Source organism: Semicossyphus pulcher, unplaced genomic scaffold (assembly GCF_022749685.1).
Source record: "Semicossyphus pulcher isolate SPU_LCO1_2020_fin unplaced genomic scaffold, fSemPul1.0.p SCAF_17, whole genome shotgun sequence".
Classification (NCBI taxonomy): Eukaryota; Metazoa; Chordata; class Actinopteri; order Labriformes; family Labridae; genus Semicossyphus; species Semicossyphus pulcher.
This window is the reverse complement of record NW_027211681.1, coordinates 3,453,392-3,517,009: the sequence shown is the minus strand read 5'-3', so window position 1 is coordinate 3,517,009 and position 63,618 is coordinate 3,453,392. Positions and strand designations below refer to the sequence as shown.

Sequence of the window (63,618 nt, the reverse complement as noted above, 5' to 3'; positions counted from 1 at the left end):
GGCTCTGGGCAGGTTAGAGGAGCGAGGAAGATGAGAGCCACAATGGCCACGTCTTTTCCTGGTGCCTCCACGGGAGCCAGGGAAAATGGCCAAGCGAGTCCCAGTCCAGGGAGACTGCTCGAGTTCACAATCTCCTCTCACCTCTCTACAAATGTTCTGAAAATATTAATTCTTAGAAAACAAATCAAAAATGTCCAAGTCCGCTGGGTCCATCTTTGGCCAGTAAATTCTGTCACGGTTTGAATGCTCACAAAAAGGTGGAGGACCCAGGTGCAGGCTTAATATGAGGATTTAATTAACAAAGTAAAAATGCAAAAAAACAAAATCTAAACTCCAACAAAAGACAAAAAAGGAAAATCAAAAGGCAGAGCAAAAAAACGTATAAACAAATACAGGGAACAGATAATCCAAGGGAACACGAGGTGTCAGGGGAGGCACGAAGATAATCCAGGTTAGAAACATGAGTAACAAATGCACAGGAGGAAGGAAGACAGGTCACGGACATAGACTCATGACAAGCTTGGTAATTTGCTCCAAACAATGCCCCTTTAATGTGAACACGCTCATAGAAACCCTGGGTTGACTTATCGAGTTGATAACCAGCGTTGTGTGACTTCTTAGCACGATCTTATTCGTCAGGTTAAGTGAGGCCAGATCAGAAAAAGACACCCTGGGTATGTTGAACTAGCTTCGTAGTATAGGCCCCAGAGTTGCTAGGTGTAGTCTATTATTGAAGCCAATAAGTTATACATGCACTGGTTGTCTGCAGGTCTTCACTTGTGTGTTGCTGCATTATGACATGGTTATTGTTCCATGTTGTGCTTGTCTGATCTCCTATGCGTCCTGCCTCAATCTGCTTTCACCAAAGTGTCCTTGACTCCATTCATGGCCTCAATCTCCACATCAGAGGAATGACAGCACGGTGCAATCAACAATGTTTGTGTCAAAATGTCCTTGTGCTGTCACTTTTGGCCTTTCACTGAAAGTGCTGCTGTTCCTAAGCACAGAGCAGCGACAAGGCTTTTGAATCCTTTTCATGTTTAGCGTCATTGAGACTGACCTTGAGCTGAATTCGTGCTAAACTTAACTCTGCTGTTCATGTTACCTAAAGTGAGCATTTTCACTGCAAGTCAGAAGGTACAAATCACTATCAACATACAAATCAATGTTAACACACACAGGCTGCATCACTCAAGTTATATAATCGATATATGAAAGAGACAGGATGGAGAAAAATGTGATACTACAGTATTAACAAGAAGAACAACTGTAAACAACCTGATGTGGAAGAAAATCTTTTCTCATCCCACAACCTGAAAATGTCTCATGAAGCAGAAATATGTTCAAGAAGTAAAAGAGAGTCCATTATATTAATAAATAAGAGGTCATGGGTCAAAGCCATCACTGTCTTCTAACAACGGCTCCACAGGCTCCCTCCACAGGGCTGCTGAATGAGAGCTGCTTGTTTCCAAAGAATCCTCTTTGTCTGTGTATTCATTAAAAGAAAAGGTTTGTCAGAGCTCGACAGCAGTGATTGTGTCAGGAGGAAGAAGTTAATGGAAAAAAGACATTAGTTTACTTCGCCTGCTTTCATGTTTGAAAACAAACCTCTGCAAATCAATATCTGTCCATTGTTCCCGTCGCTGCGCGGTATGGGCACCGGCCCATCCTGCACGGCACAAATCTAATCTCTGCTCGTAATACCATTACAAAAGAGTGGTGTGACTTCTGGGGAAACCAGGGAGCCGCCAGGCAGGACGACTTAGGATATTGTTTCTTAGAGAGCGAGTGAAAAACACAGGAGAGGACCAAAGGACACTGAGGGAGAGAAAGGTTTCAGAAATTGGGTGCGAACACAAGCACCTGCAGTTTTTGTGAGAGGGACAAGTGCAAACCGGGACAGGCTTGAGCAAAGACCAATCACATCAGCCTCTTTTATCCTCTTTTAAAGCAGAAAACAATTTTCAAATGGCCCGGGAGGAGAGTCCAGGTCACTTTCTCTGTGGCGAAAGCTGTCAGGTGCAGAGTGTCGAGGTGAATACAAAATATATTTACACCACCTGAATACAGACAGACACAGAGGGCACGAGGGTAACAGTTTAGATTTTGGATGAGTATTTTGTGATCACATGACGCTTCAAGTCAGGTTTGCTTTCATTCTGAATCAACCTGCTCATTTTTCCTCGATTCATTGTTTGATAAACAATCCACTGTGAGCGACTGGGACAAACGCTCCGATAGAGCCATCTATTGGCTGAGCGGGCTGTTTGCCTTATGACATCACATTAACTTGCTTAACCTGGGATTTTCAGTCAGGTCTATGATAGCAGTGATGACGGTCCACCCTGTGGTTGGCGTCACTTAACCGCGGTGCTGTGGTCATGCTGTTACTGTCACAGTCCTAATTACTTTGATCTCTTTGACAAAACACACATCAGTAACAGAGCCTCTGGTTGGTAGAAAGTTAGAAACACAGCCTCTGATAGGTCAACAGACAGTTTTGAGCAGGTAAACATGGATAACTGATCACAAGAAGACATCGAGCGTTGGATTTATTATTATGGAATCCCTGTAGAGAGTCTCCATAAAGATAATGAAACGCTTATGAGGGAAAGCGGTCACACTGCAGCCACTGGTGCACGTACGTGTTTGGTGACATACATGAAAGCACGCAAAAGAGAGGACCATAACATAATAAGATAACCGTTACACAGCTATAATTAGGTTGTGATCACACGTAAGCTTATCACAACAGTGGCTGCTGCATGAGACTGGTTTCAGATTTAGCTCCAGGTCACTGAGAGTTGACCTCTACATGCACATAATTAATAGCATTAGTAACATTGATTTATGCCAAATATGGCCCCTGTGTGCTACTGTAAACTAACTGCTGATGACTGCAGGGCCACGCTCAGCCCCTGAAGGCATTTACAGAGGCTGTGGTTGCAGCTGCTGTGGGCTGTGACGATTCTCCTCTGCAGATGTTACATGTAAGCAGAAGCAGCAGAGATTGCCCCTGATGTCTGCTGATTCTAAAAGATTACCCAACACAGTGTTTACGCACAGGTCACAAGAAAACGAGACATTAAGGTTTCAGAAAAGACAATCTTTTTCAAAACATTTGCAGTTTCTGATGAAAACAAAACCTGTAATGTGATAATCACACAGAAAAATCAGCAGTCACATTAGAATCAAACTAAACAAAAACTTAAACCAATCACAGATTTTCTGCAGCTCTTCAGAATCAGCACAAACGGTAACAAGCGCTTCACCCCACCAAAATTATTCGTCTGCATTTGATTTATTGATTGATTGTTATATTTCTTATCAATGTATGTCTCGAATAACTACAACTGTTCTTGACATCAGCACGTAAAAAGATCAACAATTCAAAATGACATCACTTTAATTCCTATGTGCTACATAAACGTTTCGAATGTAGCAATGCTAAAGGAACACTTTTCCACAGCTCATGGGAATGTTATGTGGTCCAAAGCTTTTGGGACGATGTTCTTGATATGATTAGTCATATAACAAATCTGAGGATGCACTGAGAATCATTGGTTTGCCGAAGTTGTGTATTTATCCAAGTTTGTCTCTCTAGGAAGAGTGAGGGTATACTAATAAACGTGTGTCTCCTACAAGCTAAGAGGTCGATCACCACTGGATGGAAAAATGTGAACAAAACCAACCACTGGGCTGGAGGCAGGGAGGGGATACCCTGGATAAGATTATAAACAGTAAAAGACCACGTGATTGTTAAAATTGCTGTGCCATGTCATTATTATACGATCTGTATCACCTCTGTTTGAATTATGCTTTTATTCACTAGCCACTAGTCATTTAAAAAAGCCTTCTGTATTTACCAACCATTTTATTAACATGAAATGGTTGTTATAATTGGAAAAAAGAACAACAGTGAACCTGGTCAGTGTTTCATGCAGATATAAAAATGTTGCTGAATGTTTGAGTTTTTAAAGTAACAGCGATCTGTTTTGTTGATATCATTTGAGATTCAACTTTATTAATGGAAACATCAACCCAGCTCCCCTGAAACACCTCAAAAGACGAAGCTGCACTTCTCAGATCACAGACAAAGAAAACAAAACTACTTCTCGCGTTAGTTCTAAAAGAAAGTTCGATCCGATCAACACGCAGCTCCTCTAAAGCTTAACGAGCAGAGAAGGGGACAGCAGTTAGGCTCCATGAACAGAGTAAAGGTCAACAAAACCTGGTCTTACCTCAGCGTGCAGACCTCCTCGCGCGCCCCTGGCAGCCCCACACCGCCCGCTGCTCATCTCCCGGCCAGGCCCATCACAGGTAGTCCACAGAGCTCAGCCGGCGCGCGCGACCGGGTCCAAAGAAACAGGCACAACAGCAATATAGGAAGGAAAGTGCTTTAAAATAAGAAAAAGACGTGAAGGAAGTAAGACTGGACTTGTGTCTTCTTAAATGTGCCCTTTTCCAGCTGGCTTCTGTCCAGTCTCACTTTTGTTTAGTTTTCTTCTCTGTAGATGTCTATGAATCACTTTCTAAATCCACTCTGTCAATCCCACTGCTGTTGTAGTGAACTGAAGACTGAAGGAGGCTGAATGCTCCGCTGTAGCCGCTCTGCGCTCGATTCTGTTACTTCTGTTAAGCTAGTCGGGACATATAGGGCGACTTCCGGTGAAATGTTTCAAAATACAACCACCACGAAGGAGGTGGTGTATCTACGTAAATCGCTTTGTACCGCATATCTCTGTTTAGACCTAATCAGCGTGACTTCCATGTTAAAAAAAACCTGAAACTTCCATTATTACTATGGGGAAATGTCACTTTCACTGACATAATCAGGTTTTTGTGTGTGTTCGATTTTGAGCCTCTCTGAATTATATAAATATTAATAATTGTATAAAGTGCAGCAGAAGAATGTTGTTTATGTAGGTGATACAATGTTACTGTTAATCAGAGAATACAGTCCGTATGTAAAGATTGTTAGTAGCCTATAGTTGAATTGAAAGATGAAAAAGGAGGAAAAAATAAGCACAATATTTTTTCCCTTTGGACAGTACCATAATCTTTGTTATTGTAATAAAGGAAACAGTAACAAGATTTGGCTAAGTGAAGTTAAAAAAAAAAGAGGATGCAATCTCACTTTAAAAGATGAGCAGGGGTTAAATTTGTGCCGAAGCTACAACAATTCAGTCTAGGGTGAAAAGGTTACCAAGTTATCTGTTATAAGTTTATTCTGAAGGAGAAGGATATGATGGGTGAATAATTCTGTCCTGTATTTGACCTTTTATTGAGGAGGCTCTAGTCTCAATCAAAGGTATCATTTAAAGCCAAATTGTCTGTCATGATCACGGGAATTTTTTTCTTTTTTTTTTTAAAGCGGCGCAATTATCTGTACCTTTATCTTGAAATGTTATTCTTTCAACTTCCGCTAGGATCGATCATTAATATGGCCACCTTAACGCTGGCCGGTGCGCCTAACTGGATGTGAATCAGTCGCTTTCCAACACATGGAAGGCAACGTTGGACTCCTCAAGGTGCAAATGAATTTTAAAGGAAGTAATCATAGTGTAGACCTATATCTAGGATATATCACGTTTAAAAAACAACAACATAAATATGGTGCTTTATTATGGAAAGAAAGTGCAGAGGTGGGAGCAGGTTCAGGGTAGTTGAAGGGTGACTCTCAGGCAGGTATGGGCTGCAGTCAGCAACAGGTTGGCAGGATGAGGAAAAAAGTAACAAGAGTAACACAAGCAACATGAAAGTCCACAATGCTAAGTGTGCAGACTGAGGGTATGATTGAGCTTTCTGAAGTATGGAGGCCTTGGTCTGTCAAAAAAAACAAAACAGGGTTATCAAGATTTATTTTTTTTATTATTATTATTGTTCTATAATAAAATTAAAGAAATTGATTAAAAATTGAATAAAAACTCTATTAATAAAATCATCAGTTTAATTATATAAAGCTGCCATACTGCAGAATAAAATATCAGTTTGCATTTCCATTTAAATATGCACCACTCAGAGGACATGATTCCCTGTCTGTGATTTTTTCTCTTTTTTCTTTTTCGATCTTTAACGTAAAGGATACAGACCAATGGTTGTTCTGATTGCAAATTACAAGATAAGAGTGCGCTTTAAGCACAGGTTTAATCAGCGACACCGATTATGGCTGCATAATCTTTAGTGTCAGGCCCATGCAAACGTGCATGCTGCATTAATGGAGCAAGATTCTATACTATGACACTACGAAATGTCACATGTAAGCAGCTCTACCTTGTAAGTTAGAGTATGAAATGTTGCCTTGAAGGGAATTATAGAAGGTCGGTGTTGTTGGGCATCAGTTAATCTGCATTTTCCAGATGTATGTTCCTGCTAACTTTGAAAAAAAAAACTGACAAAGAAACCAGAGAAATATTTTTCTACTGATGTAATACTCAGCTCCTCTTTCAGCACCACTGAAGCACCACCTACCATTTGTTTTCTTCTTTTTTATAACAACTGAGTCAATTAATAACCTTCTCTCCTCCTGTTTAATGATTGATCCAATATTTTTGGTAGGTTCGCCTTATATATGAGATTTCTGCTTTATTCACATACATTTACAAAGAAATAAAAAGATAACTAATATAGTACTTCTGGTTTCATTTCAAGTCAAATATTAGCCCGTAGGCTGATGAGAGCGCTGAAGCATGAAGAGAGGAGTTGTGTCAGAGAGCCACATGCTGATAAAGCAAAAAGGCTCATGGGTAAAATGATACTGGAGACCCTGTTTGTTATCTATTCTCCACAATCCCATGACTTTCAGCTCTGTCAACTGGCTGCATGCCTTAATATCAGAGGATTCTCAGCCAACAGGAAAAAGGAAAATAAGGTCTCATATGGAAGTTCAGGGATGCCAATACTAAAATAAAATCACTCAGTCCAATAAAAATGTGCATTATTGAATAATTATCAAAATTAAAATTGTAAATCTTTGATATGGACAGTAATGAACTGCACAGATACAGATATGACCGTATTGTCTTCTGATACATGGACGGCTTATTGCTTTTAATTGGCACCAACTTTTATTTAGTTGCGTGCAACATATTTTCTCATAAATGGTATAACGCTCTGCATGTGTAATTTCTATTGTTTCAATATTTAAATAGCAGTCCTGTCCCATATTAATTTCCTTTTGTTGTATATCATCTGCATTAATAAGACACAGTGTAGCATCATTAGTCACAGATTCACCCCGTCCTTAGCAGCAGAATCAGATCATCAGTGATTAGAGTCTAACTGAGGTCTTAATGGTGTTGGAGGAAAAAGTGGGGGCTGCACTGTAAAGCACACACGTTTCCAAAGCAACACATGATTATTATGCGCATATTAAGTTCACTTTTGATTTCACTTTTAATAATTGGTGTACATTGTGTTAAATAAGGGTATTTTTATGGGGAACATTGTTTTTAAATCCGAAGTGACAATATTTAAATGACAGGGTGGATCTGGTTGACAGATCGCCATGGAAATGACTTGTCAATCACTGATACTTACACTCTAATGTATGACTGGCTTTATTGTCAATTTTACTCTAAATTTGGACCCTTACTTAAAAAAAAATATTTTGAATATGGAAGAATTGAAAGAACCGATTGAGACCGTGACCTGATCTTCATTAAGTTAATACTTCAACTGAAACGTAGGGTCAATTTTCCATCTGCTTCTATACAATTTGCCTTCTCTCTGCAACCAGTGCAGTCTCCCCCTGCTGGCCAACTAATGCAGATTTAAGGCACCTCTGCATTGGCTTTTCCTTAAACCAGATGTTACGTCGGCTTTTTATACACAGTCGATGCTATATGTCTCTTGTTTCTGCATAATGTAAATGGACTTTTTTATGCTTGTAGAAACCCTGATTAATTCTGGTTAGACTTGTAGAGGTTAAGACCTTGATTAAAATTACATCTTAAAAAAATATATAAAACAGCACCATGATCAGCATTCTGAACAGGGTGTGACCATAAGGCTTTTTAGCATTGGACCATGACTGCCACAGTCTTTGAATGACAATCACAAACTGCATCAGGATTCAGTCTGAATCTTATTTTTGCAGAGAGCTCAGGATGTAAATGAGAACCATTAATCTGAGGTCTGGCTCAGCATTCTCTGACGAAACTGGATCTCAGGTTGGACGCTGAGTGGTCTCTATGCTTGTCTATCCTTGTATGTCTTACTCTCTGCCTCTCCTTGCCTTTTTACAAAGGCCGACTTTGTAAAAAACGCATTTCAATATCCCGCCGGCCTCTGAACTTAAGCTGCCACAGCCTCAGCAGACCTAACACAGAGCAGAGCCTTTAAAGGATGAAACAAAAGCGCATCGAAACACTCCAACAAATACATGTATGCATGTTTTTGAAGTCTTTATGACTTAACAACGCTAATAACAACGACTATAATAATATACATTTTAAGAGATTTTAAAATTCAGAAAGCTGCTTTGAACATCAATCTCATTGGCAGTCCCTTTTCCTTTGCTCTGAATATAGTTTGAAACCTTTGTAACTCTGGACTGTCATTCATAAACTCTCTAATTCAGAAGTAAGTTGGAAATACACAAACACAAGAGGAGGTATGCTGGTATACGCTTAGTAAGGTGCAAACACTTCAAATAAGAAGATCAGTGTGGTCTCCTGCAAAAACTCTTAAAATACTAAATCAATCCTTAACACACAAGTAGAGACAGCATCCATTTTCACACTGAAGAACTTCTCGGCCTTTAAACCAGAAAAATAAAAAACATTACATCTGCTCCAATAGTCATAATCAGCCTCACCATGATGTGGTTTTTCTGCTCTTTGCTTTTCGCTGCTACATAAACTGAGACCATCACGCGCACACAAACGCTTTTCTATGTTCTCCATTGATTTGTTTTGTCGGTGACATTAGCATCACTTCAGTTATTCTGCAGCAATCGACCATAAAACATCTTCTAACCAGATTCTTTCATTCACCTGGAAGATTTGATGTTTTTTATGACTGATTATTTTAATGAGTTCTTTTGTCGCCTGATTGTGAGCTGTCTGGCTTCAGATGTGTTCTTCTCACATGCTGATTATGTGGTTGTTTGAAAGCGAAACACTTTTGTTCTCAGGTTTTCTTTCTCCTCTTGCACAGCTGCACATCGGCCCTGAAGTAGAGGACTGCATCAGCTCAGGTTCATAAGTGCATATGTGCAAAAATTGATAAAAGAAGACTGAAAAAGATTTTACAGTGTGCAGTCTTTAAAATGCATTTCAAACACTTCATTACTGAATACCCCAATAATCAATACAGATGCACTACGGATGTACTTGTTGATTCAGTTGCACATTTGTGACAGTAGAGGTGAAAGGGTGCCCCTTAAGTCTGCACAGAGTCCAGATTATGTGCTGAACCACCGGATGTGGTCACTGGAGCGGGCGTGCAACAAAAATATGACTCAAAAGCAGCTCTGATCTGCAAACCCCATCCTCCATATAAAGATAAATATCTCTGAGCAAAGCTTTAAAAATCCTACTTCTGGCCATGAAATGGTGCGTTTAAAGCATTGTTACAGGAAATAACAGCTTCAGTGCTTCTGTCTGCTTTGACTGTAAAGCAGCTGAATGTGAAACAAACAAAGACATGGATGAGGATCATCACATGCATACATGCAAATGATCTGCGCTTGTCTTTTCCAGCTGGCATTAATTCCCCTCATCTCCTCCCATGTGCTGAGAAATACGCTTTTACTGGCTCTCTGCTTGATCGCTTTGATGCTCCGTGAGACAGTCTAACAGCATCTCCATGTCCACATTTCGCCAAACACGTCTGACTTGTAAAAGAGAGCCATGAACAGGTATGTAGAGATAAAGGAAAGGTCATGAAGTTTCTCACACACTAATCACTTCAATTACACTTAAGTCACAAACCTTGTATCCACTCTCACAACAGGAGACATGTATGCACATATACATATATAACACACCCACAAAGATGCATCTCCCTTTCTTTTCTTTCTCCTGATCCCTCTAATCCGTCAGGATGCTCTCAATCACCCACACCTACAACACACTAATTCACCACCAGCCCCCTCACACACACACACACATACACACTCACACACACTGAGCTAAATGTGTCACACACAAGAGAAGACAGGTAATTACACCATGCAGTGATGCTTTGTCTTTAAGCCTCCGACAGGTTTTGATTTGGTGACAGGAGAGCAATCAGTGTGTGAGGCACGGGGTCAAGAGGGATTATCTCCCAGGTCGTAAAGCACAGAGACTAATGTTTATCTTAACCACACTCACATCATTACATCAGAACACACGCACACACAACACAAAAAACATCTGAATTCTGCCACAGCCCTGTTTGTGCCTCAGTCAGACAGAGGGTGATTTATGATCATTCACATACTCCCCTGAGCTGAAATGTAATCTGTGTGTGTGTGTGTGTGTGTGTGTGCGTGTGTGTGTGTGTGTGTGTGTGCACTCACGTACCTATATAAATGTGGACTTCGGTGATGTTACACACTCACCAACAGGGGACTTTACGTCCAACAGGGGACATTTTTGAGGTCCTCTCTTGGCCATCCTTTAAATCAGGCCAAAATCATGTAAAAACCACTCAAAACTGCCAAGAGGGGACCTGAAGGTGTGTGAATGTTTAAGACCATACTCTACATGGTTGTGATTTTTTTTTATGTGTCACAGAAATGTTTAAATATTGATAACATTTAAGGCAAATGAAAGATTACAGGGCCCGACGACTGCGGCGAGAGCTGCATGGATCATTCGGTCGTGTGTGCTGGTGGTCAGACTGCAGTGTGGACCTTGGTATTCCTTCAGTGGAAGGAGGGTGAACGTTTTCTCGCATATTGAGGGACAGAGGGATGAGCTTTGTACCTGCACCCCTTCACCGTGTTCATGTGAGATCAGAGCTGGTAACTGGTTTCTTCCCAGTAGCTGTGCTCTCCTGTTTTCCTATTGAAGGGGTAGACTTTATCATGGGAAATGATATTGCTGGGGGTAAAGTTCACCCTACCCCTCAAGTACCCATTTCTAATTCTGACTGTGATGAGTTAGCCCAGAGTCATCCAGATGTGTTTGGAGTGTTCTAACCAGAGCTCAAGCTCGTAAGCAAGCAGAAAAAGTTGATTTGTTTGACTCACTATTTGCCTCTGTTTTGTCTGAGGATAGGTTGTCACCACCTGCTGGTGATGCTGTGAACTGCATGCCACAAGAGCCAAAAGAGGTAAAACCTGTTAATGCATCAGGGTTACAGCCACTGACCAGAGAGGCCCTTATCAATGCCCAGAAAGGTGACACTTCCCTGGCAAAGTGTTTTGCTGCAGTTCAGGATGGCTGTGAAGGTAACAAACGGCATTCTTTTCTTGTGGATGATGGCTTGTTGATGCGTAAGTGAGTGTCACAGTCAAATCATTCTGGTACTGACTCAGGTGAGGACTGGAACACTGTTTACCAGATAGTTGTTCCAGTGGACTACAGGCAGCATGTGTTAGCATTAGCACATGAGCATTTGTGGTCTGGACATCTTGGTGTGACAAAAATGCATGACCGTGTACTAAAACATTTCTTTTGGCCAGGGTTGAAGTCCGAGGTGGTGCAGTTTTGTAACTCCTGTCACACTTGCCAGCTTGTGGGTAAACCAAACCAGGTTGTGTTTAAAGTGTTGAAAGAGCAACTTATGTCTGTTTCTTCTCCTTTGACTAGTGTCTCTGGTTCTGTGTCCAAGTGCAAAGAGTGTTTGCACCACGCAACATCTCTAGCCAAAGGAGCCCTCTCTGTATCCCAGCACATTATGAAGAAGAGGTTTGACAAAAAAGCTGTGGAGCGACAGTTCCAGCCTGGGGATAAAGTGCTCGTTTTTTTTGCCCATGCCTGGTTCTGCTCTCACCGCTCACTTTTCAGGACCTTATGTTGTAGACAGCAGAATATCTGACACCAATTATGTCATCCGCACATTTGAACGCAGGAGGAAAATCCGGTTGTGTCATATTAACAAGCTGAAATCCTATCATTCCAGAGAAGTTACCCAGGGTGAGCAGGAAAAGTACTCCGGAGACTGCTGGCCCTACATTTGTCATATCTGCCGATAAGTCAGAGGAAGGATTTAATAGATTTGCTCCACTCATACCCCAGCCTGTTTGGTGATGTCCCGTCATGCACAAGTGTGTTACAGCATGATATTGATGTAGGTAATGCTGCCCCAAACAAGCAGCATGCTTATCGCTGTCCTGTAATTAAAAGAGAGATGATGAAGAAAGAGTCAACTTAGCTGGTTGAGAACGGGTTAGCAAAGCCGAGCCATAGCCCCTGGAGCTCCCCGTGTTTATTAGCTCCTAAGTCTGACGGTACCCCTCATTTCTGCACCGAAAGTGAACTCTGTAACTGTACCTGATTCCTTCCCATTGCCCCGTGTGGAAGATTGTATTGACAGCATTGGTCCAGCTACTATCATCACCAAGCTAGACCTTCTAAAGGGATACTGGCAGGTTCCAATAACTCCCAGAGCTTCGGAAATCTCAGCTGCTGTTACACCAGATCACTTCATGCAGTCCACTGTAATGGCATTTGGCATGAGAAACGCACCAGCCACATTCCAGCACATGATGCACCTGGTTTTGGGAGATGTGCCAAACTGTAATGTTTATCTTGATGATGTTCTTGTTTATTCAAACGATTGGGCTACTCATGTTGCGAGTTTGAGAGTTGTTTTTCAGCGGCTTGCCGAAGCATAGTATACCCTGAGCCTTGCAGAGTGTGAGTATGGTAAAGTGACAGTCACATACCTAGGGAAACAGGTTGCTCATGGACAGGTATGGCCAGTTGATGCCAAGATAGCAACAGTTTTGTCCTACCCAGTTCCTACCACTAGGCGAGAACTGAGAAGTTTTCTGGGTATGGCTGGTTATTACCACTGTTATTGACTGCCAAGTCTCTCCTCTGCAGTGCTCCTGTTCTGTCTGCCCCTGACTTTTCCCGTCCCTTCAGGTTGGAGGTGGATGCCAGTGCCTCAGTAGACGGTGCTGTGCTGTTGCAGGATGGGCAGGAAGGCGTGTGTCACCCAGTGTGTTATTTCTCCATGAAGTTTAAGCGTCATCAGCTGAACTATTCCACAATTGAGAAGGAGACACTGGCCACGCTTCTCACCTTGCAACACTTTGAGGTGCACGTGGGATCCAGTGCCTCCTCAGTGATTCTGTATACCGACAATAACTCTCTTGTTTTCCTAGCTCAGATGTTCAACCACAACCAGCGGCTGATGCGCTGGGCTCTGCTAGTGCAAGGTTGTAACACTGACATAAGGCAAAAGAGGGGAGCTGACAACGTGGTGGCTGATGTCTCGTGGGTGGGATTATTCCTCTTCGATAATTTTATATAAGTATTGTTATGAAAGAGTAGTGTGTGTAAGGTAAGCAAATGGTGTCTCCAGTATAATGTATTTCAGTTTGTGACAACTACGAAACCAAACTGTAGTTTGGTCTTAAGGGGGGAGGTGTTACGTGCTGTGGAGCCGTATGTGTTTCTGTCTCTCTCTCTCTCTCTCTCTCGCTCACCTACAGGTTAACAATCCTGATGTCGGTGTATAAGGGCTTCAGTGGAAGGAGGGTGAAGGTTCTGCGCCTTATTTTCTGTTTATTGTTCGGGTAATTTCCCTGTTGCTGTACACGTACTTAAAGTGAGGGATCGGCTTCTATTTTTCTGTCAGAGGCTTGTTTTGAGTTTTTCATGTATTTTGCATTTTACATTCAAAGTCTCGCCTTTCCCTATTTTTCCGGATTCTCTTTTTCTTCCCGGTAAATAATTTATTGTTGTTGTTCCCCTCATCCCCTAACCACCTTTAGGGAACGTAACACTGTTGTTAAGGCAACCAACGAATCATTAGCTGTCATTAACCTAACCGTTATATTGTAAACTGACAGAAAGCCCATCTCTACATTCATCCAATTGGATGAGGTGTCCAGCAGCTCAGTCCCCTCCCCTGGCCAGAGGAAAATGGAGAGCCACAAGGCACATATGCCACAGAGAGCTCTTTTGAGGTGGAGGACTTCTCCCTTCCAGAGTCCCCTGAAGAGCACTTTAGTGTGGTGGAGGACCGTGGTGGTCCCGAGCCCTATCAGTTAAAGGCCGTTGGTTCCAGCCCCATGCGACCCCCACTCTTTCCACTCCCATGGAAAAACCAGCAGCACAGTAAAATTAGAATTCAACCAGCAGGTTAACTGGCTTCAGAGTGAGCAGTGCCCAACACAACAAAAAGAAATCAGCTCAGTCAGCCCTAATCTTACCTAACAGAAAAACAAAAGGGAAAACAAAAGACAGCCTGCTTACCTGACTCCTAACTGAAAAGCATGAGAAAAGGGGAACAAACAAAAAGGGCTTCTCACTCCTACATTCACTGCCTTAAAGTGCTCTATATTAACAGTGACCTATTTACAAAATATATTACAAATCTTATTTAATCAAATCCACACAACCAAGAATACAGGCCTACTCACGTTACTACACACAGTACACAGATCTGACTGTCAAACACAACTAATGCTGGGCAGTTGAGAGTGGAAGGAGAAGAGAGAAGAGCAGGCTGCAGTTAGCTGGAATTTAAAAGCCCCGAAACTCGGCTTGAAATAGCAACAATGCATATATGGTATCAGAGTTGAGTGTGTCATAAAGCATCCACAAAAATCTGAGTGAAAATAAATACTCAGAACCACTAAAACAGCTCATTTGGCTATTCAGACAATTTCTCAGGACTGTGTAGGCGTGGCAGATCCCATGTTGATTGACACCTTCCGGGGCCCGCCTGTCCGTGTTCTCATGGCAACTGTCAACACAACAATGGCGCATGGGAAAGCAGTGTTTCCTCTAGGACTTTCAGCAGCGGGATAGAGGGTTTGTTTGTCCCCCAGGTATGTGCGCATGTGCACATCATATCAAAACTATTGCTGTCAGGTGATTTAAAAAATGAATGTAATTAATTGTAATCAGTTGATTTCAATTGATCTCATATATCAATGATTTCTGTGAGAAGCACATAACATGTAGACTTACCCTCTTTCTAGATGCGGTTATTTCTTACTTCCACACTTAAATTGTACTTTCCTCTCCACCTCATTAAGTTTTAATTCACAAACTACTTTAATTTGATCACTTTGCTTCAGTTGATATTGAGCGCACAGCTGATATAGGCACGTTGATGGTTTTCATTGTGTTATAAAACTGTATGCCGATGTCAGCGATGTGGAGCGCACTCTCTTTTGCCGTGAGAAGTAAACTGGTCCCGCTGTTGTTTATTTGGTTGCAAAGACTTCACGAGTTCACTGTTTCAGTGGTCTTCCTCAATGAGGAGAGGATGGACGATCGTTGATTTGAAGCGGAAATCTCCAAAGAGTCGTTTAATTACAACTTCTTAAGCAGCGGCTGCAACAATTCACTAAATGTATGTAGCGGAAACACTGCTGCTTCTCCAAGTCCACTGCATTTACAAAATAAAGGAATGACACGTTGTCATCTGCACCAGGGAGAGCACACACAGGCATGATGGGAAAAATGCGATCGTTAGGTAATTACAACAGGTATGTGCAGAGACGTTCAGGGTATGTGGACACGAGTTGGCTCAGATTCAGAGAGGAAGATTGATCGCAAGCCGAGATGTGTTTCTGCACCTGTGAGGGCGGGACAACTGCGGTGGATTGGTTCATGGAAATTTATGACGTAATAAATATCATACATAACCACAACCAATTTAACCCCAGCGTCAGGGAAGTCAAAGAAAGAATGGCAATAACTCAAGATTGTATTCAAACTAATTTCTAAAACTTTTAAGATGCTTACTAGTATGTACATAAGACCCTAAATTACACAGTTAGAAAGATTGTGTGGATTTGGGTTTACAGGAGCTTTAAAAGCTGTGATTTTCACTGATTGTCCAATCCAGCAGCAGCAGCCAATCCAGCAGTCTCTTCAAAGCTGACCAATGAGAGTCAGCTCCTGCCTCAGCATCCTGCCTACACACACCCACAGACACATTCTCACATATACACACCCACACACTGCATGAGGACGAGACACAGAGCTGCACATTACAAGGTTAAGAAAAACAACATTTAACAATTATGACCGAGGGTCATAACACTCACTAATGCCTGAAGCCAGAGCTTGTGGAGCCGAGGCAATGCAAGTGCGAATGCGTCGGCCAAGCATGCAGCCTGCTGAAAAGAGAATGGGCTACGTCTCTCAGTGGTTACGTAAAGTTAGCTAGAAGGCTAATGTACAGTGTGCTAGCAAAAATTGTGTAAATGCTATTAAATGATGTGTCTCGATCAGGATATATTTGAACATGAGTGTGTGCTGTCAATCACACGCTGCGCAGCACCACTCCTCCGCGCATGCTCACACGGTCAAGCTCAATTTCTTCAGTGTGCGCAGCGTCAGCCGGTTTGTGTCCACAAAGGCTTAAAAACAACCACCATGAATGAAAAACTGCCCATCCCTCCACTGCCAACTGGGCTTACTACAAGACCATTACACCAAAGAAGAGAAATGAGGAAAAGCAAGCTATAAAGAAAGAGTTGGACCGAAACGATACAAAACAAGAGTAAACATTGGAGCGGCATTTCTGAGGTGGAGAGAGCTACGGGACCTGACAGGATTAAAAAGTGCCCAGGCAGTGTGACGTTTCAGAATTTCTCCTGATAGTTCTGTGTTCCTGTGCTCTCACTGTCAGGGTTTTGAGTTAAACAAAAAGGTGAGGACCCAGATGCAGACTTAGATAAATAGGTTTAATAAACAGAAGGCAAAAAATGCAAAAACAAAATCTAACTCCAACAAAAGACAAAAAGGAAAATCAAAAAGGCGGAGCAACAAACTTACAACAAAACCAGGAACAGGTAATCCAAGAGACATGAGGGGTTAGGGGAAGCACAAAGAATATCCATCATGGACATAGACAAAACTCCAGAGAAGGACGACACAGGATGGACGACATAGACTCACGTACGATGGATCACAATGAACAGGCAACGAGACAGGGGAGCACAAAGACTAAATAAACTTAGGAGGTGAGGCTAATCAGACACAGCTGAGACAATCAAGGGAGCAGGTGAACACAATAAGGGCAGGGCACATAGTCCAACAGGCGGGAAAACACACAAAGGCAGGAAGTAAAACAAGACAAAACATACATAGGGCAAGAACTACAAAATAAAACAGGAAACACTAAAAACCATTTGACCTCCGGGTCAAGAGTTCAGGGTACAAAGTTTAGCTAACAACCAGGGGCTGTTGAGGGGCAAAGTCCAAGCAAATGCCTTCCGGAGGGCAGCCGGGGGGCCGACCAGGCGAGCGAAGCAGTTCAGGAGGGCGGCCGGGGGGCCGACCAGGGGAGCGAAGCAGATCAGGAGGGCGGCCAGGGGGCCGACCAGGGGAGCGAAGCAGATCAGGAGGGCGGCCAGGGGGCCGACCAGGCGAGCAAAGCAGATCAGGAGGACGGCCTGGAGGCCGACCAGGTGGTTGCGGTGAAGTCATTCAGTGTGAGCTGAATATGTGTTCTGGTTTGCATGTGTATGTGTGTCAGTTACACACTGTTCCTTCCCAGCATATCTCATATTCTTTTCTAACAATAAGTAGGGCTGACACACATCATTCCTTTTCAGTGGTTTCTGTGTGTGTGATTTAGTTTTCCTTCTCTGCACATAAACCTTTCTGATCAGCCACCTCCCCAGTCTCTGACAAACAGGTCATGTGAAAGTAATATGTGATTTCAATGTTGTGAGCGGCATCTTTCAGGCTGTAATTTGTTGTGATTTTTCTGGCAGAAGTGGCACATACACATGTCCATGTTTATTCACAGAGGGATGCAGATTCTGTATACATACATTAGAGGGTTTAAAGCACACTTTTTGACTTCAAGATGTTCTTTGTTGTTCTTTGATATTTAAATTTTCCGTCTAAAAGATGCAGATGATGCTCTTGTTGCATTGTGGGCCCTCTGCCAGAGTATTAAATCAAAGATATTCAGTACTTTAATATATTCAGTCATTATCTCATTAGATTAGTACTATTGTTTACACTGTACATAAATCTATCACTAATCCCATTTGCACAGCTCAAAGACGGTTTGCGTCACAGTCGTCCCATTAGCCAACAAACTTTCCCAACACATGAATGAATGAATTACAAATAAACAAGACGGAGTTTACAGCCATGCCATTGGTTCTTCGAGCTACATGCTGATGCTAGTGTAACAGGCCCAGGTACGCTGGGCATGCAGACAGATTATATTCCTGTGAAACAGGAGAAATAATGAGCAGAGAAAACTTGCTGCCGTTCATCTGGTCAGTCTTGCCAGAATTTATTGATAAACACATATTTGCTTTGTTTTCCCTTTTTTTTCGGTGCTTTTCAGTTATTCCAAAGTCTCGTTTCCATCTTAACAAATTCATCAAAGTTAAACAAATGCCATAAAGAATAGACAGTAAAACACATTTGTCAATAATTCGATAGGGAAATAAATCCATATGCTAGACAATCAATATTATGACTTATTATGTAGGAATATAAACCCTCTTTTTTTTAATATAAATTAGTTCTTTACTTACAGTCCCGTTAACTGTTTGCACTCTAAAGTCAATGCTCTGTGTGTTTCCATTTATATGAATGACCTCAGACCAACACAACACATTTTAAACACAGAATTCCAATAAAACACTTTAAATGTATACCTAACCAAGTGCACGGGAGCTGTAAACATAAACTTGGAGCTCTACATTCATCAGGAAGCTGGGGTCTAAACCCAAAGAAAAATAGCATCCGCCATTACCCGCGGCAACAACGAGGCCATCTCTAAGGCGGAGCTTAGCGGAGCTTAGCGTAGCTAGCATTAGCGCGACAAACTACACAGGTAGTGTGACCACATCTTCGAGGGGGGGGGTCACACTAGCATGGAAACATGCTCATAATTAGCGCTAACATGAAGATGTTCAGTAGATAAAATGTCAAGAATTTTCAGCCTCTTAGTTCTGTGTGTTAGCAAACTAGAATTTAGTGCCAAACACAACACACGTACAGCAGAGGCTGCTGGGATATCAGCGATTTACAGGTTTGTGTGATGAACTAAGCCATTGGAAGATTTGAAATTTTGACTCACGACAGTAAGTTTGTGCATCACTAGGACTGATCCTGAGTGGACCATGAATTTCTGAGCACTAAAAATGATAACAATTCTTTTTGAATCGTTCTTTGTGTGTTAAGAGAACAATGACACTCTGATGCGTCAAAGAGCTCCTCGTTCTACTAATATGGCTGTCTGCTGAACAAAACAATGCTAATCTTTCCTTTATTTCCCCACGCACTGCGTCCTCTTTTTATGGATAAAAGCATAATGAAACAAAAATTCGACTTGATGCACTTTGACAAGCAGAGCTGCACCACCGATCAAAAGCAAAATGTTTCAAGATTCGAGGTTGAATTTATTGTTCCAGACAATCATGGAAATGAAAATGCCTTTATTCTAACGCTACAGCAATGATGCCTGTAGAAAAAAGGAATCAACTATGAAATAAAATCACATAATTCTAGATTAGATATAGATTATAGATAAATCATAGAGATGTGTGTTTGGTGGGTGGGTGTGTGGGTGTGTGTGAGTGGCTGGGTAATGGAGAAAAACAGCCTCAGCAGTCAGCTCCTTTGAAATGAAACAGCCTCAGTAGTCAGCTCCTTTAAAATGAAACAGCCTCAGTAGTCAGCTCCTTTAAAATCAAACAGCCTCAGTAGTCAGCTCCTTTAAAATCAAACAGCCTCAGTAGTCAGCTCCTATAAAATCAAACAGCCTCAGTAGTCAGCTCCTTTAAAATCAAACAGCCTCAGTAGTCAGCTCCTTTAAAATCAAACAGCCTTAGTAGTCAGCTCCTTTAAAGGTGAAACAGCCTCAGTAGTCAGTTCCTTTAAAATCAAACAGCCTTAGTAGTCAGCTCCTTTAAAGGTGAAACAGCCTCAGTAGTCAGCTCCTTTAAAATGAAACATCCTCAGTAGTCAGCTCCTTTAAAGGTGAAACAGCCTCAGTAGTCAGTTCCTTTAAAATCAAACATCCTCAGTAGTCAGCTTCTTTAAAATGAAACAGCCTCAGCAGTCAGCTTCTTTAAAATGAAACAGCCTCAGTAGTCAGCTCCTTTAAAATCAAACAGCCTCAGTAGTCAGCTTCTTTAAAATGAAACAGCCTCAGCAGTCAGCTTCTTTAAAATGAAACAGCCTCAGTAGTCAGCTCCTTTAAAATCAAACAGCCTCAGTAGTCAGCTCCTTTAAAATCAAACAGCCTCAGTAGTCAGCTCCTTTAAAATCCAACAGCCTCAGTAGTCAGCTCCTTTAAAATCAAACAGCCTCAGTAGTCAGCTCCTTTAAAATCAAACAGCCTCAGTAGTCAGCTCCTTTAAAATCAAACATCCTCAGTAGTCAGCTCCTTTAAAATCAAACATCCTCAGCAGTCAGCTCCTTTAAAATCAAACAGCCTCAGTAGTCAGCTCCTTTAAAATCAAACAGCCTCAGCAGTCAGCTCCTTTAAAATCAAACAGCCTCAGTAGTCAGCTCCTTTTCAGATGAAACAGCCCCAAACTGCCTTTGGCAAGACCAAAAAATGCATTTTCCTCTTCTGACTACAGCAAAAGATTGTCATCTTACAGTAATTGTATGTGCAAGTAAACTTCAAGAAAAAGAAAAAAGTACTTTCATTTGAGAGAACAATGTATGAGGAATTTAAATGCACTCCTCCCCCAACTTAATACAGTTCTCCTAACCAGAAAATGTCAAATACAAATGTAGTATTAATCAGACAGTGTGGACTTGCCTCTCCAAAGGCTGGTCTGGGATTGAGGCAGGTGGAATTTGTTCCCCTGTTTATATAATGAGCCATTATGACCTCAGAACAGCAGCAGCTACTTTCTGATTTTACTGTAGAATTCAATGAACACACTCATCGCCTGGCAACTAAATAAACATACACTGCAGAACTGATATCAAACCACAAACCTTTAACATTTGGGCTGCTGTTGGTCAGTTGTGAAAGAAAATTGACTTTAGTTTAAGTAGTAATACCACACAATGAAAACAGTCCACTACAAAGTCATTCATTTAAAACCTAAGTTGAATAAAAGTACAAACTTTTATCGGTTTCAAAATGAAAGTATACTCATTATTCAATACAATGGTCCCTCTCTGTTAATGTTTTGATTATTAATAAGATGTTTTAATATTAATATTACTTCTGCATCAATGTATACGTTGCATTTTACTCTTATAGTTGCTTTAGAATTTCTGGATTGTGTACTGTACTTACTGCTTTCATATGAGAAAAGATGTGAGGTAGTTTTGAGGGTTTAAATGCAGAGGCATATTATTATTATTATTATTATTATTATTATTGTTATTATCATAAGATGGCATTTTTATTGTAATGAAGTCCATGCCACTGTTCCAGAGAACAATGATGAGTAATAAAGCATACCCTACTGTGATGCACAGAATTTTACTGCTGAAATGTTGATAGAGCAACGCCATTATGTTTAGGTTGAATGCATATGATTCGATGATGATAAACATCCATTAATTCTTAAAGAGGGGGTATCATGCTGTTTCACATTTTAAGACATATTGTATATATAACGTTCCAATGTTGGATGTCCAAACTAAACGTGGGTGAAGTTTCAAATCTGTAGGTAAAAGTATGTTGGAGTGATCTCCAGGCTTCTCAGCTCAGTCTGCAGGCTGCTGAGAACACTGCGTTTCACACAGTTTTTTCTACACGCTGCACTTTGTGACGTCACAAAGTGCAGCCTCAGCAGGCTTCGGAGAGCTGGCCAATCAGAAGAAGGTGGGCTTGTTGGGGCAGGGTTTCTAAAAGGGACAGAGGCTGTATGAGGGCCTGCACAGAGCACCAGTGTGAGAAAAATGTTGAGTGTTTTTTAACTGTGAATTATGCTAAGCTACTCCACAGGTATCACAAAGTGAAATATGAAGCTTGAAATTAGCACAATACCCCCCCTTTAACAATCGATTTCTAAGTCAAATGTAAAACATGAGTCTTGAAGAAAAAGTCTGCTGTCGAGCCAAATGTAAAGTATTTGTGCGACTTAGCCAGAGTAATATAAATCGATGTTTTTAGTTTGGTTGGATTGTAAGAGTCACTGGTGGATGCGGAGAATAACTTACTAGGGGTACAAATGGTCTCATTTAAAACCGTTTAATAAGCACAGAATGAGGCCTGTACGAGGCTTATGCCCCTTCCCACACAAAAGTTGTGATATATAAAAACAAACTTGACAGGGAATGTGCGTACTCGAAAGAAAACTGACCCAAACATTTTAGAGGCAGGGGAATTTGGCAACTCAGATGGTGAGGTGGAAAACTGAAGGCAGGTTGTTTATTGATGCCTTTCACAACATAGCATCAAACATTAATAACCGCTCCACGATATCGTGAACATCTGCTGTGTTATTCATACTCATGACTGTGACTAATGAATGTGACTCTGTTTCACAAATTCCTGTTGTTATTACCGGTAACCACAGACAAAGACCCTGTAATCCCCCTGTAACATACAGGAGTCTAAACAATTAAGTACTGGTTCAGACTTCAATTATTAGTCCTCCTTGAAGTCATGCACCTCGAACAATAACAATGTCTTTATTAAACGTCAGGTCACTAACGAATACGTCTTTTTTAATCAATAATCTCATTAGTACTCATAACCTGGACTTCACTCTACTGACTGAGACCTGATTGGATAAAAGTAGCTCAGTCGCAATCATTGAGACTGCGCCTCCCAATTACAATTTCATCCATACAACAAGATCTAACTGAGGTGATGGAATATCTGCTGTCTTCTCCAACATCTACACCTGCAAGGAAGTCCCCCTCGTTGATTTCAATTCCTTTGAATACTTTGCCTTATCCATACACTGTGTCCACACAATGTTAATAATTACTCTGTATAGACCACCAAAATCTAAATTGGGATTTTTTGATGAATTCCCTGAGTTGTTATCCAAGGTATCCACAGAATATGACTATTTAATTATTACAGGTGATTTTAACATACATGTTGAGAATCAGACAGATCCAGATGCTAGAAACTTTATGAGCATACTGGAGGCATTTGGCCTCAATCAGCATGTCTCTGGACCCACCCACAATAAGGGGCACACCTGCACCTGTTCAAACTAAAATCATAGAAAAACAAAAAGCCCCCTGGAGAAATGTAGGAGTTGTTAGCTTAAGAGAGAATGTCGCCCGGCAGAACGGCAGTGGAGAAAAACAAAGCTTCAGGTTTACCATGACATCTACAAAGATAAACTGAATGCATACAGCAATGAATTTAAAATGGCCAGACACTCCTACTTCTCTAAAATCATGAGTGAAAATATCAACAATAGTAAAGGGCTCTTTCCCACTGTTGATCGACTTATTAATCCACCAGCTCAAATCCCACCAGAGATGCTGTCCACTGAAATGTGTGAACAATTTGCTGCTTTCTTTAACAGCAAAATTATAACTATCAGACAGAACATTACTGCTTCATGATCTGGAAATGAACCTTCCTTTCTGCTCTCCTGGAATATTATCGCTGACACCATGTCCTATTTTGACTCACTCGATCTTAAAAAACTAGAAAATATTGTTGAGCAGCTCAGGCCCACCACCTGCTGCTTGGATCCTGTCCCTACCACCCTTTTTTAAAAATGTCTTTAACTGTCTAGCACCTGAGGTGTTACAAATTATTAACTGCTCTATTCAGTCAGGTATATTTCCTACATCACTTAAAACAGCAATCATTAAACCACTTCTGAAGAAGAGCAACCTTGATGCAACAGTTATGGCAACTACAGGCCAGTCTCCAACTTACCATTCCTCAGTAAAATACTTGAAAAAACTGTTTTTCTTAGCTTAATAATTATCTCAAATCAAACAACCTTCTAGATATTTATCAATCAGGTTACCGATTTCACCATAGCACAGACACAGCACTTATCAAAGTTATTAACGATTTGCATATAAACACAGACTGTAACAAAGTATCTGTTCTTGTGCTTCTGGACCTCAGTGCTGCCTTTAATACTGTAGACCACGACATACTTCTGCAGAGACTGGAAAAATGGGTGGGCTTGTCTGGACCGGTTCTAAACTGATTCAGAACCCACCTACAGGACAGGCAGTTCTTTGTGTCCATCGGAGATTATGCCTCAAACAAAGTAGGAGTTATGTGCGGTGTTCCCTAAGGTTCGATTCTCGGACCACTATTATTTAATCTTTACATGCTGCTACTCAATCGTTATTCAGAAGCACAATAAATAACCATTATTATAAATTCCCTTAAACAGTGTCTTGAATATATCAACCTATAGATGTCAGTCCTTGTACCAAAAATGAGAATTTCTGTTTTCTCTTTGTTCAATTAGAGGAAGTTTTCTAAGTGAGACAAAAATTTCAGCTCATCTCAGCTCTCTCTCTTTAGCTAGCAAGAATGAAGCTAAAAATCTGGGTGTAATCATGGACAGCGATTCAAACTTTAAAAGCTATATCAATCAAATCACAAGATTATCTAAAAACATCTCAAAACTGAGGGGCTTTCTGTCAAAATCAGATGCTGAGAAATTAATTAATGCACTCATAACAAGTAGACTAGACTACGACAATGTTCTATCCACCTGCCTCCCAAAATCAGCTGTCCAACGTCTACAATTAATTCAAATTCTCACCAGAACTAAAAAGTTTGAACACATCACACCTGTTCTTAGATCCCTCCACTGGCTCTCCGTCAAAACCAGAATTGATTTTAAAATTCTCCTACTTGTGTACAAAGCTTTAAATGGCCTTGCTCCTCAGTTTATAACAGACATGCTAATCAGCTACAATCCAGCTAGAACTCTTAGGTCCACAGGCAGCGGCCTTTTGACCATCCCACGTTCAAATTCCAAAGCAAGGGAGGCTGCTTTTAGTATTTATGCCCCAAGACAATGGAAGGCCCTGCCTGAGGCCGCCAACACTGAACACATTTAAAAGCAGATTAAAAACCATTATGGGATTATGTTTTGTTTGCCTTCATGTGATGCACATTGTGTTGCCCTGTCCATAAAATGTGCTATATAAATAAAGTTTGAGATTTTATACAAGTTATAATGTGATTACTTATATTGTTATAACATGACACTCAGGATATACTGAGGAAACAAACAAAGAATATGGCTCATGAGCAGGATTTGATTAAGTTCTACTTGATGCTTGGGTTAAGACATGGTGAGATTTTGCTGTTATTGAGCAGGGTGGATGATACTGTGATACATATGCATACACAAAGAAAGATTTGAAAATGCATGGAGCTGTACACAAGGAAGAATGAGTCCGACCCTCTGGAGGTTGGGTTGTTTCTCACTGATCAGCTGGAGGGACAAGGGAGGCTCCATGGCTTCAAGCTACACCATCTCAGCTGCATCCAAGCTGGGTTGTGACCCAAAGTACAGTGAGGTATTTGTTTAATTTTAGACCCCCGTGGTGTTGAGCAAACTGTTCAGTTAAAGTGTGTCTCAAGTAAGATCTGATCCTAGATCAATGTATGACGCATGTATGTTAACTCCAAGCCGAATTTTATGAGGCATGTTGACTTGTATGACAAATTTAAGCCATTTGCTAAATAGAGCGATTGATGGCTTTTCAAGACTCATGATACAGCCTCATGCCTATTCCACAAACAGCATCAACAACATCCTAAGATCATCGCTGGTTAATTCATAGCAGAAGTTGAGAAGAGGATGGGGACAGGGGAAGATGGAGTACAGATCGCCAGGTAAAGAATTTCAATGTCAATAATTCGTTCAATTTATCTGCTGGTTGACAGACAGGACTAGCTGCATACGAATGCAGAAGTGACTGTGTCAAATGATGCCAACTCTTGGTCAGCACTGGCTGTGTTAAAGAATCAGCCTCCTTGAAGACTCAAAGAGATTTAGCTTGATTGTGTTGATTGTGGTGGAAATTTGAGTGAGTATGCTAAGAGTTATCAGGGGAACATACTGTGTCTCCATTGGTCTTTGTTCAGCTCGGGTCTTTTTATTCTCTTTCATGTTTTTCTAACCCGTTCTTATGGTGACACGTTTTCCTCACCGAGTCTCATTATCACATTAAGCTCTTTCCTCGACACCTCTGCCTTCACCAACAATAACCAATAATGTGTATGACCAGAGCCTGAGAAACACGACAACGTACAGACCGTGCGACCACAAAGAATTTGATTTCAGATAGAATGTGAAAACTGCATTAATCATTAAGGAAGTCATAAGAGTGAAGTAGCAGACGAACAAAGTAATGCTTTTGATAAGCTCCTTTTGTTTGGGGGAATTTACAGACTCGGGCGACAACTCTCTGTTGGTGTTCATTTATCAACAGAGGAATTATTACTTCTTAGTAATTATTCAGATTCTTCTGTTAAGAGCTGACTTTCAGTGTCCTGAGCAACAGGCCCACAGTGAGCTTGGAACAAATAACTAGTTAACGTCCTTATTAGCTTACGTAATGTTAGCTAACACAATGTGATCTAGTTAGCCCTGTTAGCATCAGCTGTTGTCAATAGGTAGGCCTAGCTAATTGAATATCAGATATGTTGTTTTACTTTGAAATATGGCCAAATTTGCCTGTTGACTTTCACTTTCAATCGTCTATACACTTACAAACGGGCATACGGCAGCAGGAGAATGATAAAAGCAATGAGCTCCCCACCCTGAACATGAAGTCAGGGGAAAAATGGCCACCGTGTAAAAAGGTTGAATGGACCTCAGCTGAGCAGAAATAACTCTTCTGACTGTGATAATGAGTGCATGCAGAGACATAGGGCTCACGAGTTCCCACACATACATGTGCTGATGGAGGTGAGTGGTTACAGTCATTCATGCTTTGCATGTGATGGATCGTATTAATAAAGGAATGGACAGCAGCGTTCATCTAGGCTGAGGAACTGAGTCACACAGGCACCATTCATCATTACAGGTGAAGATCGCTGAACTGTGGATGGTACAGCAGCGGTGCATGCTGGGAGACTGTAATTCTGTTAAAGTGCTGATATAAGGTCTGTGGACTGGTTTGAAATGCTTGCATATTAACTGACATATTAAAAGACGTCCTTGTGTCGATGAGGGCAAATCCCAGAGGATGAGGTCGAATGCAGGAAGACAAAACTCATCATGTTTGTGTGTTACGATGTAGATTTAACACTGCCTGCAAGACCTGCAGCTTATCTATGAAACAACAAAAACCACATTCATTCTATGAATGTGACATTCTGCATTAAAAAAAGTAAACAAACAGCACAAAAACACGTTTTTCATTAGTATTTTAATTCCAAAATCATTGGTTAGTGATCTACAAAATACAAATACACCCAGAACTGTGGGTCCCTCCAGTTTCATGTCTGTGCATATGAATACAGTGGGGGCTAGCATCACGTACTATGGCAGATCTACAGTACTTCACCTGGTTGAGGAAAGCCTGAACACAACTACGTGCAGATATACAGTCAATATCTGAGGTTTCACTAAGTTTCAGGCTCCTTTTTATAAATGCACCTTTGGATGAAGGTTCAGGATGCTCAAGAGAGGATCGTTCAGCTGGTTGGCCACCGATCACACGTCGCTACACTGCCCCCTGGAGGATGCTTACTGTAAGGCTTTACAAGGTCTCTGTCAACAGAGCAGGCACAGAAGAGGAAATGCATCATATCACTGAACCGTCAAAGTCATCATCAAACAAGTACCCTCAGTTGGAACCATTAACAGTGTAACTTCTACACACCTGAAAACATCTCTACCTTTAGCACAAGTTTTAGTTTGCAGCATGTGTGTCTACGCAGCAGGTTAGTCAGCATGAGTCCAGGGACGTTAATAAAGTGCCTTATTAAATGGAGAAGCATCCTGAGTCATAAAGTCTGATGTGCGTTCAGCTAATTACAGACGGAAATGCTAAATGTACACTGGTACAGTACAGAAGATCTCTACTGGCATCTCTAGTCAAACAGTAAGAAGAGATCAATTAATCATACAGAAATAGATTGAAAACTAAAAGAGCCTCAGCCATCTCCATCAGCATTATCTGCTCTGTGCTTCACAGTTTCCCCACAAACTCCCTCCTTACTTAAAACAACACACACACTTGGCACACTTGGTCCTCTTCTCAGACAGAAATGGGCGTGAAATTATGACATCAGATCGGAATGAAAAACAAAACATTTAACCTGCTTGTAGTCTATTTCCAGTTCTGACATGTTAATCTAGGCAAGAAAAGCAAATAAATCTGCGAAACCTCAGGGTGCGTCTTATTTGGTCAGCACAGATGGGAATGATTATAAATGAACATCTGTCGAGTCACGTCTTAGTGAGGTCTCTTGGGAAATCTTTCAGAATGGCACCGACAACAAGGCTACACTGTGTTTGTTTGCATTTTGAACTGCTGAGATCCCAAAATCTGATCCGGCTAACTCGACAAATGGCTCCTTAACTAAAAATTAACTCTCAATCGCAACACGTCTCATCCTGTCATGTAACTAACCACACCAGAATTACACTAGACAACTACTTTATACATCTGCTAGAGCTACTGTTAATCCTTAGGTTATGCTAATAAACCTGTTGCAGCACCTTTAAGTTTAGTATCCTCTTTCTTAACATCATCATAATAATCTACACTGATAGAGAAAGTTTAATTCCAGTATTTGTCCCGTCCAGAAGTTGGTGCTATTGCTCGATATATTGAATCCTCTCACCGCTGGCTGTAAAACAGAGGGAGAGCAAAAGGAGAAATGTACAAGCACATCATAACATCTGAACATGAATCCTCTTCTTCCCTTTCTTGTTTTCGACTAAATGCTAAGAGCGGAGCGCTGATGGGGGAGCAGCAGTGTTGGTGGGTAGTTGAAGAGTGGCGGGTCAGAGGGTGAGCTCAGGAGATGATGCAAATGCCGAAGTTTTTCTTGAGCTGCTCGAGGAAGATGAAGGTGAGCACTGTGTGAGGAACCAAGCGGATCCCTGCGGGGACGAGACCCTGCAACAAAATGTGGCATTAGATTACTGTAATTTTATCACATTACATTTGAAGCAAAAAGTTCTCACTCTTAAAAGCACTTTAAAATACTTTTCATTAATGAGGTGGGTTACTGGCTACAGTAGACAAAGACAATTTATCACACTTCACATAGCAACAGCATGTGTTCATGTCAAGTACATCTTTTGCAGGCAAAATCACGTTGAAGTGATTTCACAGTTAAAATGATGTCGTTCCAGAAGTGAAATGGCACTTCATCAGAAATGCTCCTTTAGCCTTTAACCTCTAAGTGGGCGAGCTTTGCTGATAGACAGCTGAGCCAGCAGAGGCAGCGTGGGATTATATAGACAGACTTGTGTTGGTAACTGTTGCACGCTGTGGGCAGATAGCGCTTTGTTAGCAGTGATGTTGGAGAAAAAAATACTTCAAACTTGAATTTTTAAGTTGCTCGCGGTTTGCTTTACATCCTACAAACGAATACTAGCAGTAAATGCTCATGTGTACCTTGTTCAGCAATAAAAGACATATCATTCTATGTAGAATAAAAGGGAGACGCTAGCTAGAGAGCTAATTGCTTTTCCAGTCTCTGCAAGTCTTGCGAGTAAACAGTAATCTACTATGGCTGAACAAACAAAGACAAGATGGATGACTACAGATACAACTTCAAAAATAAGTGAAAATCAAAAGAAAAAGAAACAAACTCAACGCTCAGATGAAGGCAAACTAACATCGCCATATCTTAGAGATTACCACTTTAACAAGAAACTGTAAAAACTACATGGTGAAGTTTCAGAACTCAACATTGACTTTTGGTTTCACACAGGACTTGAACCTCTGTCTCCTGGGTGAGCAGCTGTTGCTCTGAGTGTCTGATATTGGCGTGGATGGGTTTACATTAAAGTGAGTGTCTGACGGTATAATGTTTAATATGAGTACATCCATAATTCAAGAGATTCACTGAGGGGCAATAAAGCTTTCTGTTCATTCATCCACTCAATCAATAATGCTAAACAGGCTAAAAGCTAAAGTAAGTTTTCATGGCTTAATGTCGAGGTGTGTTTGCCTTTGTTGTACCTGGTGCAATGACAATAACGATATTCTATTCTACTCTTTAAGACTTTGCAGTGACTGTCTCTTTAAAAAAGCAATGAGGAAGTATTGGTGTGAGTTTTAAAATGACAGGTGCCAAACTTTTTACATCAGTGACAAACACTCAAACTTTGACCTCTGGACCAGGAGTCTCCAAACTTTAATTCATTTAGTCTTTTTATTGTTTTACGAATAGTTGTATTCAGGGCAGAGGTGTCCTTTGTTACTGCTGTGCTACAGCCAGGAAACTGTGTGAATAAAAGCATCAAAGTGTGACAGTGAGCTGAATAACTGAAATAATAAAGTACATGTGACCAAGAACCTCTGATTAAAGTGTCACTAAGTAACCACAGCGGAGTTTATGTATGGTGTGGAGGACTGTGTTTTTACCTTGTAAAATGCCAGCGGGCCCAGCTTGGCAGTTTCTCTTAAACAGTGTGTCACCCCCTGAAAGCAGAGACACACTGGATTAGAAGAGAAACAGAGAAATAAAGAAGACGGATGACAGAAACAGAGGAATGAAAAGACTAAAGGAGGTGATGAAGGGGTCCACTCACTGTGTACTCTCCCTTCGAGCTCATGAGCCTCGTCTTCATGACGTCCAGAGGTTGACACAAGAATGTAGCACAGCCTCCCTGCAGAGGAGCAGCCCGTCAGTTCTCAATATAGAGCTCTGTAACCTTTACACCGATTCATTCAGGCCTTCAAAACTTCGTACTTACAGCAATGAAGCTGGAGAGGAAGTGTGTGAGTATGTTGTCTCCCATCACGCCTGTTCCCAGGACCAGCTGCTTGGCCTGGTCGTAACACGCCAACTAAAGGAGGGAATAGTAAGCAGAAGGGGAAAAAATGTGTGACATGTTAATGTTAAATAAAATGTGTATTTATTATCTCTTTAATACAGTAAGCTGGTTTCTCTGAATATAGGGTAATCACAGACAATGTGAAGATGTCTAAAAAGCTGCACATTCAGTTGATGAAGAAAAAAAACACCCATAGCATGTTGATCGATCAGGGAGCATTTGACAATATTATCATTCCTCATTAAAGAGGGGATATTATGCTAATGCTGATACCTGTGGAGTAGCTTAGCATAATTTACAGTAAAATAAAACTCCTCATTTTTCTCACACTGGTGCTCTGTGCAGGCCCTCATACAGCCTCTGCCTGAAACCACTCAGTCAGCTCCGTCACTTTAAGAGACCCCGCCCCTACAAGCCTGCTTTCTTCTGATTGGCCTGCTCTCTGAAGCCTGCTGAGGCGTGTAGAAAAACGTGTGTGAAACCTGGTGTTCACAGCAGCCTGCAGACTGATCTGAGAAGCCTGGGGATTACTCCAACATACTTTTACCTACAGATTTGAAACATGAGTCTATACTACACCTCTTTATATGGCCTACAATCCATATATATATATATTATAATGGGACGTGAAATGCTGTGGTTTGAAGTTAATATGCTTTACAACACTCACTTCAAATGATCAGAGGCCTGAAGCCATATGGTTTAATGCATTATTCATTATGCATTACTTAAATGGAGCCATTTGAACAGACCGCCTATTCATCTAGCAGATCGATTGAGCATGAGTAAAATAATGTAGCTTTAATTTAACTCATGGTTATTCCAGTGTCTTGTTACAGGGCTTAAAGATGGAGTCTGGATGTGACATGAATACCAAATTTATTTTAATGTACTTAAGAGAAATATTGATGTGACTGGTTTCTGCTTTAGCTCAGGTAGAATAAAGTACAACACAAACATGAAGGAACAGATTCCCTCAGATGTCTTTAATCCTGCAGCAAACTTAAATATCAGGCCGTCGACAGCGTGACTTGCCTGTCCCACAGTGACCAGCGCTCCTCTGCTGGAGGCCATGGTGGCTCCGGAGAACAGTCTCCTCACACCCTCTGTGAGACACACAGGTCAGAGGTCAGAAATAATGCCACTGTGGGCTTTGTGTAAGGTTGCTTAAACTGTTGCTGTGGATTTACCTTCTCTGAAGACTCTGTAGAGCCCATCAATGGCATGTTTGTAGCTAAAAGAAGGAAATAAAACATCCAGATTAAGTTACGAAAGACTAAACCATCTAAACATTTTTAGCTAGTAAATCATGTCGCTCACTTCCTCCTCAGTTCTGGCGGGAGTTTCATGTCATTCTGCATCCTAAAAGCAAAAACAATTCAGATGAAAATCGAAAAATTACTACAGCTTATTTGGGGTAATATGAATTTTGCTTATAGATTAAAGAATATCAGAATTCTTGTGGCATATATTACCTGACATTCACCATGTCTGCTGGCGTGCCAACAAACCCACCAGTGAAACCTGTGGGCAAACAATCCTGTGTGAATCAAGCTGCATGTGTGTGTGTGTGTGTGTGTGTGCATGTGCGTGTGTGTGTGTTCCCACCTCCGAAGGCTCCCAGCAGGACCTTCTGGTAGAAAGGCATGGGGCCCTGGCTTTTGGTGCCCATCATGTCCCTCACTGTCTCATAGATGGCAAATCTGGTGAGGGAGTAGGACATCTGAGAGGAGAGGAGAGGAGAGGAGAGGAGAGGAGAGGAGAGGAGAGGAGAGGAGAGGAGAGCCTTTTAAATGATAAAACTCATCCGACTCTTCTTCATCAACATCCTGTAGCTGTGATTGAAACACTCTTTTTTCTCTCCAATTATACTGAAACTACTCAAAAACGTCTCTACAGACCTGCTGCTGCACACTGCAATCATCTTATTCCCTATAATCTATCCATTCCCATCTACTGATACTCTCATGTAGCTAAAAGACAATATTTTGTTCAAGCTATGATAGCCACTACACATTGAAGTCAGTATTTCCTCATGACATGACAAAAAAATAAAACACACCTATTACAGAAAATGTTCCCAAACTTGTTATAAAGTCATCATCCATACGATCTCTTTCTCTAACAGGAAACATGCCAATTATGGTGGTCAAGAATATGCTTTGTCGTGTTCTATCCAAATTTTATTTCATTCAGAGAAAAAAAAGCATCAAAGAGACACAAATTAAAGACTGCTAAGTGAAAAATCATTTTGAAATCTCTTCTCAAAATGACCTTTTTTGTATCAATGCGAGCAGCTGTTTTGTTTCCAACATGTCTTATTCTTTTATTTGTTCCTGTTATTTTCAGTTGCAGGACTCAATGTCTCATTGCAGTTAAATCCTTGTTTAACCATGCAGAGCACTTTGTAACTTTATTTAGAAAATTGCTGTATAACTTAAAGACCCCCTCCAGTGAACATCTCCATGGCTGGGCCTGTCTGCTTTTAAACTGCAGTGTACCAAGGACAGGCTGAACAACACATGTTCAGATTGGCAGGTTTGAGACGTCACAAACCTAAGGAGCCAATCCGTTAATGGACGCGGTGATGCTATGCATATCATAATGTGTAACCTATGGCAACCACTTCGGCGATGCGCGAGCCAGCTGTATGCAGCATTGTAAAACATTTTAAAACATTTCAAGCTAGCTAAGTTTCGACAAATTGCCACTAAATGATGGCAGAGACGTGTTTTGGTTTCGGCTGTAATTTTATAAAAGGAGAAGCTGGTACATAGTGGGCGGGGCCTATGCAGATTCAGGTTTTTATTGAGGGAGAAGGAGGAGATGCCTTGGGAGGATTTTTACAAGGTAATTAAACATATTTTGCAGAAAATAAACATATCAGACACAATGAATGTGTGTGTGTGTTAATGGGGTAAATGGAATGTAGTTTAGAGCACTGATTGGTGGGCTAGAAATGCACTGTGCAGTCCATTTGCAGGCATTTACAATAACGAAACATAAAAATTCATATTTTATTATTTTCAGTATGTTTGAGAACCTTGCATGAGGATATGACAACATCCTTCTGACTGCAGAGAGCCATCAGCACTCTAATCACTAATATTAAAGGTGCTCAAACTCATTTTCAGAAATTCAGCACTGTATTAAACTATATTATAACTGACTCTATCCTTAATCGTGCTCTACTGTTTCACCTTTAGCCTTATTAAAGTAACACTATCTGTTTCAGTATGTTTCAGAGTTTTATCTGTTATCTGATTTCTTTATGTTTTGTCTGCAACTTGCTACCGTCTTGGCCGCACACGCACACATACACAGACACACAGACACAGACACAGACACAGACACAGACAGACACACACACACCTGTCTGCAGAGGGAGGCAGAGAGGCCGTTGTAAAGAGCCAGCACACCATCGTTCTTCACTACATGAATAGCCATCCCCACCATCCTCTTCTTCACCTCCTGCTGGGTCTGCAGGTGTACCTGGAGAAGACAGACGTGTGTTAGCAGGGATGTCAATTTCAATCTAAGCTAGTCACCATAGCGACATAATTATGAAAAAACTTGAAGAAACATCCAGCCAACAAATCTGCAGACACAGACAATAAGTGGCCTTACTATTATTTTGTTCTTTTTGTTCTGTCTTGTAGGGAAACTTAGACATCATTTCACATATTTACACAACTTAATGTGTCAAAGGGTTAAATACCGGTATTTAAATTTGTTATACTTAAACACCTTTGTTTTGCACTTTCATAAACCTGAGGGAAAGAAAGAAAACTTCACAAAAGAATGATCAAAATCTAATCAGCAAAGGGCAAGATATTCTGACATTTAGCATCTATAACACGGGATCCCACAGTCAGCTATGTCCCTTTAAGAAACCCCGCCCCTACAAGCCAACTTTCTTCTGATTGGCCAGCTCTCCGAAGTCTGCTGAGGCAGCACTTAGTGCAGCGTGTAGAAAAAACTGTCTGAAACCTGCCGTTCACGGCAGCCTGCAGACCAAGCTGAGAAGCCTGGGGATTCTCCAACATACTTTTACCTACAGATTTGAAATTTCACCCACGTTTAGTCTGGACATCCAACATTGTAACATTTTATATATATGTATTAAAATGTGAAACAGCATAATACCCCCTCTTTAAAGAGAAATGTGCTGCCTAGTAAATAAAGGCCTTCCCCAGAGGTGGAAATGCCATACATGCTCTTACATGTGTGTGTGCGTGTCATCAGTCCTTGTCAGAGGAGGTCAGCAACTCTACAGTGTGGCCTTTGTCCTCTGCTCTAATCAGTTCTTCAGTTTGAAGGCCACAAAGCTCTTCAAAACACAATGTTTCCTTGGCTTATCACTAGCCTTTATTTAAACGACTTGATTTCATTCTTGAATTATTTTGTCTATTTTTGTTTAACAGTCCTCAAGTCTGATTTTTAGCACAAGGCGAGACTGACAGCATGTTAAAAATATTGTCTCTAATTTTGTTAGCTCCAAAAACTCAAATATTAGCATTGAGCCTTGAGGTATGTTTGAGGTTAGGCAGAACTAATGGTTGCACAAACAAGACCAGGAAAGTTTCCATCATACACAGTGCTGTTCAACGGGATGTAGCATTTACTGCTGTTCATACAAAGCTTAGGCTTTATTCTGCTCCAGGAAGCAAATTATTGAATTTTCTAACATACAAATGTAGTTTAAAATTACTTGCTGCAACACGTTGCTGTCATAACTTCCTCACGACAAAACACAAGTCTACAGCCATGCTAGCAGCTCTGTGAGGTTGTATTGAGACACAGTGGTGCTTTGGGCTAGATGCTAACATCAGCACGTTAGCACGCTCACACTTGCTGCAGCCACATGCACACTTATTTTCATTCTGATTAAAGATTTCTGGTTAAATGTTTACACGGAGTCTAACAGAGTCTGCTGTTTATAAAGCGTCTTATTGAAACAGCTGTGTGACATTCACAGAAGTGATGCAATCCAGGTCGGCCTTTCAGCACCAACCTTTTCCATGATCTCTCTTTGGCATGTGTTTGATCAGCTCTATGATTATGAATAACTACTGTCTGCTTAGTGCAGTATTTGCGCTTTATTTTGTGGCTTCAAATAAAGTCCCAACTCCAGTATGTGGTGGTTAAGCACCCATAGAAAAAGAATAAAGTGGCAATATTTTAATCATTTTTGGCTTGTTTTTCTGATTGATGTGTTTGTATGGTCAGTTTTTATTCCGTTTTTAAACAAACTATTAATCACCATAGTAGGCTCCATGTAAATGCTCCTCCTGAGAGGAGCATGGAGGTCTACCGAATGTGCCAATCCAGTAGTGGAGTAGATGTTAACATGTCTAACTGGAAGGTCAGGGAGAACAGCTATATACTGGCACGATAACTTCTGGGAATTTAATCTGGATATACAGAGAATTTATATTTACAGTTATTTCTCTTAAAGCTCAAATAAAAAAAAGACCACAAGGTTTATAAACATGTTAAGACAAGTGTCATATTGAGCCCCCAGCAGGTTACTGTGTAGCGGGTTACACACAGACATCACTGTGAAATATTACAACCAGATGAGTTGATGAGCGGCTAAAAGTCTCTTTAGATGAGGTTAGAAACATATTGTTCAGCAGCCCTGCTGTATCAGTTTGGGCATCAGCAGAGCAGACTATCTGATGGCGTCTGGGTTCACACACACAAGAAATCTAAGAACCTCTAAGAACATGACTTTGTAATCTTTGCTACGTTAGACATGATTCTGTCGAGCACTGCGTCCCTGCTGAAAGTCACATTTTCATTTCCCTGCTACTAAATTATACTTTAGTCCCTCTAAATTTAGATAAACTGTTGTTGGCTTTTGCAGGTATGTGATTAGTGTGCAGCTTTGTAAGGCCTGTATTTTCTAAACTTTGAAAGTTGTTGCTACAGAGTCACCATCTGCGTCACTGACACTGAAGATTAACTTTCACTTCAATTGTTTTTAAAATGCTTTGAGGGTGAAATGTTTCAACAATTCTCTATAAATAGGACTCGGCCTGGAGCTCTGTGGGGAATCACAATAAAAGAATTGCAGTCGTGCATTTTGGACCGTCTGAGTTTAGGCTGTAAAGTAGGACTGGACCAGAGTTTGACTGATGATCAACTTTTAGCAGAGTCATCTTGTGATGATTAAATCTCATCATGTAATCATTTAACAAATCTTTGTCCCAAATGAATAAGCCCACTGTTATTAAAAATGAACAACATTAGGGAGTCAATAATTAGTTTTGATCATAAGAAAGCTTGGTGACATGTATTACATGACAGCAGACCACTGATCATTTCTTCCAACGTTTTTTATTCATTTGCATTTCTTTGATAAATATCCTCATTTGATTACTTAGTAAAGACGCTTACAACATGTTGAACAACACTGGCATTTAACTTCCTGTTGTTAACATTATCCCCTTTGTTGTGCTCAGGCTGTGGTGGGAGAAGTTGCGTCCAAGCTTGCAGCAGAGAAAAGGTTACAACAGCAGCTGAAATTCACTCAACATTACTTAAATTGAACCACGTGAGAAACGGTGAGAAACACTCTGCAGCAGCAGAACACAGTGATTCATACAGTGTTACCATCAGCTTTCATCACACACTCTCATTTCTACACAGTGACATTAGCTGTCCTTAAAACTGATGGATTCATTCATTACCATCATGGTGCTACAACATCACTGATGTGTGAGCAGTGCGGACTCTCACTGTATTGTAGGGAGAGACTGTAGCTGTGTCCCAAATTCAAGGGCTGCAGCCTTCGAAGGCTTTATTTGAAGGCCGACTGCGTCACAGCAGCGTGTCGAAGGCTGTCGAAGGCTGTCCCGATTCGATTCATTGCGCGCCAATTTAAACAAGATGGCTGGCTCTTAAGCGGCCGAGGAATACACTTTAAATGTAAAAGTTTTTGGTTTCAACTCAATTGAATAGCTAGCAATACACACGTGAATAAAAACGAAAGGGTCCTTGAATCAAATATCTTTTTAGTAACAGGTGCGTCCGTCAACCGGACAGTCTCATTTCAGTTCGGCTTTGGCCGTCTACACAGGCTATGAATGGCGCATCCTCCGTAGACCGCCTCCTTCAAAGGCTGCAGCCCCTGGATTGAGACACAGTTTGCACGGATGAGAATTTCTCAATGATGTTTTATAATGTTCTTTCACATATTCTCAAATTCTCTGTTAATATTTTATCCTCCTTTTATACTATGTACTCAGCAACACTTAAGAGGAAACTTATAAGACAGGCTTTCCTTTTATTATCCAGAGCACATCCTTGTGAAAACCAGCACTGATAGTTGGCCAGACATTGTGTATGCTATGTCACTCCGCACCTCATTACTACTTTGGTATTTAGATTGGTGTAGAACCACATGACTACAGCACACACCATTAATATTTGTAGAGTGACTACATCTATTGTTTTACTGGTTCTTTCCTGCAGCACACTCGATCTGAAGAGAAATACTGACTTCAAAGATATAAAACTGACTCAGCTTTTATCTGAGGCTGTTTTCATCAATGTTGCAGTGTCCTAACATTTTGGGGACAAAGTGTAAAAAAGGCTACCATTCAATCTTGAAGCAGAAAGTAAAACATTAAGCCTTGTGTCCATTTGTTAATTTTATATTCAGTTAGCTGCACAACACAAGACGTGTTAAGGTCCAGCTACTTAAACTAAAATTACAGCCACATATGACCATGTGCCAGGCATGCAGCTCTGCTGTGCTCACTGCACTGTCTAAATCCCTGTTGGATTTATGTGACCTTAAAACGACTCATGCTTGAGTGCACAAAGATTGCTTCAAAGAGAGGTGTCGCTCTGTAGAGCTCTAAAACACACCAGGAAGTGATACGTCTTCGTCACTATCAGAGGAATCGAGAGGTAGTGTAAAAAAATTTCCACAAAAAGTGGAACGTTGCGATTAGGAACTTCAAACAGCTTATTTGGCAGTCTGCAGTTGTTACGTTGGATGGATTAAAATGTCTTAATGCCCAACACGCTTCTCCCAAAACTAAACAAACATACAGGAACCTTCTCAAACATGGACGGCAAGAAATGGTCTGCTGTGAACTTTGCAGGAATGAACTGACATCGACCCAATTTTTCTTTTAATAAATTACACAATTTAAAGAAAACAACAAGTGAACATGTTTAAATTAGTTCTTACGTAGCCTGAAAAAAGAAACCATTCACCAGAGGCAAATCGTTGACTACGTTGGAAACACTCCAATAAATGTGAAAACAGCTGTTTCACTCCACTGCCATTCAAGCAGCTGACTATGGGGCTGCATTTGTTCTATATATGCAGAAGCCAGATTATATTAAAGTCCTTGTAAAACTTAATAGCACAATGAATTATAAAAAGTTATCAGTGAAGAGTTCCTACTGCTCCAGCCGGTTGTTCTTCATGGTGAAAATCGCTTTTAAAAAAAACTATTTTTTTAAAAAGGTTTTTAGAGATTTTATTAAAATTCCAGAGATTTCTGAAGGACACCTATTAGGACTGTAACTGGAAACAAGCAGAGAGTCACTCTATAAACACATTTCTGTTCTTAAAGTGTCTGACAGATCTCCCACCTATTGACTCTATTGAGTCTTCATAATGGCCGTGTGACTCTGGTGCAGCTGCTGAGCACATTAAGGACACCTTTTAGTCTAGGTCATTGTATCTTTTGATGGTACCCTGGAGTCATAAACCACAAACACTCCTTTCCATAAATCCTAAAAAAAATAAGCCATAAAAGACAAGAACAAATAAGGTTTTTACTGCTGTCATTAAATTTGACCTTAGCAGGCTCAAGGAGCACATTTATCTGAAGTTTTGGGGTAAATGACCTGCAATACTTCTCTCTTCAACACTAAAACCACAGATCCTAACTCACTTTTGTACACCTTTACATAAAGTGATATGTCTGTGATTGGCTGCTTTCTTTTCCTCTTTCATAGTTTGTAAATGCTGCACCACCAGACTCAAAGTTCTTCTCCTGCTATCATTGTAAACAGCATCACCAGCTAACAACCAATTTCAGCCAGAAATGAAGCACTGTCTGCAGAGAACAGTTTTACAGCAGTGTGGTGATTACCAGCCTTGTCTACATACTTACATGTCACATGACTTCCTGATGACCAGTTAGTATTATCAGGGTCATGTGCTGCTGTCTTCAATGCAACCAAAAGAGAGGCGCAAGTAAGGTGAAAAGGGGATTTTGCATTGGGTGGTTATGCACTGATTTTATCCCCTGAGCAGCACAGTGAGGCAAAAATTAACAAGAATGAACATGCATGAAACCACCGAGACACACACACACACACACACACACATACCTGCTGTCAGGCGATGATAGGCTCCTTATGAAGGACAAAACATGTATCCCCACAGGTCAGATTGATCATACATAACTAAATCTCAATAAACTACTAGCTGTAAAATGAAGGCTACATTTGTCCATTCTGGATAGCCAAATACCAAATTTAATCCCATTGTTTTCTTCATAAATTATTACTATAAATGCCTTTGGGCTTTCTAGTGTTCTTTGCCCTGGCCTGTGCCCTATATTTCCACAGCCTTGAACATCCCAATAGACATTTCAGTGATGCCATAGAAGACATGTGATAGCTAAGAGCATGGCACGGCTACGAGAAGCTCGCTGCAGCTCTAGTAAGCACGCCAGGATATCTACGGATATGTTATATAGTGCAGGCATACAGTAATGCGATGAGTCGTCAGGGGGTAAATAACTGCAATGTAGCCTGTCCTCTGTGACTCCTTCTGGAAACAGCTGTAGCCTGGTGTTCAGGCCTGCACTCCTCTTGACAGCAGCGGAGGGATACACACTCACTCTCACCCCCCCGAGACCCTCACCTTAAGAAGATCCAGAGGATGCGTGCAGCAGGCGGCTCCGCAGGACGCCAGTCCCCCGAAATACCACCTCGACATCCGTTTCTCGGTCATGGCTCTGTTCTCTGCAGTCAGAAGCAGCTACAGCGGTGACTTCCTTCCTCTGAGTCCGCTTTGACACGCTGTCCGCCCGCTCTGTCGGCTTCCTGGCCTGCAGGCTACAGCTGGCAGTAGCTTGTGGTCTACAGGACGCGGTTAACCTCGTTAATCTTCAATCATTACGATAAGAGACTGCGCCACGGACTGGGGGACTTTGGGCAGCATCGCGCACACTCACGCCACATGATGTGCGTGTATGCATGTAGTCAGTGTTTGTGTGTGCACTGGCTGCTGTGTTTGGACCACGATGTGAGGCGCAATAGGAAGAAGCTAAAGACAGTGGAGAAGAGCGCAGCCAATTAGCACCGTGGACGAAGGAGCTGCCTACCCGCCCCGGGGTCCGGGATCCAAAGGTCGACAGCGGGGTATGAGAATGCTAAAGCTCCGAGTAGCCCAAACTCACACAGCCCACTCTCACCAAAGAGAACTGTCATGCGGAATTTAAAGTGGTACGCATCATCCCTGCAGCTGCAGAGAGCCCACGCAGTCACTGTCTCTTTAAGAGGACAATAGTAGACTTTCTCACAAAACACGATAGTGAGTTGACCATGAAAAACGACTAGTTTCGGCATGTGTCCGCAGGTTACGTACTTTACGGGAATTAAACGGACTTTGGGGGTTTTACAGACACTTGAGTTAAAGTTTAAGATAATAAAAAGTCAGTTGTGAGCCCTTAAACACTCAGGAGTGACGGTAGTACTGTGGAATTCCAAGATTTTGATTTTTTAAAATTGATTAAACCGTCATAGCAAAGCACACAGGAGAACACACGAGACCTAAATAGAGAAGCTTACTTATGGAAGATCATTTAAGAATTAATTGATAAGTCATGTTCTAGTACATCTATATTTGTTTGTCATAAAATAACAATGCGTAGGTCTGCATTTAACAGGAGGAACATAATAGCCTACCTGAGACCATCCCTCTTGACTTGTGTGTCTCCGCAGAGAATGGACAGTTCTTGAGACAGTAGAGGAAGCCGGTACACGAGGGGTAGAGCAGGGAAAAGTGTCCACCAACTGATCACAGATCTGGTTTTCTGAGGTCACAGTAACCTTGACTCTTTACCTTTGACCACCAATCTAATCAGTTTATCCTTGAGTCCAAGTAAAATGGAATAATAGCCAGATAAGTGTTTTTTGTAGGACATTATGATGTCACATGGAAATTGACCCTTGACCTCTTGGGTAAAAAAACCCATAATTAAATCATCATTTAACCTAATAGACAAAGATAAATCAGTGAAATGTTGTCATAATTAGCATATGAATGTATTTTTATGGCCAAAACCGTTTTGTTTTTCAGAGGTCACTGTGACCTTGACATTTGACCATCAAAATGGAACCAGTTTCGGGGACAACTTAAAAATGCCTCCCACCACGTTTGTGGCCAGCAAGACAGCATATAAAAAACTTGCAAGAGGGCTGAGCAAACCTGAAACCCGCACATAAATTGAGATCTAGACAGGCTAACTTCAACTGTAGTAATGAAATTACCATATCTGCCAAATTGCATCATAAAGTAAGAGTGATGATATCTCCGTTTTTAATTCATTCTTCGTATCTAGACTGCAAGATGTTAGTTTCATGTCTTAAATTTAGCCAATATCCGCACATTGTAAACTACAAAGGCCTTCAGGAAAGCTACTGTCTCTTTGTCCCATATTTAGAAAGAGACATTTTTTGCACAGTCAAGAGAGCAGCAGGTCTTTTCCCTAGAAACAAGTCTACATCTGTTCTTCTGTTATACGCAGAGTAAGCACAGCAGCATGCAGGAACGACCACATGGACACCCCGTTGAATATCTGTTCCCTTTTTTTGTCTGACTGTTTGCAATGTGCAATCTTGTCAGTTATATTGTCTCAAATAAAAGGAGTCTGTTGTGTCAGTGCAACTCTTTTACAACACAGTTGACACACTCCAAAATAACAGAGGTTGTACAACTCAACTATAATTAGCTTCAAAGCTATGAAACCCATAAATCCCAGCTGCAATGTGCTATGTTGGTTGGTCATGTTGGGACTTGTTTTTCGAAGTAACGTGGTGTAACTCACAAAGATCTTAAGGGGCCAAATCAGCCCTGCCAAAATGTAAGTAAAAGCTAAACTTTAAGTCTAAACAAAGTTATTTCATCAATTCTTTTGAAGTGGCTTTCATGAACGTAGCCTAAGTGTAGCTTAGTTAGTCAGTGACTATGGAGTCCTGGGATAAGGTAAGTAAGCCTAAAAGAGAACTCCTGGGTTAAGCATCATTAGTTTAAGTATGAGCACATGCTGTTGGTCTAATGGTGCTCATAAAAACCCGGAATGGAATTGAAAACACTGTGACTGGTGTGAATCCGGAGATAAAACAACGGCAGAGGCAAAGAGAATGTGTTCAAAATGCTTAAGTGAGTCTGAAAAAACTCTAATACTAAAATAAATAATAATAATAAATACAAAAAAAAAACTGTGTCGAACAACAAGTAATTGAAAGTAAAAGCCAGAATACTTTCACTGAGCAAGAGAAAAAAGTGGTTGGGCTGCAATTTGCAGTAAATTCAACACAAATACAAATATAACAAGAAAAGTTCAACTTCTTGTGAGATATCTTTTTTTTAATCATTTTAGAATGATATCTGCCTTTACAGACTCTGTGTGTTCCTGTTTTTGGTATATAATATATTTCACTGTCACATAATGGAGTATTTAAATCACCACTAACTAGATCTTAAGACGGCCTTGATTTCGTCACTCATTAAATTTTGCTGCACACTATTACATTTTTTTAAAAGCAAAAATAAGCCATAATGAAGCATTCCATATTGAAATCTCATCTGGTTGTGCTTCAATGTAAAAGCATCTCTGTGTGCAAGTCCTTGTTGGTCATTGCTGGCCTCAGCCATGGGCACATCTGCTTGATCCTGATTTTCCATTGGAGGATCAGGACAGCAGTGCAGCTTCAGATAGCACTTATCCACAAGTACTCGTCTGGCTGGCCTCTGTAGTGCACGTCTGTCTTCATTTAGATATTCAGAATATTCCATGCTTCTTCACAAACAGAACTAAGCAGAAGTTAAACCTGCTTCTTTGAAGGATTCATTTAAGCTTCAATTTAGTCCTAGAGTAGCTCTCACCTTCCCTCTTGCAATCAGCTTAGTCTAATCCAGAGCAGGCTAAGTCTATGACTACTTTAAGATAAGTCTCTCGCTTTAAGTTAAGACAGCTCAAACAGGCATTTTAGTCCGGGACTAGGCTTAAGCCTCGTCTGTTAAACTGGCCCAAAGGGTTAAAAATGCTGCAAACTTGAACTCAAACTAAAAGCATCCATATTGGTATTTTGTGAATTTAAATTGAATAATAAATAGATCTGTCTGTAATTGTTTACGTTTTATTTTCCACTTACTGATTATATACATTATTAAACATGTGCGTTCTCATTCTTAAGTGTATTATGGCCACTGCCACAATTCATTGTGGTTGGAAATCAGCTTAGCATCCAACTGCGGTTGAGTTAATTAATTAATTTAGAATTTTTGTATTAATAATTACATAATAATATAATAATAATAATAATAATAATAATAATAATACTTCAGTTAGGACTCTTCTGGTTTATTATTTTGATGTAATTTTCTGTTCATCTATATAGGTAAGTATGCATATTTCAGTTTATTTGCACGTATGTTTACGCAGGTACATGCGTATGTTTTATTACATGTATGTATGTGAGTGTGCATGTGTATACATGTCTGTGAATGAATATATTTGTAGGTAGAAATGTAGAGCTGGTATATGTTCTCTCTGCTTCACCTATATCAACATGTATGTGAAACGATGCCCAACCTCAAGGTGTTTTCTTTTGTCCCTGTTAATGGCATGTTATCTTAAAACGGTGGCAATAAAGTAAAAAAAAAATACAGCAGGCTTGAAATGAGTGTGTAGATGTTGCTGATTTCCGATAGCCTCGCCCCAATGCTGACCTGTGTCTTTTTTAATAGTTACCCATTCTGGTAGAGTCAGAACAGTAAAGTTGCCTTTTCAGTTGTAACCACTTTTAAACCCTCACTCATTTAAACACAACCTCATTTGTTTCATACTCCTTGAAAACATGACTGGGTCGGCGGGATACAGATAGCATCTATTCCATCGCATGAGCCTAAAATCTAATGTGTAAAGAAAAACACTTTAGTGGTAAACACTTGTATTTATTGTCAATAAGTGGTTAAATTATTCAAATGAAAATAAAAAAGTTAAAGTAGAAAATACAATGTAACCGTTATGTAAATAATAGATTGTAAACGTAGATGAAATATTATAAGACGTGCAACATCTCTACACAATGTCAGCCCAACCCTGACCATAGCAAGCCATTTTTTTCATCCTAACCAAGCGGAAGCCCAAACATTACTTATTAAGTTAGACTTATTAAGCAATGCTTTTTTAAAACTAAATTTACCAAACAACTTATACTGGAAGTTGCATATACATCAATAATGACCTCTAGTATGTTGGAAAAAGACACATGCTCAAAAACCTAGAAAATACAGTTTGAACAGAATTAAATGAAACTTTAAATGTTCCATTTTCCTGAATCACAGTAAAAAAAGAATCAAGAATTAAATGAAAATGGAAAAAATACATTTGCTTGAAAAACCCAAATAACTCAGACACATTGATAAAACGTAAACAAACAAGTATCACTGACTGCCAACTCATATTTGGAGCTATTACATCAGCATACGCAGATGTACAATGTACACTGGCCTTCTGTACACAGACCGCCCACACACACACACACACACACATAAACATAAGCAGAGGCAGAGTGGAATCTGAGAAATGTAAGTCACACACATTAGTAAACATCTAAACATCTATTATCCTCCCACAATTCATTAGAAGAAAAAGAAACGCTCTGCTGTGTCATTTAAATATAAGAGACATAGTGTATACTGCCACTGCTTTATAAGACACAGTGTAGGCTGTGACCTCGGTGTTTGTTTGAGCTTCACATGTCCAATAAAATGACCTCATACGAAAGATTTCTCTTGTTGCTTCCCCTCTCCTGCTGCTCCTGTATGTGGGTTGTCCTTGGCTGCTCCTCTTCCCACAGGCAGTGTTTTTCCCACTGGAGGAGAGGAGCCCACATGCAGCAGAGCGCCCCCCACCAGGAGCAGCAAGCAGGCCCCCCAGCCCAGGTACAGCGCCGGCCCCAGCTCTCTCTTTAGAGGCGCTGCAACGTTTGGATCATAGAAGTCCCTGATGATTGCGTAGGCAGTCCAACAGATGGGTATAAGGTAGGCCAGGCCAGCCACGAGGAAGAGCACTCCTCCTATCCTTGCCAGCCGAGCCTTGGAGGCCTGGTTACCGTCACCCATGCAGTGAGTACACTTGGCCCCAGTCACCGCGAGAAGGAGAGCCAGAAGGCAGAGGAGCAGGGAGAGAACGGCGAGGCCCCGGGCGACTTGCAAAGACATGGGCAGGGCCAGGGTGGAGTCGTAGGTCTTGCACTGAATATGACCTGTGGTCTGAGACAGGCAGTTCATCCACAGTCCCTCCCACAACACCTGGGCGATCACCAGCTCGCCGCCAACGAAGGCCGACACGCGCCACAGAGGAGCCGCGCACACCAACACCCCACACGCCCAACCCAGCATGGCAAACACCAAGCCCAGCAGCTGCAGACCTGTCGATGCCATGATGGCTGAAGAAACTGAAGAGAGCGCCCTCAATGTCAGAAATGTTCCTTAAAAATGTCTCTTAATTTGTAGGTGATTCCTGAGAGTCTTCAGTATTCAGCCACGGCTTCCAACGACTCCTCCGTCCAGTCTCAAGTTCTGGTGAGTTGGTAAGATGATCCTCTGTATCCTTTCTTGTTTAGCACCAATGTATAAACTGTTAAGATAAAAGATATTTTGAATTATACCATTAAGTAATAATAAACCTGAGCATAACTGTTTATATTATTTAGGGCAGTATTGAATTTATTTTATTTGATAGGGACAATGCAATCAAACATAGTCCCCATCAAAGCATGAAACTGATGCTTAGACTTAGACAAATGTTTAACTCTTGTCCCTAGTTGATCCTTTACATGGAAAGTGTAATTACAATACAGATATGTTAATACAATAAAAACAAAACTCTTAAAGCTCTTTAAAACTTACTTCTTCAGTCCATTATCCAGCAACCAGATGTCCACAGCTGGCGTGTTGATGACCCTCTGTGTGTTTCTTGTTCGTGTTGCCGTGTGATGTGAGGAGTTGGTGTCTTTATTCTGTTATGACTGGGCAGCTTGTCTCTCTGGATCTCATACACAGGGGTGTAGGAGGACAGCAGCGTGTAAAACTGCATAATAAATACACTCACACACAAACACACGCACAGAGATAGTTATGCAAAAAATGACAGCACAAGGACACTTTGTTACAAACATTGTTTGCTACCGTGTCGTCATTACATGGAGTTGGAGTTGCAGGATTGTAGCGCTAGATGGAGCCATGGAGGTGAAAGCTGATTGGAGCCTGACAATTGGTAATAAAACACGTTGTTTTTTTTAAATACAGCTGCTCCGTAGAGCCACTAGATGGCAGAACACCACCAACATTGTCTCACTGGCTTCATCATCCTCCTCGCTCCAGATGCCTGGGTGAAGTTTGCTCTTTATTTGCACTATGCTCATTGCAGAAGGAGGCGTGCTGGTGATAAGCTGCCTGGCAGGATGCCCGACAGAACTGAGGCAGGCAGCAGATTGTTTGACATCAAAGTGCACTTGCAGTTCTGTTTCTGCAATGTTGCCAAACGTGATTATATCTTTGCATACCATCCTTTCTCTCACTGTGACACTCCCTCACCTGCAACTGTTCACCAGTGTCATGCAATTGGTGTCATTTTATTTCTAATTAAGGTTCCTTGTTCCTGGTTTGCTCCTTCTACACCCACCACCTCTTATCTTTAGGGTTGCTCACCGGCTCCTCCACCTGGTTAAACACCTTTAAATAAACAAGCAATTTTGACTTTGTAAAATATTAAAAAAACAAGCTTTTCTAGGGTAAAAAATGAGAATAGCTACTGGAAAAGTTACTCAACTCTTAGAATTGAAAAACTTTTTGGCAAGTCTCTGACTGACCCAGTTTCACTTTCCTGGTAACCACCGAGGCAGAGGGAGAGAAAGGGAGAGAGGAGGGGGGAGTTACAAGAGCTGAAGAATGCAGTGCCGTTCTTTATAGTTTGGCTGGTATTTCTTTCTCAAAGACAAGATGGGTTTGACCTCAGCTGACGGTGAGTGCCTTTACGTGCCTTTTTATGTAGCTATATATACTGGCTTATTCCATTCCCTATGTGACCGCAAGCTGACCAAAAATGAAAGAACTCCAGTGAACAGTTTCACTGTCGTTTTGTTCACAGACTCCAGCTCTCCAGTTTGCCATGACCTGAGGATTGTCCTTCTGGGGAAGACTGGATCAGGGAAGAGTGCAACAGGAAACACCATCCTGGGAAGGAAGGCTTTTACTGCAGACTTTTCACCGTCTTCTGTGACCAAGACATGTAAAAAAGAAATCTCCCTCCACGATCAAAGAACTGTGAGCGTCGTCGACACCCCTGGGGTCTTTGACACATCAATTACAGACGTCGAATTGAAAAATGAAATAGAGAAATGTATCAAGCTGTCAATCCCAGGGCCCCATCTCTTCCTGCTGGTGATCAGACTGGATGTTCGGTTCACAGGAGAGGAGAAAAAGGCCGTCGAGTGGATCAAGGACAACTTTGGTGGGGAAGCCTCCAAGTACACACTGGTGCTTTTCACCAGGGGAGATCTGCTAGGGCTAAAGTCCATTGAGACTTTTTTGGAGGAAAGCGCTGAACTCAAGGAGCTCATCAGAAGCTGTAATGGCAGGTACAGTGTGTTTGACAACACATGCATGAGCAATCGCACTCAGGTGAATGATCTGTTTGAGAAGATAGACGAGATAGTGCAGTTAAATGGTAATCATTACACCAGCAGCATCTATGAAGCGGTCCAGAAAAAGATGAAGTCAGATGAGTGGTGGAGCAAGTGTGGAGGCTATATGGACACAGCAGGTAATCAGTTAATGATTGCAGCAGCAGCCACAGCTGTCCCTGTCGCTGGTGGTGCTATAGCTGGTGGTCCTGTAGCCGCAGAGATAGCAACAGCTGTATCCATGAGATCTATGGTGATGTTCGCAGGTGCAGGGATTTCTAAAGCCATTGGGAGGTGGATTAAACCTAAAACAAAAGACAGCTAAGTCATGTCAAGCCATGACCCTTCAAGCGAAAGTATTAATCATATTGCCCTTTCAGTCATTTCAAGATTTTTTCTTCATCTCTCGTACCCTTATTATCCTGAATATCATTTAGTGTGGAGAACAATATTGTTATTTTTATGTTTGATTTGAAAAAATGATGACATGACAGCAAGCTGAATTTGTTTAAATATCTTTTTTTTCAAAGCAGTGTGTGTGAAATTCAAGACTCTTTTTCCTGTCTATTGTATCTGGATGGAAGTAGAAATGCATTATGAATTCTTGGAAATAAAAAAAGTAAAATTAGCATGTTTGAGCTTTTTGATTTACAGATATGCAAACATACATATTACTGTATGTATTCCCTGCTAGCATATCCATTCATCCATCCATCCATTATTTTCCGCTTATCCCGGGCCGGGTGGCGGTGGCAGCCTACTCCTGAGGTGAAATCCTGAGGTCCCCAAAGTGGAAACCCTCCTCCCCCCGGCTGCGCCTTGAGATCCTGTCCATGAAAATCACAAACAGCATCGGTGACAAGGAACAGCCCTGGCGGAGGCCAACACGCACTGGGAACGTGTTTGACTTTGTGCTGAGAATGCGAACACAGCTCTCACTTTGGTTATACAGCGACTGGATGGCTCTTATCAACGGCCCCGGTACCCCATACTCCTGCAGTATCCCCACAGGACCACCCGGGGGACACGATCATAGGCCTTCTCCAAGTCCACAAAGCACATGTAGAGGATGTGGATGAGCAAACTCCCATGCCCCCCTAAGCAGCCCTGCCAGGGTAAAGAGCTGGTCCACTGTTCCACGGCCCGGTCGGAATCCGCATTGTTCCTCCTGTATCAGAGGTTCAACAATCGGCCGGAGCCTCCTTTCAAGCACCCTGGACTAAACTTTACCCGGGAGGCTGAGTAGTGTTATACTCCGATAGTTGGGACCCTCTGGTCCCCCTTTTTAAAAATGCTTCCCCTTCCTGAGTCGTCTTACGGTTTGCCAGAACTTCTTTGAGGCCAAACGAAAGTCCTTCTCCATAGTCCTGCTAGCATAATGCTTCTTAATGTCTCAGAGGTTTTTTTATATTATAATTATACCTAAATTATACTACCTTGTTCTGTTTTATTGCAATTGTGTTGTTCTATAGTCATTTATGACATTTGACCAATTTATTAACTTTCCTAGTTTTCATGTACAACTACAATAAAATCATTCTGAGCCCTAATCCTTCAACCTGGAGATTAATTTTATTCAATTAATATAAATACCTAACAAAAACCAATTTCCACTTGAGGCCTAAAATACATCACTGTAGTGTGAGTGTCTATAGGCTGTAAATAATATAATTTTTTTTTAACCAATAATACAACTGTTTCAGCTGCCTTTAGGAGAGAAAATGACTTCCATTGATCAGAATGCTAAATGTTTTGATGGATGCAAACATTTTACATAAGTAATCAAAATACCCAGTTTTGCCTACAATTAAAGAAGGCAAAAAGAATGGAACATTTGTAAGTAGATGAAAGCTGTGTGTCTTAGCTACCTCCATTAATGTCTTAACCACCTCAACTGGCTCCTTTAGATTCAAAGAAGTAGCAGCTCTACTCCAAGCTCCCTCTGAATGTCTGAGCTCTTTACCCTATCTGTAAGACTGAGCCCATCCACCCTGCAGAGGATATTCATTTCAGACACTTGGATACACAATCTTATTGTTTCTGTCAATAATCAGTGCTCATGACCAAAACTGATTGTTAGAATATAGATCGACTGGTAAATCGAGAGCTTCGCATTATGAGTCAGCTCCCGATTACCACGATGGTCCAGCACAACACCCGCATTACTGCCGTCATTGCATCAAATTGTCTGTCATTCTCACCAACCACTTTACCCTCACTTGTGAACAAGACCCAGAGATACTTAAACTCCTTTGCTTGGGGCAGTAACCCGCTCCCAACCCAGAGGAAGTGATCCATTGTTTTTCGTCAAAAGAGCCATGTCCTCAGACTTTGAGGTGCTGACTCTCACCCCTACAACTTCACGCTTGGCTGCTAGCAGCCCAAGTGACTGCTGGAGGTCCCAATTTGATCCTCTGCAAAAAGCAGAGATGCAATTCTGAGGTCCCCATACCAGACACTCTCCCCCAAGGCTCGGTCTTGAGATTCTGTCCATGAAAATCACAAACAAAATCTGTGAAAAAGGACAGCCATGGTGGAGGCCAACACCCACTGGGAACATGTTTGACTTTGTGCCAAGGTTGCGGACAATTCTGTCACTTTGGGTATACATGGACCAAATGGCTTGTAGCAGCAGAACAAATACCTCATATCCCCACAATACCCCCCACAGGACTCCCCCAGGAGCACGTTTGGAGGACTTCTCCAGGTCCACAAAATACAGTATATGTAGACTGAATAACCATGACACCCCCGGCAACTCTGTAAGGTGGGTGAGTTGGTTCACCACTTGATGGCCAAGACAGAATCTGTATCCCTTTTTACACTATGGTTCCGCCTCAATGCCGTAACGAAGCTCTGCCATCATGCAGCCTTTGCCATTTTACATTGGACCTAGCAACGCCAGTGTAAAGTCACCCCAGTGTGTGTTTTTACATCGTGTTCTGGCGTTGAGGAAGCAAAACGTTCAAGAGGTATAAACAAACAGCGTGTGCTTCAAATACACGCATGACGCTGTTCCGCCCTGCTGGCTCAGAGGCGGAACGACTTTGCCCCACAATTTGGCCTCTGCGCCTTTTATATAGAATATGCAATGTAACGGAGGCACAATAATCCCTGCTTTAACTGATCATGTATAAGGGGCTTGTATCAGAGGTTGGACGATTGGCTGAAGCCTCCATTCCAGCACCTTGGAATGAACTTTAACCTGAGTAGTGTGATAACATGGTAGTTGGAACACCCCCTCCAGTACCCGTTTTTGAAAGTAGGACAGACCAAACTGGTTGCGATTGTGAGGGAAATTCTCCTCCTGAAGTTAATTTGTGAAGAACAAGCAAACTCAATGTTATGAATCACGTCTCTTTACTTACATTTTACATGCAGCATGGAGAGAAGTACAGCAGTTCTCTCTCTTTCAGTCAGAGTGTTCAAGCTTATATACAGTGACAAAACCCCCTACCTCATCCACAAATGGTACTCTAGACAGGTGACTTGCCCTCGTAAACAAGATAAGATAATCCTTTATTGATCCCCAGGGGTGAAAGTCGGGGGTCATAAAATAAATGTCATTAAATAAATTGCCCCCTCCCCCCCCCATATAACTTTAAATTTAAACAAGTTAACCTTTAATGATCCCCGGAAAATTTCCACACGATTTCACAGGCACTGTCCAAGACCTCCATGCAACATAAGAAATAGCTATTCGCTAAAATCCAGTGCAATAAATCTCTCCTTGTTTGAAAGAAGGTTAATGTTGTTTGTGAGTTGTCCCTGCTCAAATTAAGACGGCCTGAACAAGCCTTGCTGAGTCATCCAAATGTTTGCCAGAACTTCCCTTAGACCAACCAAACACCCAGACACACCCAGGTTTTTACTTCCGCAACCACAGAAGCCACAGCTTTTTCTGCCCCCCCCCGCCATATTTCCATAGGTTCATATTTCAAAGTAGAACGATGTAATTGATAACCCATAAGCTAACGTTTGACAACAGCCAGCATTAATATTCCATTTCCTTGCCAATATTATAGCAAGCTAGGGATTTCCTATCATGTCATCATAATCATATAACAATATATGATAGTATCATAACACTATCAAATGATAATGCTAACTTTTTGTCACTTTTTTCTGTACCATTATTATTGGTATTGGACATATATTGATATTATTGGTTTCTATCTAAAAGGACAACTCAGCCATGTCTGCTGTAAGAGTTAAGTCTCCATCTAAACTATTTCCACAATGCTTTGAAACATGTTAAGTTTCGCTTGCCTGGAAAGCTGCCGAGAGAGAGAGAGAGAGAGAGGGAGGAGGGGAATAACTAGCAAACAGACAAACAGACGTACTGTGATATAAAAGAGACGCTTGACAAACACACACTGACACATTTTGTAGTTTAAAGTCAGGTTGACCTGTGTTTCCTGGTATATCTTTCTCTGCAACAAGATGCTTTCAACTAAAGGTAAGTGTCTTTACATGTGTACAGGAGTATTTAATATCTTTTCACACTAAAAATCCAAATGAATGAAACGTTTCCCTGTCGTTTTGTTCACAGACTCCAGCTCTCCAGTTTGCCATGACCTGAGGATTGTCCTACTGGGGAAGACTGGATCAGGGAAGAGTGCAACAGGAAACACCATCCTGGGAAGGGAGGCTTTTGCTGCAGACTTTTCACCGTCTTCTGTGACCAAGACATGTAGAAAAGAAATCTCCCACCACGATCAAAGAACTGTGAGCGTCGTCGACACCCCTGGGGTCTTTGACACATCAATTACAGACGTCGAATTGAAAAATGAAATAGAGAAATGTATCAAGCTGTCAATCCCAGGGCCCCATCTCTTCCTGCTGGTGATCAGACTGGATGTTCGGTTCACAGGAGAGGAGAAGAAGGCCGTCGAGTGGATCAAGGACAACTTTGGTGGGGAAGCCTCCAAGTACACACTGGTGCTTTTCACCAGGGGAGATCTGCTAAGGCCAAAGTCCATTGAGACTTTTTTGGAGGAAAGCTCTGAACTCAGTGAGCTCATCAGAAGCTGTAATGGCAGGTACAGTGTGTTTGACAACACATGCATGAGCAGTCGCACTCAGGTGAATGATCTGTTTGAGAAGATAGACAAGATAGTGCAGTTAAATGGTAATCATTACACCAGCAGCATCTATGAAGCGGCCCAGAAAAAGATGAAGTCAGATGAGTGGTGGAGCAAGTGTGGAGGCCATATGGACACTTTAGCCATAGGCTTGATAGGGGCAGCAGCAGCCACAGCTGTTCCTGTCGCTGGTGCTGCTGTGGTGGCAGAGGAAGCTGCTCTTACCATCGGGCCATCTTTACTGTTGGCTGGTGCAGGGATTTCTAAAGCGATTGGGAGGTGGATGAAACCTAAAACAGAAGGCAGTTAAGTCAAGTCAAGTGTTTCAGGAAGTTTGTGAAGTCATTTATTTCCTTTTCATACATAAGTGCAAACTTTTCTTCATTGCATTATGGGCAGTGAAACTCATTAGTCAAAGCCTGACTGCTGTAAACCACAAATTAATCTGTGACAAATCTTTTAGATAATTATACTGTACACTATTATCCTGAGCATCTTTTTGTGTGAGAACACTATTGTAGTTTTTCTCTTTGATTTGTAATAAAACAATGATGACTTTAAAAGGTTCTGTTTGATGCTTGACAAAAGTCAGTTGCATCAATACATTTAATTTATGGATGAAAACAGAAACACAGTCTTGTTAAGAGAAGATCTTAAAGGGAGAGGGAATGCTAGCTGAAGGGGTTCATAGAAGTCTCGTTCTATTATAAATAGATTATAAATTCCTTGTATGTGTAAACCAACTTGGCAATAAACCCAGATTCTGATTCTGATTATAAAATCATTAACTACAATGACTGACAGTGAACTACTTCTCATGAGGTCACTTCCTGTCTACCTCTCATCTACATCTCCACCTCTCCACTGTTTATATCTCTAGATAGTGCACATTCATCACACATTGTGTTTATGATTCACTGTAAATGCCTGTTAAATTCAGTTGCAACTTTAGGAATGAAAGGCAGGAATTATTTTGGCATTTATTTTTACACATTAAACTGTAACTTGTACAAATAAACAAAGTTTGAAACTACTTGAAAACTGTAAATCTTATAATTCATGTTTTATATTTCATTTTTCATTTTAAATTGAGTTTCCCACCCTGAACGCGACGTCACTGAAAAATGGCCACTGTGTGAATGTGGTCAGTAGGTGACATCAGGTTGGCTACGCCCACGTCTTTTATACAGTCTATGGTTCACAACAATAGATGGCACTTTGTCATGTTTGTTTTACCTGATGACCATCAAAGAGGGTCCTTTTGAGATGATGAACACCCCCTCCCCTTTAAGTCCACTGATACCCACTAAAGTCACATTGTATGCATAATTTCCCAGTTGTTTGGAAATGTAAGGTATGTTTACAGTATGAGAGTATACTCTCAAAGTGTAGGGATGCTTGCGTAACTTAATATTTTTGTCTTTTTATATCAATGTTTTGCTTTTTTATCCCTGTACAGTTTTTCTATGTGCACAATCGAGGGGAAACAACTACTTTTCACAACCCTGTGTTTTGTAATGTCAATAAAAACTAACCTTGAACGTTTCCTATCAATATATGGGAAAATACTGACAAAACACTATTGTAGCATCTTTTTGTGTGAGAACACTATTGTATTTTTTCTCTTTGATTTGTAATAAAACAATGATGACTTTAAAAAGTTTTGTTTGATGTTGTACAAAAATCAGTTTCACAGGAAAATCCAGTTTGAAGATTTCATTTAATTTCATCTGTACGGAAGCCCTAAGCGGACATGCTTCTATTCATTTTATTTACTTCATTTTCCTGTGATAACGAGTACGTTTCTTGAGATCTTGACTTATTTTTCTCGTTTTCACGTAATAACGGGAGAATCTTCAGGCGATCTAGAAAAAACAACAGGCTGGTCACTGTGATATTTCAGACCAGGGGTCTCATTTATAAAAGAGTTACTAACCATATATCTTCCTGGGAATTTTCGAGCCCCCTTGTCTCGTAGTCTCCTGGGGATCGTTGCTGCAGACTACCTGCTGCTGTGGACCTGCTTGATTCAGACTGCAACAACTATTAATATCAGTCTTCCACATATCATTATCATTATTTTTGTTGGTAATGCTAATAATAGACCTGTTGACTTCAACTGTTACAATTTCTATTGTCAGCCTTTCATCATTACTATGCTGTTCTTGCTCATTTTTAGACTTCTTTACCATTGTTATTGGTATTGGTCATATATTGATATTATTGGTTTCTGTCTAAAAGGACAACTCAGCGTAGATATAATGCCATGTGTGCTGTAAGAGTTAAGTCTCCCTCTAAACTATTTCCACAATGCTTTGAAGCACGTTAAGTTTCGCTTTCCTGGAAAGCGGCAGAGAGAGAGAGCGAGCGAGCAAGAGAGAGAGAGAGCGAGAGAAAGGGAGGAGGGGAATAACTAGCAAACAGACAAACAGACGTACTGTGACCTAAAGGGGTGCTTGAGAAACACACACTGACACATTTTGTAGTTTAAAGTCAGGTTGACCTGTGTTTCCTGGTTTCCTCTGCAACAAGATGCTTTCAACTAAAGGTAAGTGTCTTTACATGTGTACAGGAGTATTTAATATCTTTTCACACTAAAAATCCAAATGAATGAAACGTTTCCCTGTCGTTTTGTTCACAGACTCCAGCTCTCCAGTTTGCCATGACCTGAGGATTGTCCTACTGGGGAAGACTGGATCAGGGAAGAGTGCAACAGGAAACACCATCCTGGGAAGGAAGGCTTTTACTGCAGACTTTTCACCGTCTTCTGTGACCAAGACATGTAAAAAAGAAATCTCCCTCCACGATCAAAGAACTGTGAGCGTCGTCGACACCCCTGGGGTCTTTGACACATCAATTACAGACGTCGAATTGAAAAATGAAATAGAGAAATGTATCAAGCTGTCAATTCCAGGACCCCATCTCTTCCTGCTGGTGATCAGACTGGATGTTCGGTTCACAGGAGAGGAGAAAAAGGCCGTCGAGTGGATCAAGGACAACTTTGGTGGGGAAGCCTCCAAGTACACACTGGTGCTTTTCACCAGGGGAGATCTGCTAGGGCTAAAGTCCATTGAGACTTTTTTGGCGGAAAGCTCTGAACTCAGGGAGCTCATAAAAAGCTGTAATGGCAGGTACAGTGTGTTTGACAACACATGCATGAGCAATCGCACTCAGGTGAATGATCTGTTTGAAAAGATAGACGAGATAGTGCAGTTAAATGGTAATCATTACACCAGCAGCATCTATGAAGCGGCCCAGAAAAAGATGAAGTCAGATGAGTGGTGGAGCAAGTGTGGAGGCTATATGGACACTTTAGGTAATCAGTTGATGTATGTAGCACTCCCTGTAGCTGGTGGTGCTATAAGTGGTGGTGTTGTTGCTGCATCCATGAGAGCAATGGTGATGTTTGCTGGTGCAGGGACGTCTAAAGTCATTGGCAGTTGGATGAAACCTAAAAACAGCTAAGTCATGTCAAGTGTTTCAGGAAGAAATTATGGGCAGCGATACTCATTAGTCAAAGCCTGACTGCTTTCAACAACAAATTAATCTGTGACAAATCTTTTAGATAATTATTCTGTACACTATTATCCTGAGCATCTTTTTGTGTGAGAACACTATTGTATTTTTTCACTTTGATTTGAAATAAAAAAAATGATCACTTTAAAAAGTTTTGTTTGATGTTTGACAAAAATCAGTTTCACAGGAAAATCCAGTTTGAAGATTTCATTTAATGTTTACTTTAATTCGCAAGTGAATTAGCTTCCTATTCCGCCCTCTACACGCCCACATTACACCATAAATGGTCAAAGCACCTCATGAGTGTAAATGCATATGAGTGGGCTGATCACAGGTAGTTGTTTACGGTTAATCACGAAAACAACTGAGAGGAAGCCGAAGGAAATGACAGCTCAAGGTGGAGCTGAGAAGAGGACAGTTTTGTTACAAACAGTGCCAGTGAATCCATCAGCCGCTTTACGCACAAGTGTCCCCACTGCATAAATGTCTTTACAGGAACCACATTAATTACTTCACATTAATGTTGCCGTCAGTTAGAGGTTTGACAGACGTTTGATCGTTGAACGCAAGCTTTTTAATTGATGTGGTTTAGTTATGATGACCTTGGCCTGCACTGTGTTTGGGACTGATTGAAAGGCTATGTAATGATTGCGAGTTAATTCACTGGCTTTAGTTTTAGACTTTACTCATTTAGACAATCCATATGTGCAGGTAGTGAGAATACTTTATTGGAGGTGACAGGTGAAGGCAGAGTGTCTGAAGCAGCCACTGCGAGTCTCTGGTGCGCAATGAGCGCCTGATGGCACAGACAGTCGTGATCAATGCAGTTACAATATAAAGTCACAATATCTTTATTAAAACTAGAAATCCTACTTGCTGATATAAACACAGTATTAGAAGACATTAGAGAAAACTATTGACGCTCTGTTCTTTAACTCTTTGAGGCTTTTTGACGTTATTTTGGATTTCGATTCAGGAGACGGTCTCTCCTCTGCATGGGTCATAGTTTGCTTTCTGGTGGGCACATTTTTTTCAGGCCCGTGTTTGTGCATACGCAACATTTATAAGTAAGACCCCAGGACATGCCGTTCTGTCATTGCCCACATGTATGAGGTAAACTAAGCCTATTCTAGGTTTGTTTTGTGCTTTTGCAACTCTGACATTATAGCGGTGCAGCGTTATCCCGAGATAACAACATAAATAAGTCGAGATCTCGAGAGAACAACCAGATATTACTCGTCATCACGGGAAGACAGAGTACAAAAAATGTATGGATGCATGTCTGCTGAGGGCTTCCGTACATTTAAACGTTTAATGTATTTTATCAGAATGATTTTAATCGTCAACATATTTGAATGTGTTCATACACAATGTTTCATTCATTCATATACAATGTGTAAACACGTGTTTCAATCATTCATGGCAGTGAGATGTTCTGTGTTTCAGTCTATAATCCAGCACATTAACATTTATATTACATGTTTTTATACATCAGATTGTAGGAAAAAAAGCAATATGTTTGATTTAGTGGTACTGGGAGACAGGTTTAGTTACCTGAGGTCAGAGCCAGCCTAGCGCCTACCTCTGTTTCTAGTCTTTGTGCTAAGCTAAGCTAAGCTAAGCTAACTGGCTGTAGCTTCATCTTCATTATAATTCATTATTATTAATTTTTGTATAAGCAGACATTGGAGTGTTACTGATCTTCTCATTCAAATGTCGGCAGGTAAAATGAACACAACTATTTCCCCAAATGTCAACGTTAACTAAACAACCGGTTATAATGCAATCATTTTAATATATATAACAAGAGATATTAAGTGTATGATAGGATACTTCACCAGGTGTGTTTTCTGAATGCCTTTATTATTGCTCGTATAGTTGGATGAAAACAAAGGGAACATCCTGGTAACCACATCTGTTTTCAACATAGTTGGTCAGTAAAGACAGACAGAGAAAACACAAACACAATCAAAGCCTTGAACTCTTCACCTGCTGCTGTGGACCTGCTCGACTGCAACGACTACTAACATCAGTCTCCCCCATAGTATCATTATTGTTGCTGCTAATGCTAATAGTAGACCTGTTGACTTCAACTGTTACAATTACAATTACTACAGCCTTTATCATCACTCTGATTCTCGCGCTAATTTATTTTTTGCTAATCTTCACACTAGTGTAGCACTATTATTGGCATTGTAACCATAAGTATGTATTACCTGTTGTTGTTGATGTAACAAGAACATATGTTGTTGTTTCTCTCTTTGCCTGTCTCTATCCTGCATCTCCTTCTATCCCATCTTCGGCCCATCCAGTCGAGGAAGATGATTGTTCAACATGAGTCTGGTTCTGCACATGTGTCTGACAGACTTACCTGCAGGTCACCATTTTAAAGCTTCTCTTGGTCGTTTTATTGCAGCTGGCCATGACGTCGCAGGCAAAGAGAGGGGTAGCTCTCTTTAGATGGGGCCTTACTTAAATGTGATTGGCCAGCGGATGTTTACCATTGTCTCTCACTTCCTTTAGGGAAGGGAGCTTGTAATGTTTCTAATAATAAAGCGAGGGGACAGCACATCATAGTCTAAATAAAGAACAGTTAATAATCTGCATCAATGTTTTATTTTTGACCAATTTTCAAGATATGAGTGTATAAATAATGCCCACAGATTCCCAACTTTACAAGATCCATTCGCATAATATGTGAAAAACAAATGTGACTAATATTTATTAGGATTGAAACGGTTTCTCAGAGGAGGAAAATATCTGTTCAAGTACAACTCATGAAAAAAGTATTGCATTTCATACCGTCGGTTGACTGAGAGCTTTAAATTGACATATCCGTCTTATTGCAACAGCAGGATGCAGAAAACAACATGATACACTGATTGGGTGTACACAGTAAATCATACTATTGGTCCATAGTATACATGTAGTTCTCATCAGTCAACATGTCCTTGTGATCGGCCTCCACATGTTTATACTGGAGCTCCTTTCTTGGCTTTACATCTTATCCCCTTCCATATGCAAATAGCTGCTAAACCACACAGCACTCCCAGGACGAGCACAGGAGCTCCTAAAGCCAAAGCCACTGTAGTGTTAGCTCCCACCGCTATCACCGCCCCAGCTATCACCAACACAACCGCAGCAGCCGACGCCACACGTATATTCTTTCTTCTAATCTTTTTCTTCTTCTCTCTCTCCTTCTGTTGCTTCTCCCTCTCTGCATCCCACATTTTCCTCTCCTCCTCTTTCTTCTCCTCCTCCTGCTGTTTCTTCAGCTCCTCCTCCTCTCTCAGCTTCCTCTGGGCTTTCTCATACATCTCGTTAGTGTAGTGTTTCCCTCCGTTATCCTGTATCATTTCCTTGATCATGGTGATCAGCTCTTTGACCTGCACGCGGTCGTCTGCGTCGTTGTTGTTGAAGGCATGGTACCGGCGTCCGAATGTGATGGAGAGTCTCCGCAGCTCCTTGCACTCCTTCAGAGCATTGTCAGCCTTGGCCTGATCTTTACATGTGAACAGCATGATGGTGTACATGGAGGCATCGTCTCCAAAGTTATCCTGGATCCACTTCACAGCGTTTCTTTCCTCCTCGGTGAACCTCACTCCGAGCCTGATCACAAGGAGGAAGGCGTGAGGGCCGGGCACCGACATCTTCACACACTCCTCTAGTCGCATCTTTAATTCTTCCTCTGTGATGGCGGTATCGAACAGACCCGGAGTGTCGATCACCTGGACCACAGTCCCGTCCACTTCCCCGCTCTGTGTCTCACAGTGGTTGGTGACAGACACGGAGCTGGGGTCCTCTTTGAAGGCAGCTCTCCCCAGGATGGTATTTCCTGATGCACTCTTTCCTGATCCAGTCTTCCCCACCAGGACTATCCTCAACCCTCCAGACAAGTCCAGAGCTGTAACAGCACAAGAAAAAAATCATGTTATTGTCACCACTTGGGTTATTGGTTGTGTTTGTCCCTCTAGCATAACTTGCTTTATCTCACTAGCTATCACTTTAAAGACACCCTGTTGTTTATTTTGACCACTTGTAGCGCTAATGTGCAATGCTCTTACAAATAAATGTTCTTTGCATTATTGCGCATGATGCACAGCAACCGATCAACAGTTGATGGTAGTATGCTAGCGAACATGGATATATTAGGAGAGCAGGAGACATACTGCCATTTTTCCCCAGGTGGCCAAATGCAGCACTGCAACTAAAACATTCCCCTGTGGCCAAAAAGCAGCACTTTAAAAGAGACGAGTAAAAAGGGTTTTGTCAGTATCTTATTATATATATATCTTATATCTTATTATATGTTAATGTTGTCTTTTTTTAAATGTTTTTTCCCTGATTTTTTTTAAGCACATTGTAACTGTGTGTTTAAAAAGTTCTTCATAAATAAAGTTTGAAGCTCAATCAAAAAGGCAACTGGACTTGGTTGAGGTTCTTGAAGACGTTTCACCTTCTTTAGTTCTGAACTGACTGTCTGGACGGAGCTAGAAATATAAGCCTCTGTAGTTAGCTAACAGATGCTAACAGATGTGTAATCAAGAGTGTAATCCCATGACCTGGACTGAGAACTTCACAGATTTATAAATAGAGCTTATATACTTACATATCAAACAAGCAAATTCAGTCTATCATGACTCTTTTCATTGTGAATTAATAAATGGAGCTTAAAATTGAAAACAACTTTACCGCAGCCTAGCAAAGATATTGTAATGTCTGTGACATCATTGCAGTGAAATGTCGGCCCTGGCTGAGTGGGACCAGGCGGGCGGGGCCAGCATGAGAACGTGATGAGCATGTGCAGTTGGCCACACAATGTGAAAGCAAACCGAGAAACACCCAGGCCTTTTTAACATAACATAACTTAACTTGTATTTTATGTCTCAAGAAAAAAATTTAAACTTTAAACTGTCTGGGGGAAAGTTGTTGACAATCTATTTGTAAACCATATATTTCATTAACAAAGGCTCTACTATATTTGTGGTTAAAGAACCATCCCAATAAAGACTCAGTGACATCACTACAGCCCACTTAGTTTATTATAAAATGCAGCCATCAAAGTAGAGCAGCTACAAAGACTGAGGGAATCCTAGGGAAGAAAAACAGCACACAAAGGGTCTATTTATACCACCCGCCAACCCCAAACATGTTTACCTAAAAGCAACAATAAACCTTGTATTTACATGAATAAAGCAGTTATTTTAAGTCTTATAAAGTCTTGCTGAATAGAAAGCGGAATATAAATAAGTGTTTGAAAGTATTCTGAGAGATTTCATGCGAGAAACAATGAATGAGCATACCGTCAAAGTTATTCAGACCACACCCGTCAGAGCGAGGTAGAGTCTTCTGCTTCTTCTCTCGCAGCGGTATCGCTGTGATATTAGATGACACCATTAAGACACAAAAGACAGATTAGTCACTGACATCATTATTAATGTCTGTTTTTTTTCTATTTCCAACTGTGCTCTTTCCAGTGTCACATCAAGTGTTACATCCTGAAGTAATAAAGGACCAAAGCTGTTTTTTTGGTTTTTTTACATTGAGTCACATAAATTGTCTTACCTTCAGCCATTACTTCAGATCTATCTTTTTCAGTTCCCAGGTGGCTAAATGTGTTGTTCCAGGCTTGAGTAGTGAACTCACACCAGCTCTGTGGCTTGACGTGAGACATTAGTGTTGAGGGAAACTTGTGGAAGCCTGGTCTAAGCACAGGGGGCTTCCTATTTCCTGGTATTGTCTTTGGTTTACATCTGAAAAATGTGCCTCCCCCCACAAAGGCTGTCCACAGCTCTCTGATTGTGCTCAGCAGGGGTGTGTGTTTGCAGGACTTGTATTATGTTTTAGAAAGTGCGACTGCAACAAGAGAAGATCATCTATATTCTTAACCTGCGTTACCTCCAATGAATATCTTAAGTAGGCCTATGTGCGTACACGTGTACATGTGTGATTTTGTGTGTTTAAAATGAGCATTAAGTATCAACACCAAGCAGCGACCTCCGGGGCTGAAAGATGAAGAACACTCGGTTGTGCCAAAAACTGCAGTTCCTCAGCTGGCCA

General features: G+C 41.1%; 4 protein-coding genes across 4 annotated transcripts; 1 reads left to right on the top strand and 3 right to left on the bottom strand.

The window, feature by feature from the left end:
- Window positions 1-27,388: 27,388 nt before the first annotated feature.
- Window positions 27,389-41,447, bottom strand: slc25a10b (solute carrier family 25 member 10b). The gene is made up of 11 exons (XM_069666730.1): window positions 40,902-41,447; window positions 34,373-34,492; window positions 32,609-32,723; window positions 32,476-32,524; window positions 32,321-32,362; window positions 32,191-32,234; window positions 32,036-32,106; window positions 30,920-31,012; window positions 30,755-30,832; window positions 30,588-30,644; window positions 27,389-29,108 (listed from the first exon to the last, which is right to left on the bottom strand). Exons 1-11 carry the CDS (start codon window positions 40,989-40,991, stop codon window positions 29,007-29,009), a joined length of 861 nt encoding a protein of 286 aa, XP_069522831.1. The 5' UTR covers window positions 40,992-41,447; the 3' UTR covers window positions 27,389-29,006.
- A 4,570-nt stretch (window positions 41,448-46,017) lies between these two features.
- On the bottom strand, window positions 46,018-46,715 carry LOC138594236 (claudin-9-like). Its single transcript, XM_069665260.1, has one exon. The coding sequence runs from the start codon at window positions 46,713-46,715 to the stop codon at window positions 46,047-46,049; it is 669 nt and encodes a 222-aa protein (XP_069521361.1). The 3' UTR covers window positions 46,018-46,046.
- A 1,522-nt stretch (window positions 46,716-48,237) lies between these two features.
- On the top strand, window positions 48,238-57,641 carry LOC138594331 (GTPase IMAP family member 8-like). Its single transcript, XM_069665394.1, has 4 exons — window positions 48,238-48,297; window positions 48,424-49,278; window positions 53,511-54,347; window positions 56,684-57,641. The coding sequence occupies exons 1-4, from the start codon at window positions 48,276-48,278 to the stop codon at window positions 57,505-57,507; spliced, it is 2,538 nt and encodes an 845-aa protein (XP_069521495.1). The 5' UTR covers window positions 48,238-48,275; the 3' UTR covers window positions 57,508-57,641.
- A 2,448-nt stretch (window positions 57,642-60,089) lies between these two features.
- On the bottom strand, window positions 60,090-63,212 carry LOC138594929 (GTPase IMAP family member 7-like). Its single transcript, XM_069666218.1, has 3 exons — window positions 63,124-63,212; window positions 62,862-62,933; window positions 60,090-61,462 (listed from the first exon to the last, which is right to left on the bottom strand). The coding sequence occupies exons 1-3, from the start codon at window positions 63,131-63,133 to the stop codon at window positions 60,531-60,533; spliced, it is 1,014 nt and encodes a 337-aa protein (XP_069522319.1). The 5' UTR covers window positions 63,134-63,212; the 3' UTR covers window positions 60,090-60,530.
- Window positions 63,213-63,618: the final 406 nt, after the last annotated feature.

What these genes read in the sequence shown, in the direction of transcription:
- slc25a10b (XM_069666730.1), bottom strand. Translation starts at nt 40,991, where the DNA reads ATGACCGAGAAACGGATGTCGAGGTGGTATTTCGGGGGACTGGCGTCC. An exon ending in CGCTGGTCACTGTGGGACAG is followed by an intron (nt 31,013 to 32,035) that starts GCAAGTCACGCT and finishes TCCCTCCTTTAG; the next exon opens with TTGGCGTGTTACGACCAGGC. An exon ending in TCCTCTCCAGCTTCATTGCT is followed by an intron (nt 30,833 to 30,919) that starts GTAAGTACGAAG and finishes GCTCCTCTGCAG; the next exon opens with GGAGGCTGTGCTACATTCTT.
- LOC138594236 (XM_069665260.1), bottom strand. Translation starts at nt 46,715, where the DNA reads ATGGCATCGACAGGTCTGCAGCTGCTGGGCTTGGTGTTTGCCATGCTG.
- LOC138594331 (XM_069665394.1), top strand. Translation starts at nt 48,276, where the DNA reads ATGGGTTTGACCTCAGCTGACG. An exon ending in GGGTTTGACCTCAGCTGACG is followed by an intron (nt 48,298 to 48,423) that starts GTGAGTGCCTTT and finishes TTTTGTTCACAG; the next exon opens with ACTCCAGCTCTCCAGTTTGC. An exon ending in GAAACCTAAAACAGAAGGCA is followed by an intron (nt 54,348 to 56,683) that starts GTTAAGTCAAGT and finishes TTTTGTTCACAG; the next exon opens with ACTCCAGCTCTCCAGTTTGC.
- LOC138594929 (XM_069666218.1), bottom strand. An exon ending in TGGTCTGAATAACTTTGACG is followed by an intron (nt 61,463 to 62,861) that starts GTATGCTCATTC and finishes GTGCTGTTACAG; the next exon opens with CTCTGGACTTGTCTGGAGGG.